Source organism: Grampus griseus, assembly GCF_964374135.1.
Source record: "Grampus griseus genome assembly, chromosome: 10".
Classification (NCBI taxonomy): domain Eukaryota; kingdom Metazoa; phylum Chordata; class Mammalia; order Artiodactyla; family Delphinidae; genus Grampus; species Grampus griseus.
Genome location: NC_139004.1, coordinates 92,046,101 through 92,118,189, shown reverse-complemented (window position 1 = coordinate 92,118,189; position 72,089 = coordinate 92,046,101). Strand labels below are relative to the sequence as shown.

Sequence of the window (72,089 nt, the reverse complement as noted above, 5' to 3'; positions counted from 1 at the left end):
TCAGTTAATATTGGCAACTTCTTGCACATGAGAACAATGTCCATGAAATTATTTTCTTGGGAAAATAGCAAAAGATCCTGACTTGGTTGCAAAAGAGATTTCTCTTTAAGACAAGGCTTCAAAAATGACCTTTGAGGGCATTTTCCATATTTCTGCTTAGTGGGTAAAATAACCTTTAGCTGACGAAAAGGGCATCCAAAGAGCAGAGCAATAATAGAAGAAGTACTTTGGCAATTACCATTACAATTACAAGTCCACCTTTGAAAATAGATTGAGGAATCAGTAATGGAAGTAGCCAGCCTCACAGCCTATGAGAAGAATAGAAATGTCAATATCAAACATCTAGGCCATTCCATTGACTCCACTGCTTGAAATATAACTAAAACAAGCAAACAAACAAACAAAAAAGTGCCTTTTTTTCCACTATAGTAAATGGCACTTTCTACATAGTTCGAGTTATTAAACCTGAAGAACTACTCGATATCTTTTCATTACTATGAACCATAGCCTCACCATCTCTAAAACAGAAGTAATATAACCTAACCAGCCTCCCTCATATGATAAACATAAGTTTAATAAATGATCAGACTGAGAAACCACTGTAGTTTTAAGTGAAAGTTTTGAACTCTGTTGGGGCTTTCTCTTAATGGAAAGTAGCTTTATTTTGCATTTCTTTAGATTATTTTAAGTGTTGGCTCTAGCCTCCCAGGTTTCTCTAGAATATGGAAGAAGACAAAGTATGCTGCCTGATACGAGAAAAAGCTCCTGGTCACTTTTTTTTAACCTATTCAGTTTAGTATAACTGAATGAGAGAAATTACCAGAGGTACTCAAGAGTATGCCTTCAACGCTTCCCAAAACACAGCCTTTGCTTTGCTCATGATGGCATCATAAACAGAGCCCATCTTAGCATAGCAGAACACTGATTGGACCCATTCAACCCTTTATTTGAGCAGGTAAAATTAGCTTTAGTTTCCTTTAACTTTCCTAATAATGCAACGATAATTTCTTTTTTTAACTTTTTCCTCAGACATTCACTTTTCTATATACCCAGGTCCCTAATTTTATAATTTTTTCCAGAATTAAGAATTTTAGTTTGGGAGACGTGGTGTACCGGTGGTAAAAAGATCTTCATGACTCTGTCCTCTGTCGACTTACAATCCCAATGGGGACCATGACAATTCTCTTGCAATCCTTCTTCTCTGTTTCCTCCGTGGAGGAGAAAAGCAGTGTCTTTTAACTGCAGTTTACCCATTAGGGATAGTCTGAGAATAAACGAAATCATTATGTGCTGAGATAATCCTGTAAACAAAGATGCTCTGAGAATCTAGATTACATTCAGTGTTTTAATACATAGTCACAGAGCCCAAACTCCCGCACTCCCCTGTGCCAGGCTAGCCCTGAGGTTTTGAAGATATAAATGTTTTACTCTCAGTTCTCTCCCTGGTTCAGCTATAGGGCCAAGTGAACACCACTTCTCAGCTCTGTGCCAGGCTTTTCTATCTCTAAAGTAGATATTATCATCTTTGACATCTTAACCAGAGCTTCTAAGCAGCTTCCTACCTCCAATTTTGAACAGGACTCTAGCTGTATGAATGATTTAAAAAATCATATCAAATAAAAATATTTATACCTGTGTAGTGCTTTTTTTAGATATAAATGTATTTATTCAGGGACTTCCCTGGTGGAGCAGTGGTTAAGAATCCACCTGCCAATGCAGGGGACACGGGTTCGAGCCCTGGTCTGGAAAGATCCCACATGCCACGGAGCAACGAAGCCCGTGCGGCACAACTACTGAGCCTGTGCTCTAGAGCCCGTGAGCCACAACTACTGAGCCCGCGTGCCACAACTACTGAAGCCTGCGCACCTGGAGCCCGTGTTCCACAACAACAGAAGCTACCGCAATGAGAAGCCCGCTCATTGCAACTAGAGAAAGCCCACGCGCAGCAGTGAAGACCCATCGCAGCCAAAAATAAAATAAATAAAATTTTAAAAATACTTTAAAAAAGTATTCATTCATAAATGGACAATGAAGCTAAGATTTTGAGGAATATGCTTTCCCCAAATCTGAAGTGTTCTTCATGAACTGGCTATTAAAGCATCAGCCCTGCTTTGCCACTTGACTTAAAATTTCTGTGTTCCAGTTTTCTCCTCTGGGGAAAGGGTCAGAGATTTTATAAGAATAATGAAGCCACCACTGGATTCAGATAATCCCCTGGACAAATGTGCATGTATTTATGCATGAACATTTTTAGCTCTGTTTCCCTGGACACTCCTTCATCAAATTGAATTGTTTTCATGGTTTTTTTCAACACCCCTTGACCACATCAAGATTTTTGATTTCGTGTTAAGGTTTTGTGACTTTCAGAATGAACCATGCTATCTGGTATAAATGGGGGTTCCAGTTTAATCTAAGAATTTCAGAAATTGCTGTAGGCTGTAATCAGAGCAAAGGAGCAAGTGACAGAGTGTTTTTCTCTGAAATGGAAATAAGTAGAGAAATGCAAAAAAAAAAAAAATCTTTCTCTAGTCTGTTCTAACCAATTCTACTTTGGATTCCAAGGCAACTGTCAATTTAATACCAGGGACCCTTTAAGCAGAAGTTTTGACTTGCCATGAATTTAGCAGGAGTCCCTCTCCCTATTCCTTTCTTCTTAATCAAATCTGCCCCAGCTGGTCATGCATTTTTCAAACCTGTCTTTAGGGATCCTTCTGCCTTAACATCTCAAATACTTTCTGTCTCCACCACCCAGCTGACCCATCTCCCTATAAGAATAAGGTCTTTGAGGGTTTCCCTGGTGGCGCAGTGGTTGAGAATCAACCACTGCTAATGCAGGGACACGCGTTCGAGCCCTGGTCTGGGAGGATCCCACACGCCGTGGAGCAACTAGGCCCGTGAGCCACAAGTGCTGAGCCTGCGCGTCTGGAGCCTGTGCTCCCCAACAAGAGAGGCCGCGATAGTAAGAGGCCTGCGCACCGCGATGAAGAGTAGCCCCCACTTGCCACAACTAGAGAAAGCCCTCGCACAGAAACGAAGACCCAACACAGCAAAAATAAATTAATTAATTAATTTTTAAAAAAGAATAAGATCTTTGAATGCAGAGAATGTGCTTTTTATTTTTATTTTCCTATTTCATATATTCCTGGATACACAGAGTGCTCAGCAAATACTTGGCTAATCAGACAGGTTAGCCATATCTTCCCAAGGGTCTCAGCTTGTGTGCGTCAGGTCAATGGTGTCTTTCTCTAATTTGCCTTGTCATGGTTGGTGGAATAAAATATGATGGGTCTCTCGGCCCCTTCTCAAGAGGTTCTGGTGATAACATTACATGGCTGTTTTGTGAAATGGGAACTGTCAGACTCCAGGTAGCAATTTGGGAAGAAAAACTGATTTATTCTATGATGTTTTAGGTATAATTGACTTGTGTGCTGTTAAATTTCACTTTCATTCACTTCTAGCTTTGAGCTAGAAGTCAAGAGACGCAATTTTAGTTTAAGCTTTGCCATTAATTAGCTGTGTGACTTTAGGCCAGTCTTTTCCTCTCTCTATTAATAACAGCTATCATTTACTGAACACTAACTGCTATATACTTTGCTAGGTACTGTGAATCCATTATCTCATTTAATCCTCATATCAACTGTGTGAGTTGGACCATGACTGCTCCTAGTTCCAGATGAGCAAAATGAGGCTCGTGGTGGAAAGTTACAGAGCTAGTGACAGAATCAGAACTCAAAGCCAGGATTGGTTGCTTGCAAAGCTTATGAGCTTAATCATTATGCTTCAGCCTTAAATGAAGTATTTTCAGCCTTAAATGAAGAGATGAGAGTGCAACCTCTAGGAAGCTTTCCAAGTTTGGGACTCTTCTCTAAGAACACATGTTATTTCAGGCATGAAATTGAAATCTGTAATTTGTAACCAAGCCACAGTCACCCAGCTACCACTACTCTAAGAGGAAACTCTCTTCCCCACTCCTACTTGGCAGAGTTTGGGGTTGGGGATGACCTCCCTCACGGAGGGGCATGTTACCTAGAACAAAGCTAATCACACATCTCATTCTTGGACCATGGGCTTGGTCATGTGACTTAATTCAAGCCAGTAATAATCATGTTCATGATTTTTATTCTGACTTTCAGGGGAAAAGAATTAGTACTCACTTGCATTGAAATAGAACCTGGGAGAATGCAGGCAATCACCCATGTTGGTGGCAGTCACCCATGTTACTACTTGTGGAACCTGGAAATTAGCCAACACAGGGCAGTGCGGAGCCCAAAGAGGGAAGGACTGGGTTGTGGTGACATTGTGTAATCCCCTGAATCCACCTTTACCTGAAGCCAAGCCTAAGGTTGGACTCTCCAGATAACTGAGCCAATTTGGGGGTTCCGTTCTGTGTTACTGGCATCAAAAGATAAGACGAGTTCATTGTTCTTTTCTTTTTTGGCACAAACCTACCAAAATCTTATAGAGCAAGCAATTTCTTCATGCTCAGGCCCAGCCACAATGCATCAGGCCTTGAATCATCTCTAATTACTGTAGGAAATATATTACCACTGTGGATGAAAAGGTACCTAATTTATCGTGTGATAAAATATCTGTTAAGTGGTACAATGAAATTTTATGACTCTCTTCTGCCAGAAGGCTTCCTGATCATTTGCTTGTCTCTAGAAGATGTTAATTGCTAATTGTCAATGTGCATTTCAGGAAAGTGAGCCGCTTCCTGGGATGCCTGTTAGCTTTAACTGGCCACTCATTTCTGTCCCCTCCATTTCTTTGTAATTACATTTGGACTTTGAAACCAAAAATCATTTAGGTTAAGGCAATATGACTTGATTGAATGAATTATCTCTGTACTTTTACATGTCATTATATTTCATTGAATCACAGAATTTTAGGTTGGAAGAGACCTTTAGAGAACAGCTTTTCCAACCCCCTTAATTTAGTAGATGAGGGAAATGGCAGGAAGACATTGGCACAGAGTCACACAGTAGTTAGAAGTTGTCAAGGGCTCGAATCAAGGTCTCCTGACCTCAAGCCAGGGTGATTTCCACCACACCACGCCTCCTCTGCTGCCCTGTCCTGCTTTATTACATGAATGTGAACTACAAAAGCCTGAGCCACATGACAGATAACTGCAAGTCTTCCAGATGAGAATGCACCTCGTTCACAGTCTCCCTCTTCTCATTCCTACTGCCTCTGTTCTTTTTGGGCGGCAGACTAAAGGGAGCACGAATGCCACCTGGGTAGGTAAGCCAGGCAGGAAACCTACCTGGAAGTTAATGTGAAGAATGGGACAACCTTAGGCATTTTCCACCAGAAATTAAGGAATTTGTTTTGGTGCCTGGAAAATAAAAGCATTTTCTAGAAAACCACTTACTAATACAAATGATTCTAGAGTTTTAATTACCGTAGATTTGGTCCATAACTCTGCTTGGCAATACTGTTAGACCTTCAATCTGTGTCATTAACTACCCTTGACAATAAGAAGATCCCACTTATTTGTTATATTCTGTAAGTTTACCTTTTACTCCATTACAAATTCACTTTGTGCACCAAGATTTCAGCTGTGTAAGGTTTACTACCAACGAGAGAATATTAAATTGATTTTAGTATCACTGTGTTCATTGTGGACTAAAGCCATTTAGCAATGAGCAAGACTAAGTTATCCTAAGTTAATTCATGAGTAAGGGGTTTGCCGCCCTCTTAGAAACTTAATTTGTATACTGCTGTCAGTGCTTTGTCAGAAATAAGAAATCAGAGGAGAATGAGAGGGAGACCAATCTGAGACTTAGAAAGTGACAGCCCTTTTCCGTTATCTGTGAAAACCGCGACTTACATTGCAGTTCATCAGTAGGGCATCAAAGACAAGGTTTAGGCTCCCTGAAATTTCACCTTTTGATAGATGGGTTTATCAACAGAAAGTGAGAGCCTCAGTTCAGAATTAGAAACATAAATTACAAATGTATAAAGTCAACTAGATTTTGACACTAAAAAATTGTATCACAAATATGTATTCAATTATTGATTATTGTTAGTAGCATTAAAGGTCACAAGAAGAAGAAGAAAAGTAACTTTGGGAGATATCAAAATAAGGCCCAGTGTAATTTTTCCTACAGTAAGATGACCTGGAGGTGATTGTACATTTTTCTTAAATGACTAAGCAAGTGAGTGATGTTATTTATTCTGATAAGTTGGATTTTTAAATGAAGATAATAATCTTAAGATACAGTTCTATTTTATGGAAGAACTGTTGGGAGATTAGAGAATGCCTTTTAGAAAATGCTGAATCCCTGTAAAAAAAAAATCTGCCAAGCAAAAAGGAAAATCCCCCACTTTCTGCAAGTAGTAAAGCATTCTTATGGAGTCGAAATGTGAAAGGTAAATGGACAAGTTTACTGCCGATTTAGTGTCCTGTCTCTGCTGCTTTCTAAAGCTGCACATAGAGAAGAAATGAAGGGCCTATTAACAGGAACTGCCCCCTTGGAGCCACAGATGAGGGTGGAAGGAGAGCAAGGATGGCCATTTAACACAGTCGGCAGGTGTTATGAAGATGACTGCATTAACAAGAAAAGGCCCTCCAGAGCCTGTTCACAAAACCACTAAAACAAAACCACCACCACCACCACAAAAAACCTCCCTGGACAGTGAAAGATTATAGTCCCCCCAGTCACATCAGATAGGCAGGTATGATGCTAAGTCTCCCTGAGCACCCTAACACCCCCTAGGGCCTTTCAGAGCCCACGATCCTATAAGACTAAGTCACACCAGTCTGATATCTGTGCAGTTGTGTGGACCCATATTTGAACACTTCTCTAAGAATCACAGAATTTAATCACTAAACTATAAGAGACCTACACATTCCAACTAGTTAAAACCCTTCGTTTTGAAGATTAAATAAGTAAAGTAATCTTCAAAACATACTTATTGAGCCTCTATTGGGTGGCAGATGTTATTGCCTCATAACCCAGAAAGACTAGTTATTTTCTGAGCAACAACTATGTGCCTGGCATGATGTTATATTTATCGGAGGAACGTAGTTCCAGCCCTTTGGGAGCTTTCCATCTGCTGCGGAGATATGCAATGAGCACATGAACAAATAGAGGGTGTGTAAACTGTTGCAAGTACGAAGAAGAAAACAAACAAGTACGATATCAGAGGATAGTAGGAGGAAGTAGAAAGCTGAGGCAAAAACATGTATGATGACTTGTTCTAGGCCACTCAAGAAGCTAATGTTTGACAGAGATTTTTGAATCGGGGAGTAATTATTAAGCTCTTACTATGTACCAGTGCTGTTCTAGGCACTGATAAAGCAATGAAAACAAAGTTCTGGACTTTATGGACCTAAATTTAGTTTGGAGAGATAGGCAACAAATAAATGAGTGAATGAAATATACAGTATGTCTGCTATTTCTAATTAACATGGTGAAATTAGGAAAAACAAAGCAGGGAAGGAGGATGAGAAGTAGCAGGGCAGGGGTGACTTGCTGGTTTAAGTAGCTCGATTAGAGAACACCTCACTGATAAAGTAACATTTGGGCAGGTGCCTTACAGAGGTGAGGGCATGAGCTGTGTGGGTATCTCAAGGAAGAGCACACTAGACCTGTTTTAAGAGTAGGCACTAGCCATAGGTGGCTGTTTACATTGAAATTAATTAAAATAAATACTATTAAAAGTTCAGTTCCTTAGTTGTGCCACCATAGTTCAGGTACTTAACAGCCACAGTTGTCTAGTGGTTATGGTATTGGATAGCATAAGTCCAGAACATTGCCATTGTCACAGAAAGTGCTATTGGGTAGACAGAGGGACTAGCTAGTGTACAAAGGCCTTCAGATGAAAGAGAGCCTGAAGTGTCTGAACAACAGCAAGAAGACTGGTGTGGCAGGAGCAGAAGATTGTGAGAATAGGACCGGAGGAGGTCACAGAAGTAGTTGGCAGCGTGGTGGGAGGTCATACTATTAGAGTGTGGAAGGCAGTTGCAAGAATGTCGGCTTTCACTCTTAGTGAGATGGGAAGCCATTGGAGGGTTTTGAGCAAAGGGATTATGTGCTCAGTCTTATGTTTTAAGAGGATCATTCTAGCTACTCTGTCAAGAATATACTGTGCAGGGCAAGAGGCAGGACAGGGAGACGAGTTAGGAGACTACTGCACTCAACCAGGAAAGAGATGATGGCTATTTAATCCAGGTGAGAACCAGGTTCTGGATATTTTTAAGGTAAACCCTATATGATAGAATTATCACCAGTAATTCAAGTGGTGAGTGACATGGATTGGGTTTGTATTACTGGAGGTGGCAAAAGTAATTGGATTTTGATTTTATACTGAAGGTAGAGCCAACAGGATTTGACAATAGACTGTAGAAGTGGTATGAGAGGAAGAGAGGAGTCCAGGATGATTCCAAGGTGTGAACAAATGAAGGATAGAGTTACTCTTAACTAATATGGGGAGGATTGGGGGTAGAGCATGTTTTGGGGAAAGATCAGGGGTCCAGTTTTGAACATGTTGACTTTAAGGTGACTTTAGGTGTCAGGGTAGAGCTGTCAAGTAAGCAGCTGCAGTCTTCCAGCAGAAGACTGGGATTCAGGAGGGAGGTCTGAACTGGAGATAGAAATTTCAGAACCATGAATGTGCAGATGCCAGTCAAAGCCCTGAGACTAGAGTGAGTGTGGATGGAGAAGAGATGTGAGAACTGAGCTGCAGGTCACCCCACCGTGAAGAAGTCAGGGAGATAAGGAGAAGGACTGGTCAGTAAGGTGGAAGAAAAATCAAGAGGGTGTGGTGCCTTGGAAGCCAAGGGAAGAAACGGTTTCCAGGAGGAGGTGATCAACTGTGCCAAATGCTGCTCATTGTACAAGTAAGATGAGAACTTAAATCAACCATTTGATTTAACAGCATGGAGGCCATTGGTGTCTTTGTCAAGACCAGTTTCAGGGAAGGTTTCAAAGAAAGAATGAGAAGAAAGGAAGTAGAGAGGAGTTTTGCCTAAAAGGACAGCTGAGAAATGAGGCCATAGCTGGGGGAGGGGAGAAGTGGGTCAAGATTATTTCGGTTTGTTGAGATGGAAGAAATTACAGTACATTTGGATGCTGACAAGGATAATTCAGTAGGGAGGGAAATTTTAATTATGCATGAAAGAAAGGAAACAACTGTTAGGGCAGTATCCTAAAGTAGGCAAGAGGGGATGGGATCTAGTGAACAGTGAGGAGAGGCATGAAAATAGGTAGGAACAAGGAACAAGGAACAAGGATAGTTATTCCAGGAAGCAAACAGGAATAAAAGGAGGGAAGGCAGAGCATAGGGACACAGATGCAGATGGGTGTGTAGATAAGGTGGTGAGAACATATGGAATTTCTCTTCTGATCGTGTCCATTTTCTCAGCGAAATTGGGAGAAGGTCATTAGCTGACAGTGAGATAGTAGGAGGAGTTGGGGAACTGGAGAGAGAAGGCATGAAATAATTCTCTTAGGAGAGGGGGAGAGGGAATGATTGGGAAATGCTGCAGGATTACTGGGTACCACTGAGACCCTTTTCAGGTTGGTGGTCATAAACTTAAAGGCAGAGCATTTCTAGTGGTTGTAGGTTTTTTTTCCTCAGCCATGTTGAGCTATGCAGGTAGAAATTCAGTGTTGTATAGAGCTGGAATTAGTTAGCATAGGGTTTGCTTGGAGAGTATGAAAACAAGAAGGGGCAGGGGAGTAAGGATTGTATGTACATCAGGAACGTAATGATATATACCAGGAATGCAAGCCGGGTAAGAAGGAAGTGGGGACACATGGGAAATGGAAGTGATGGGAAAATGGCATTAGGATTAAAGTGTTGCTTGTCCTATTAGGGTATAAAGAATAATCAAAGTAAGGTGGAATGATAGGAGGTGATGGGTGGAGAGGGGGATATTTGAAATTGAGAGTATGGAGGGTTGTTAGGAATGTCGAAGTCCAGAATATGGCTGTGGGGTGAGTGACTGAGGTCACGTGGGACACAAGTTCACTGAAAAAGAGAAAGGACATTAAGGGATTAAGATGCCAGGCAATTGGAAGGGTTATCTACAGCAATATTAAAGTCATCAGGAATTATGACAAGAGTAGTATTGGAGAAAGTGACAGTGAGTTGGGACCTAAAATCTCCAAGGATAGTTAGGAGTCACCTGAGGGTCTGTAGAAGCCTATACCAAGGAGGAGCAATGAGTGGTTTAGCCAGATATTGGGGTGTTTTGTGGAGGAGGGAAGGAGAATAGTCTATAAATAGAAAGAATTACAGGACACTTTAGAACCCTATTCTTTTCCTAAATGCCTGTATCTTCACCTAACTCCCGCAAAAAGGGGGTCCTTCTAGGCAAGGGAAAGGTCTGGGTTCTGCTCCCCACCAGATTCATTGCCCATGATTTTTGTCAGTTGAGAACAACTATATGTGTTATAACACGTGTTATAACATTCCTGGGTTTCAAGGCTGAACAGACACATGATTGTTTGAGACGCCGGAGGGAACACAGCCCATTGGTGAAATGTTTCAGTTCCAGAATCAGAGTATACTGTATTCAAATGCCCTTTTCCCCACTTACTAACTGTGACTTTGGGCAAATCACTCAACCTATTTTTGTCCTCCATGTCATGTTATCTGTTATCTGAATTAACAGCAGTAATTAACAGCAGTAACTACTTCATCAGATTATGGTGAGTGTTAAAGGATAATCTAAGTCAAGGGCCTTGAATGTACTATGTTATTTGGTAAGTTTTACAATTGTTAATATTCAGGTTGTGATGTTTATGTTCGCTTAGCAAGATTTACTTTGCAAAGTACATTCATTCCCTAGATTGGGAATTGGTTCATTCCTTTCAAGAACTGTACTTGTAATTCAGGTAGACGACACCAGGGGGAGTGAGGGCCTGGTAGATTTCCCAGATAGGCTTCCTCCTGCGGTTGGCCCAGCAGATTATGTGTCCTCTATTCAAGATTTAAGAGGAGAATTCACTTGTGATCTTGAGCAAACCAATAATCGTCTGCATCTTAGTTTTTGTATCTGTAAATTGAGATCATACCACTTCTCGTCTAATTCAGGATCAAATGAAGAATCACATGACAAGTGTGAATTATATTGTAAACCATATTGTTTCTGTAAACACAAGAGCTTTGTATTACTAGTATTACTAATACTAGGCTTTCATTCATTTTTAAACGAAAATTTCCCTCAAATATCTGTATAAACTGATATTTTTATAATTTGGGTTCATGAAATTTTGCCGTTGTCCTCATGTGAAACTTTTAGATAGGTCTCAAATAGAAAAAACATCTTTAGAATGGCAATCTTGTAGCTAACAGTTCACTAGAAGGTAAGTTCCAGGATGACAGAGATCATGTCTGTTTTGTTGCTCATTCTTAGTGATCAGCATAATACCTGACATATAGTAAGTGCTCAGTAAATATTGAATCAGTCAATCAATTGAACAATCATTGAATCAGTCAGTCAGTTGGTTACTATTTGGAGGAAATGTATCCTTCCAACTTGTCTCATTTCTAGCTGCTCCCCATCTTGAAATCTATACACTAATCATACCAGACTATATGTATTTCTAATATGTCATTTCCTTTAAAAGTAGTACAAGTCTGAGAAGTGTCAGCTATGCTTATAATAAGCTTGCAAGTAGGCTGTATGCTGACTATTTTACATGTATTATCTCTTAAATTTTTATAGTAGTATCCTATGGAGGTAATTACTATCATTATCTTCATTTTACAGGTAAGGTAAAAGACTCAAAGAGGTTAAGTTCTTGTCCAAGGTCTCGGTTAGTCAGCAGCAGAGCCTGTATTTGACCCTAGACAGTTTGCCTTCAGAGCCTATACCCCTGAAAACTTTGCAACTGAAATGAAGGCTTTAAATGCAGCACTCTTGTCTTGAGCATCTCTAGTTCATGTTTCAAGATGCCAACTTTGTAGATCATTCTGGTGAAAAACAGGATTTGATGAAACTGTGCAGTGAAAAAGTATGCTGTCTTTTCTTGCATTGTAGTTATTGCTGCCTCTCAACTTGATCTTTAGGCAAAACAAAGTAACTTCTTTTCATCTCTTCTTGAAAACTTACTTTTCAACTCTCAGAAGTACTGTGTTTTTAGAGAAAGAGGGGGAAAGGAGCAAAGCATGAAAGAGGAATTGGAAGAATAAGATAATTAGACAGAGTAATGTTCAGCTGGGCCTGTTTCTATATACATGGTTTAATATGAAGTACATCCTAGCAGGTCATAGAAGAAGCTTGTTTGATGTTTTCTTTGCCTTTCTGCAAAATTTCCCCATCCATTCTCTCCTCTGAACTCCTGATATAGGAATCTCAATTACACAACTTAGTATTTGACTTTGTGCTGTCTGGATATTTCTCAGCTGCAAGATTTCCTAAAATTCTAAGATTTTAGAAGTTAGAGTTAAAAGACACATTGGACACCATTTTTCCAAGTCTCCCATTTCCAAATGTGGAAATGGAGGCCTGGGCAATGTAGATTACTCGCCTAAGTTCACACAGCAAGTGAAGGACAGGGCCAGAATTGTAAGACAGTTTTGCTTGCTGTCAGACTAGGAGTTTGGATTGCACTGATTGCACTGCCTCTTGCCTTCTAAATTAGATTTTTAAAAATCTCATCCAAATATTCATTCTTGCATTCAGCTAACAGACATTTACGGAATGCTTCCCATGTGTCACACATGCACTAGGAATTGAGTTACAAGGAATAAACTATGGTCCCACCTCAAGCAGCTCAGGTATGGAGACCAAACATTCCCTTGAATACACACCCTCACAGGTGGTGAGCATTAACAGAGGTGTGTACACAGTACACCCACTCTGGATGGGTGTATTGGTCCTCTCTGTGTGTCCAGATAATTCCCTGAGCAGGAGTCTCCCAGGCAGGGTGGGAGGCAAAGAGCACCCATGCTGAGCAATGAGTTTTTGCAGTGGAGGAGGATGGTGTGGCATATGAGGTAAGGAGGTGTGAGGATGAGATAGCATACCTGGAGGGAGGGAGCCTCTTGGGGAGCAGTGGGCAAAGAGGCTATAGGGAAAGGGACAAATTGTGAAGGGCATAATATGGCATACTGGAAAGATAGACTTTATGCTGTAGGGAATGGGAAACTACTGCAGGTTTTTAAGCAGGAGAATAATATGTTCAGACAATATTCCCTCTACTCTTCTTAAATCTTCACCTAGAGTCAGGCTGGTGCTGGGTAGATAATAACATGAACTTAATTGACTTAAAAACAGAAACAAGAGGCAGTGGAAAATTTCCAATCACGTGTACACTTTCTCTTTCAGGAATTTCTGGGAAATAGCATGCTTTATTTTTTAAAATTTAACAGCATTTTTGGAAACAGCTACAATGCTTTATTATATTCGGTGGTTTTGCTGTAAAATTTACAGTCTTTGAAATAAAGCAGTAGCTCACTTATTCTCTCTTTCTTATTTTTTATACGTTTTGTTTGAGATATAATTCATATACCACAAAATTTACCTTTTACCTTTTAAAAGTGTATACTTTGGTGGTTTTTATTTTAGTATGTTCACAAAGTTGTGCAGCCATCACCGCTAATTTCAGAACATTTTCATCACCTCCAGAGAAATCCTGTACCTGTTAGCAGTCATTTCCCATTCTTTCCTCCTCCCCCAGCCTCTGACTACCACTGATCTACGTTCTGCACCGTTTTTTCCCAAAGGATTGGCCTATTCTGGACTTTCTGTATAAACGAATCGTACAATAGGTGGCCTTTTGTGAATGGCTTCTTTCACTTAATGTTTTCAAGGTTCAGCCACATACCAGCATGGATCAGTACTCCATTCCTTTTTATGGCAGAGTAATATTTTATTATAATATATAGCACATTTTGTTATCCATGTATCAGTTGATGGACATTTGGGTTGTTTCCACTTTTTGGCTATTATAATGTCACTATGAACATTCATTTATAAGTTTTTGTGTGGACATATGTTTTCAGATCTCTTAGGTGTATGTTTAGGAGTGGAATTGCTGGATTGTATGGTAATTCTATGTTTAACCTTTTGAGGAGCTTCCAGACTGTTTTCCACAGCAGCTGCACCATGTTACCTTCCCACCAGCAGTATTCAAGGACTTCACTTTCTCCATATCCTCCCCAACACGTGTTTTTATTTATCCTCTCTTCTGAAGGAGTGGTTCTGCACTTGGCATTAACACCAGAATCTCGCTATAATGCTGTCCTACAGGTAGGCATGTAGATAAAGAAATGTAGAAGGAGACAGCATGGATTAGTGGGAGATGCTTACAGGGATCCATACTGAGCACTTAATGATCAGAGGTAGACAGTTAGTGGGTATTTCAAACCCACCTTAACCTTCATTTCTCTTTGGGCTGTTTCCTTATATACTGATTAGATTCTGTATTTCCTTCTATGAATAGTGCCAAATAGTAACATTCTCCAATATTGTTTAAAAATATTTTTACAGTCTCCTTTTGTGATTCTAGAATAAATTGAGAGCCTTCACTTTTCTTGGGCTTGCTTTGTAGATGTTTGTAAACTGACCTTTTGTCTTATCTGTGATACTTGGATATTAAACCTTGCAGAAGATGTTGTGAAGCTAAATTTTATAAATTACAAGTCCTTGTCCTTATCTGGGGCCTTTTCCAGTGATAATAGACAGGACCATTTATCTCAAATCGCAAAGAACCCATAGCAAGAAGATAACATTCCAAGATGAGATCCACAGAGAGACATGGCAAAGTGTTCTCCTTTCGCCTCTTTCCATAATATTCCCCATTGTTTATTTAATGACTGAAGTGTTGTGGTGGAAGAGAGGGTGTTTGTTGCCCTGGGAGGGGATTAGGAAATAGGCTGCAGTTTGGTGAAAATAGTAGAGGGAGTGGGTGCTCCGCTCTTACCATGTTGTTGGATGTATACCAACCCGAGGTGTAGATGCCTACGCCTGCATCTCTTTGCCTGAAGGCTTTTTTTGATCACCTTAGGGCACTCACCTGCCTTCAGGCTGGAAGTACTGGGGAATTAGCACCCCAGGAGTAGTCCCTAACCAGCAACTCATAAGAGTTGGTGTATGTATTAGTTTCCTCTTGCTTTTGTAACAAATCATCACCAACTCAGTGACTTAACACAAATTTATTATCTTACAGTTCTGGAGGTCAGAAGTCCAACACAGGTCCTGTGGGACTAAGTCGAGGTGTCAGCAGGGCTGAGTTCCTTCTAGAAGACCTAGGGGAGAGTCTGTCTCCTCACTTTTTCCAGCTTTTAGACTTCTTTGGCTTGTGGCCCCATATTACTTTGACCTCTGCTTCCATGGTCATATTTTCTTCTCTGACTTTGACCCTCTTGCCTCCTTCTTATAAGGATTACTCTGGACCCGTCCAAATAATCTCCCCATCTCAATGCCCTTCCTTAATTTAATCACACCAGCAAGTCCCATTTGTTAGCTAACAACATATCTACAGGTTCTGGGCATTAGAACACAGACATCTTTGGGGGTCATTATTCTGCCTACCTCAGTGTAAAATAACCCAGTTCCCTCACTCCTTGAGTGAGATAGCTCTGAGCATATGTTCTGCACAGTTTCCAGAGTTTCCCAGCAGGCCTTTGCTCCAGCTATCCATGTTGATTACTTGCTCGTTAATATACCCTTTCCTGGTTTCCTTCCCTTTCCTGTTTCACTAACCCCCATTTCCTGGAAGAACCTCCCACATTCAAATACATATGGTCCCCAACTTACGATTGTTCTACTTATGATTTTTCAACTTTACAGGGGTGTGAAAGCAATATACCTTCAGTAGAAATTGTACTTTGGATTTTGAATTTTGATCTTTTCCTAGGCTAGTGATATGCGGTATGATATTCCCTCTTGATGCTGGGGAGTGGCAGCTGCATCTCCTGGTCAGCCACACAATCACAAGGGTAAACAACCAATACGCTTACAAGCATTCTGTACTCAAACATTCTGTTTTTCACTTTCAAGATAGTATTCATTACATTACAGAAGATTTTCAATACTTTATTATAAAATAGGCTTTATGTTAGATAATTTTGCCCAACTGTAGGCTAATGTTCAGAGCATGCTGAAAGTAGGCTAGGCAAAGCTATGATGTTCGGTAGGTTTGGTATATAAAGTGCACTTTCTACTTAACGATATTTTCAACCTACGATGGATCTATGGGGACGTAACCCCATTACAAGTCAAGGAAGATCTGTACTTCCATTCAAATCTCAGGGTCTACTTCTTTTTTTTTTTTTAACGTCTTTATTGGAGTATAATTGCTTTACAATGCTGTGTTAGTTTCTGCTGTATAACAAAGTGAATCAGCTATACACATATACGTATATCCCCATATCCCCTCCCTCTTGCGTCTCCCTCCCACCCTCCCTATCCCACCCCTCTAGGTGGTCACAAAGCACCCAGCTGATCTCCCTGTGCTATGAGGCTGCTTCCCACTAGCTATCTGTTTTACATCTGGTAGTGTATATATGTCATTGCTACTCTCTCACTTCGTCCCAGCTTATCCTTCTCCCTCCCTGTGTCCTCAAGTCCATTCTCTACATCTGTGTCTTTATTCCTGTCCTGCTTCAGGGTCTGCTTCTTACAGCTCAATTGCTTAATATCTGTAAACCCTTAGAAGAGTGAATTTCTTTGAGTACTCAAAAAATGATGGGAGTAGGGGCTTCCCTGGTGGCACAGTGGTAGAGAATCCACCCGCCAATGCAGGGGACACGGGTTCGAGCCCTGGTCCGGGAAGATCCCACATGCCGCGGAGCAACTAAGCCCATGAGCCACAACTACTGAGCTTGTGCTGTAGAGCCTGTGAGCCACAACTACTGAGCCTGCGTGCCGCAACTACTGAAGCCCGTGCACCTAAAGCCCGTGCTCCACAACGAGAGAAGCCACCGCAATGAGAAGCCCGTGCACTGCAACGAAGAGTAGCCCCTGCTCGCTGCAAGTAGAGAAAGCCCGCCCACAGCAATGAAGACCCAACACAGCCAAAAATAAATAAATAAAATAAATAAATTTATATTAAAAAAATTATGGGAGTAGGTCAAACGGACACAGGAGCCAGCTTGAAGGAACTCCCAATAGCCAAATTGAGACAGTAAATAATGATTATAAAGGATTACTACCTATTGAATAAAGTAAAGATCCATGAGTCCACTGATAAAGAAACAACAAACAGATAAATAAGAAGGGAAAGTTCTTCCTACAGTCAAATCCAACTAATAAATGAAGAAGGGAGGATAGAATCATAAAATCATTATTTGGCAAACATCATAATAATAGCTGATTCAAGCAAGAAAGTTCAGTGGATACTAAAACCAGGGGGTAAAAATTTGGGAATAACAGGAGTTTACGTAGTCTCAAAGTATTTCCCTACAAGGACATTACAAAGGGTAAAAGAGTATAGCTTGACGGTGGAGAAATCTGGTAGCCATCACCTTAAGCAAATTATCTAATTGGTCAATGGGACATATCATCTGCTTTCCAATGTGAGGCACTGAGAGAATCTCAGTGTATTCCTGCCACAAGGGCATAACTTGAATCTAATCATGAAAAAAAGTGACAGAACCAAATTGAGGAACACTCTATAAAACAACTGGCCTGTCCTCTTAAAAAATGTCAATGTCATGAAATACAAAGGAAGATTCAAGAACTATAACTATTCCAGAATAAAGGAGACTAAAAATACATGAAAACTAAAAGAAATACATGATCTTGAGTTTTTATTTTACTATTAAGAACATTATTAAGGCAACTGAAAAAAAATTTGAATAAGGGCTTTAGATTAGATAATAGTATTTTATCAATATCAATGGCCCTGATTTTATAAATTGTACTGTGGTCATGTACAAGAATATTCTTATTTTTTATGCTTAGAATACTTAAGAGAATTTTCTTATTTTTGAGAAATGCACAGTGACTTATTTAAGGATGAAGGAACATCATATAAGAAACAAACAGTTCAGAAGAGAGAGACAGAGAGAATGAAACAAATGTAGTAAAATGTTATCATTTGGAGGATCTGGGTAAAAGGTATCCGGGAATTTTTCAGTACTATTCTCGCAGGTTTTGTCTATATCTTAAGTATGGCAAAAATTTAAAAAGGTGAAAAGTATAAGGCATTTTAGTCATTGAGTCATTGCCCTGCTTACCTACAGGTTGCTGTGTTGACATTATGAGATAAATAAAATGTCCTCGGCTTTCTTAAGCCACACTGTTTCTGTCTTCACTGTGTCCCAGAGATATGTTGACTGTTGAGTAGAGTTTCTAATACCTGCAACAGAGCACTGGATTGAGAATCAAGAAACTGAAATTTGAGTTCTGGTTCAGTAGTTGTGTGACCTTTGCTAAGTCATTTTACTTTTCTTGGCTTCAAACCGTGTCTGGAATGTTAAAGATTTTAGCTGTTCTTTGACTCTTCTTCATCCCTTCCAGAACACTCATTTATGATTCTCTAATGTCCTTTGGATGTTTGAATAACTGAATCTTTTCTTCTGGGTATGGTTCATAATGACTTTGCCTTATAATACATTCCACTTGATGTGGCAACTATGACATCAAAGAAATTTCCAGTGGAAGGTTATTATTTGTTTGTTGTTGTTATTGTGAAGGAGGCAAAAAGCCAGGCAAAATATTCAAGAAAATTATTCAGTCTGTGATTCCACTTATTACATTTCTCACATAGGATATTTTATAAGTTTAGGTAATCAAATTTCATATTAATGACTACTGGGAACAATTTTCTTGGTGTAACAAATTAGCCCTTTTTTCTGAGTTATAGTTTGAGCTGGTTTATTTCCAAAACCTCCAGGCATGTGTGAGTTCCTAATTTACACTGAAGGAGAGAATGAACAGACTAGTGGAAACAGCTAGGAACAGGGAAGTTGAGCTGTCACTGAATCAACCCTACAGCTGCTCTGCTCCTTGGTATTTGGCTGGGGGTAGTTCTCTAGTCATTGCCCTTCCTCTTTTTTTTAAATAGAGGTAATGAGGCTTGAATCTCTCTCCTGCCTCTCAGAAGTGCTGCAGTGATGAATGGAAATGCCATTTGAAAACTGCTGTGCATCCTTTGCTAGGGAGATATTTCAGTAACAAAGCATCCTCATCAGAGTACAGTCAGCTCCTGCTATAATGCCAGCACCCAGGGTATTAAGTCTTCTCATATTAGCAGGATCTACAATGTACTGTAGGTAGCCATGCTGAGGGAAAGGAACAGACCGCCCTCTTTCTCCCACACCAGTTATTTTTATTCAGTACTTTCATTTTCTTTAAAACACTTATCATAAGCTGAAATTATTGACTAATTATTTAACTTATTTATCTCTGGTTGCCCGTCAAGAACATAAAAGTTCAAGGGGGGCAGGAACCAAATATGCTTTGTTCTTCTTGTGTCCCCAGCACCCAGCACAGTGCCTGACAGATAGTAGGGGCTCAATAAAGATTTATTTAGTGATGAATGAATGAATTATATAACCCATGATCTAATCTTCCTGTTCCTTTATGACAGTATTTCACCACATATGCCAAGATGCCAAGATAACTGCCCATGAGATTTCAAATTCCAATAACTGAATAGGCAGTTTCCCATGAAAGTGATTTTAAAGATACCAATTATAGAGAAGAAATAAATAAGTTGACACATGATACCAAACATGTGGGTCTCTCCTATATCAATGGGAACTTCTTAAGGAGCTTTAGCATATGTATCTGGTAGCACTGAAATGGGTAATTCACCAAGTATCAATAGATTCTTTTTAAGTTTGAAAAGTAATTTGTTTATCTCTTTTATTTTTCTGATGAAGAAATTCTTAACACACATTTTGTCGTGTTAAGTTGCTGTAAAAAGTGCACCCTTTTTTTTTTTTTTGTCAGTTTTGAAAAGCCAAACAGTTCATACTACTGAGGCAGAAATGGGGTGAGGGGGTAGTAGGGATACACACTGAGATTAATCATTTGCCCTAGATAATCTCCAACCTGTGTACCACCTCTATAGGTGATTGATTTTTGTTTCTATACAGCTTTAAAAGGTGAGGCAATTTGTGTGTTGAACCTTCCATCAACCACCTGTGAGGATTTGAGTCACCTGTCCCTCCAGCCTCCTTTGTTCTGGTGCCCAAAGTCTGATGACCTGGAGCTATGCGTGAAATGGGGGTGGGGAAGGGTGGAGACTCGCTAACTGCTTCAATTCCTTAATGGTAGTTGAGGTTGGGAAAGAGCCTTTGTTCTTGAAAGCTGTACTTTTTTTTACTCTCTGTATAAATTCTAGGAGGTCTTTTTTGTGTGTATTTTGGACATTTATTTGGGTCTCTTTGCCTTCCTGAAGAATGACATTGATTGTGTTATTGTTCAAAACCCTTCACCAGCTCCCCAACACTTGTAGATAAAGTCTTCAGGATTCACTCCGCACTTAAGTTTTCTTACAATCAAATTCTAGAATAGTGTTGTTTATGAGCATAGATTCTGGGATTAAATATCTGATTCTGCCTCTTGGATGACCTCGGGCAAATTGCTTAATCTTTCCAAACCTCCTATTTTCTCATGGAGCAAACAATGGAACCTATCTCCTGGGGGTTGTTTTGAAGATTAATTAAAATTATGCATATAAAATGCACACTTTTATGCATACAACATTGTAAAGGCTCAATAAAAGATTGTTATTTTTACCACCTCTCTCCCCTGATCCAGCAAATGGAACTAATTACTGCTGCAAGCACTATTGCAAGTACCCCATAATTTACATTTTCTTTCAGACTTCTTTTGCCTCATGCTTTTCCTCACTCCTTCCCCCTTTCCCGAGTTCAAATGTTCTTCGTTCTCTGATGCCCTCTCACAGTGTTGCCTCCTGTCTAACTGCTTCCACAAAAGTAATTCCTCCTTTCCTGCTCCCCACACTTCTAAGTGTCCTCTCCTTTCTTTAAATCCCGTTGACATTTTTTTCTGAGGTCGAAGTGGCAGCCGCTTGAATCAAGGATGCGCTTCTGGACTCCCTTTTGGTGACTGAGATCTGGAGCGTGTTTCTTCCTTTCCCCTGCATCTCTGAGGTAACGTCAGTCCTCCCTAGCATGCTGCTTGGCCTTAACTGGTAAATGCAACTACCCTGTGATTATGTCCAGCACACAGTAGATGCTCAATATTTATTCAGGGAAAGGATCTGTGTGGAGTGAAAGGAACTCTCTATGGCTACCATGTGTATCATTCCATCAGAAGACCGCATTTCATCCTAAATTTGAAATTTAGGTGTGTGTATAGTGAGGTTCGAAGACCCTTTGAACTTTGAGCCTGGGGAGGATTTGGTGACATGTCAGATATATTTTATGGCTCATGAATTTAGGTTGGTTTTGGGGATTCTATAGGTGAGAGCTGAATCTTTTCAGATTCATAGGTCTCTTCTCTGTGATAGCTACCATTTTCACTCATGATCCAGGTTAAAAGTGATTGCATGGGAAACAGAGTGCTTTGTTATTTGAACAGATTATGATGGATTATTTCTGTCGTCATCTTCCTTCGCAAGATGGTAGAAAAAAAAGATGAAGTCCCCTATATTTTGAAAAAAATGCTTCTTTTCAAGAATAGAATTGGCCTTGGGGCGGGGGTGCTACCTGTGGTTTTGCTCAGCGCAGTTGATATGGGCAAGGTGTTGAGGTTAAAAACAGAAAGGAATTTCCCACCTATATTGTAGGAGTTAAAAGCAGCACTTTCATAACCAGAACACTATATGACCACAGATTATTTGTCCTTGACAGACTAAATGAAATAAGCCTGATACAATTATCTTTTTGACGCAAGGTGGGAAAATTTGCGGGGGAAGCCTAAGTTTGCCTGTTTCTGAAATTCAGGAGACCGTGGTTCTTGTTTCAGTTTCTCTACTCACTGGATGGGGAGATTTGCCCAAGTTGGTATCTTTCCCCGTCTCACAATTTAAAAGATAACTTAATGACTAGGACCCTGCCTCTACTCTTCTAGGTCCAACTAGAAGTTCTCTTCACTCCCCAGGAGAAAACCCAAGTGAGAGAGGGGCTAGGAGTGATTGTAGAAATGTCAGAGTGCTTTGCTTAGAGAAAATGAGAAAAAAGGGGGGAAAAGGAGACGGATTCACAAAAGATCAATTTAAGAGGCTCTTTTCCAGCAAACTTTGTCCTTTCTCTGCTTCTACCATGGTTGCATGGTACAGAGCTTTTAGGGAGGTGGTTGTCTCTCTGCACTCTGCCCCTAAGCAGTTTTCTGTCTACATTGTCCCCATTGTTTGGCATTTCTACAGTCATTGCATTGCATGGCTTTCTTTCCATTTCTCCCCTAGTGGCATTACTCTTAACAAAACTCTTCCCCAGCCTGCCTATTGGCAGTTGTGAAACCTGAGGGAGATTGTATATGAATTTCTGCTTGTCTGCAAAGCACAAGGCTTTGTGGGAAAAACAAAAACAGAAACAAAAAGGTGGCTATGCTATTTTGACTAAGGCTTCCAGAGTTTGGGAATTGGGAAGGTGTACTCCACTGAACTATATAGCATATGTACTCATCTGCATGGGGAGTACTCGAGGCTGCCAAAGCCACTGACAGTTGCTAGCTATAATGCCCAGACATTGTAAGCTGTTGTGTGGTGTGTTCAGGAAATCGCAACAATCCTGGGTCACCAAAAGTGGCTCAGCTCAAGCAGATGTCCTACGTTGCATGATATCCAGAAACTTGGATTGAAGTTAAGGCAACGTTTCCCAGTCCTCAATACAGAAGAAAAATAGAAAATACAAGAAATGCAGTCTGTTCCCCAAATCAACCAAATGCCATCTTGCTCCCTGCAGCAGTCCAAAAATCTATTACCAGCCAAAACAAAAGCTAACTAGGAAGAGGAATCTGCTCCTAGCAAAAACGTATTTTTCACTCCGAAGTCAAAATTGTGAATGAATTCACTCATTCAACAAACTGCTATTGACTTTAGGACTGCCCAGTGTTTTTCACTGTCTACAAAACTGCTTGTCTCAATGTATGTACCTAATGGGAAGATAACTATAACTTACGTTGTCTGGGGAAAACGGATTGGAATGAAGATATCTGTAGAATGGTTATTTGAATCTTTCTCCAGAGAAAGACCAATAATTCAGAGGGTGAGTTGAGGGAATGTGAAAATAGGCTTGGAAAAATCTCCCAATGAAAAAAACACTACTAAATATTATGTCCCACTAATATACTTATTAAGAGCAGAATTAGGAAAATGAAACTTCTCTACCAAACTCTTCTTGCTGTCATGAATTTCTATTCTCAGGAATTAATCACATTAAGAATCCAAAGGAAATCCCATATGAATGGATTCTAGATTCAGAAGTATTTTGTATTAGGTTACACTACAGTGTTTTTGACCTCTTTTACTTGGGGAACAAAGAGGGGTGCAGTGTGTGAGCCTGCAGGTAGATGTGTCAAAGTATGGCTTGTTCTTTATTGCTATTCCCAGCCCAAGGCCTAGTTTCTTACGTTAAAAAATCAGGTTTTTTTCTAAACAAGAGAACCAGAAATATTTGTGTTTAGTGGGTAAGGAGTAAGTTGAACAGAGAATTTTTGTGCTTTAAGATCTCACATAATCAGTTTCCATTTTCCAAACACGCACTTCCTATTTCCTTGACACCACAATCCCCAAAGGAAACCTGAACTAACTGCAGGCCACTGATGGGTAGACATATGCAGTTAGGGCAATCTCTCATTTGTTTAATGCTTGGGTTTTTTGTATTTCTGCAGTTGAGATCCCACATTGAAGCCCCAGGGCTTGGGAGGTTTATCAAGTTGCTCTTGCAAGCTTCTCTTATCTCACCAGGAAGGAACTCCTCCAGGGATTATGTGGAATGGCTGAAAGAAATTAAATTGGGAGCAAAGCTCCTTCTGGGGCCCATAGCCCCCTTGTATTACTCAGCCTCACCTTCTCATCTCTGCACAAAAACTTTCCTCCTGCCTCAGCTTCCTATTTAGTTACTCTGTATTTTTAGTAGCCCTTTCCTCATGGCCAGAATGCCTCCAGAATCCCCAGCTCCTCTGAGAAGCCTTCTTCCATGTCATCGGAAGTTCCATGATCACAGGGACTTGCTTCTTTCACCCAGAACACCCTCCCTCTGAATGTTGGCTCCTTGAATGCTCACCTCATTTTTTTAAAAATAAATTTATAAAGTTATTTATTTATTTTTGGCTGTGTTGAGTCTTCGTTGCTGTGCAGTCTTTCTCTGGTTGCGGCGAGAGGGGGCTACTCTTAGTTGTGGTGCCCGGGCTTCACATTGCGGTGGCTTCTCTTGTTGAGGAGCACGGGCTCTAAGCATGCGGGCTTCAGTAGTTGTGGTTCGCGGGCTCTAGAGAGCAGGCTCAGTAGTTGTGGCACCCGGGCTTAGTTGCTCCGCGGCATGTGGGATCTTCCCGGACCAGGGCTCGAACCCGTGTTCCCTGCCTTGGCAGGTGCATTCTTAACCACTGCGCCACCAGGGAAGTCCCTCACCTCATCTTTTAATTCTGAGCTTAGGTAGTAAGATTTGAAGTTTGAGCTCCCCAGTTGACCAGGGTTCTTTTTCCTGTGCTTTCATGCCACGATTTCATCCTCTTGGTGACAGCTCTTATACTGGGTGATCACTTATGTGGATGTTCATCTTTCTTTGTGACTGTGCGCTGGAGAGCATGGGCATGGGATGCTTATTTTTATGCCCCTAGTGCTTGATGTAGTAGAAGAAAAGTACCCCCAAAGGAAGGAATTTTTCAATCACTGGATACCCATATGATTATACAGACTTTAACAACAGGCTTTCCAAGAGAATTTAATAAATAATATGAGAAGATGCTTATTTTTTGCATGAAGAAAAAAAAACCAGTATACAAAATCATATATATCAGGGTTCTAATTCTATATTCATAAATATGTATATTTTATAATTATTGTATATATACATATATAAATATACACACAGAGGGAAAAAAGGCTAGAAGAAAGAACACTAAAATCTCACTTGGTTATTTTGATAAACACTATTTTTTCTTACTATTTTTCTCCAGATTGTCTATAGTGAACATATATTAGTGTCATAATCGAAGAAAAAAATAACATTTAAAAATGAATGGCAGATATGAACTATCTTATGATGGCAGGGGTACACCAAAACCAGTTAGAATAAAATTTGGTGAAATAGAGCATTGTTATGTGTGATATTCTAACAAGAGGAAAAGTAATACAGGAGCATACATTTTTAGTTAATATTCATAGTGGCCTTTTTTTCATAGTTTTATCAGTAGAGTAGGAGGTATTTAAACCAATTTGCTTCTTATAAGATAGAAAGCAATATATTTTAAAATGAAGGGCTATTGAGATCACAAAGATATGGCATAAAAACTCTTCACTTAAAGGTACCCCAGGGAGTTTATCCTCCTGAAAACCTCCTCCACCTCCACCCTCCTCCCATACACACACACTGGTCCGCTGGAATGATTTACAGGAAAGTTAAGATTAGATTACACTGAGAACCAGAACAAGTCTTTGCTCTGGGTGATGTGGTGTAAAACAGATCAGAGAAATGATTAAAATGTGAGGCTGACCTTAATGGTTACAAAAGAAAAAGACTGAGGCAGAATTTTTCTCCCCACCAAAGCCTGTGGCATTAATCCCAGGTTTATACACCTTTTGTAGGAAGGTCCTTGCAAGATCCTTACAAGGTCATGAAACCTACCCTTTTTCTTGCTGCTCTCGGGGAAGAACTAAATCAATCAAGCAAATGAGATGGCCAGCCCAGTCCTCTGGGTGCCTTTTAGCTACAGAACAGTTCAGTGGTTAGTCTTGGGCCTTAGAGTCTGACAGCCAGGGTTGAAATCTTGGCTTCAAGATTTGACTTCGAATTAGGACTGATGAACTGAGGCTCAGTTTCTCCATGTAAAAAAATGATATACCTATTTCATAGAAATAACCATACTCTGAGTTCCACCCCTACCCAGACTACCCTCCTCCTTTTTTTAAACTGTTTTTTTCTTCTTCAGCTTCAGTGTCTTCCATTTGCTTGCATGTATTTGTTATCACAAATAGTCCTTTACTTTTTCCTCTCTCTGACTTAGTATTATTTCCGTATATTGATCTCAGGTTTGGGTCTTAAATTAGACCCCTGTACTCTGAGTTCTCACTTCTGGGCAGTGCCTCTCTTTGCTCCATTTTTCCTTCTATCTCAAGTGCCAAATTGGCTTTTGGGCTCTGTGTTCTACACTCCTGGTCCAGATTTAGCCTGCAGACCATTTTATAATGGAAAAACAATAAGTTTTATGCATATAGACCTCAAGTTTAAGTTCTCCGTTTTACAAGCTGTGTGATTTCAGGTAAATTGCTTGCATCTCTGAGGCTGAGTATTCATTTTTCTCCTCTCTAATGGAGGGACAATGGTACCTGCCCTGTACCCACTCCCTGGGGGAGGCGGGTCAATTAAAAGGATTAAATGTAAATGATCTATGTGAAGTTCCTAGCAGAGGGCTATGTACACAAAGAATGTTTCTCCCTCCTTTTTCTTTCATAAGTCACCACTGTAAATTTGTTTTTCTTCCCTCCAGGACCACCCTGTCTTGTTTATGTTAGTAAGACAGGCTGCGGTGCAGACTGTCTTACTAATATACCCAATTCCCATTAAAATGCTACGTAATTCAGGGCAGCCCCCCATTAGGAATTCATGACCATTTTGTCAGGGCCCAGGCTGAAATTTACCTTGTCAGTTTAATCTTATGGGAGAGAGGGAGGGAGGCAAGGTGGAAAGGAGAGGACTGCATGGTCTGACCCACTGTGCACCCAGAGCTACTTTCATGAAGTGAGTGAAACTGGTTTTGCTTCATATTAAGTAGAATGTAACTGACAAAATTGGAGTATGTCAGGAGGGCTATCACATTTATTTTAAAAAAAAGAAAGGCATCCTTTTAATGTCTTACGGCCTCTGGATAGAATTTTTTTCTGGGGAACAGAGAGAACCCTGAATAAAAATATCCCACCAACTCCACAAACTTGGTGATTGTACAAAAGCCATTTGTTTCCAGGTATGTCATATACACCATTGCAACTGCCCAGTTATATGAATTTCACATTTCCCCCTTTAAGCTTTGGAGCTAAACGTTGAGTTTGTTACTAATTTTACATACGCCTTCCATGATTTACTGCTAAGGAAAGAATGAGCTTGGCATTTCCTCCACAAAATCTTTCAGATTTTCTGAGCAGGTAACAGAGAGGAGAGTATAGGAGAACTGAAGGTAGAATTAAAATTTAGCCTGATGTGAACACAGTTTTGATGGGTAGTTTAGAACTTCCCAGCACATAAATCTTTAAAGGGGAAGAGAGAAGAACATTAAGACATAGAGAAAGTTTTCAGTGTTATCTCCCATGGGTTCTCCTGTATGTACTTACTCTGCTTTCCCCAGGTGCTCTGTGACCTCCAGCCTCTCACCTTCTATAGATACTCCCACCTCCACCTTAGAAGGGTGCTGGATGGATGGAGAGGAAACTGGAAGTGACGGGCCCCATCATGATCACCCACTTACAGAAATGTACGGTGTCACCAAATGATTACTCCTATGGGCCTTGGTCGTCTTTTCTGTAAATTGCGAAGAATAATAGCCAATTTATCAGGACTGTTTTGGAGATTAAATTAAATCCTCAGTTTCTCAGGATCTGTAGTACAGAATAGTAGCCTGAAATATACTAATGGTCAAACAGCTGTGGGAAATGCTATGTAATTTATATTAGTACCATCAAGTCTCTGAGGAGTTCTACAATACAAGAAACCCATTTAGTTCTGTTAAGGTGTGCTGGGCAATGCTGAACCAGCAGGTACAAAAATAATGAGTCCCCTTGCCATCTCCTTATTCTTACCATATACGCTAAGTTCCTGACTTGGAGTACAGAGAGAAGGAGCTGGTGCTAGTATTACTGCAAAGGGGGGAGGGGGGGAGGACTGAGGAATCATGCCCACACCAGATTAGATCAAGTCGTGCAGGGATTCTATGCCAAAGTCATTCCAGAGCTCTGGATGGATGATGACTCTCAAATTCATCTTCTAAGAAACATTTTTCCTCCAAGTAATCCCTTATGAATAATAAAAAAAACTCTATTTGCAAGCAGGGTGAGAGTGAAAGAACTGAGGTGAAGAAAGCATTTTCGGTTGTAGTTAGAATGCATCAGAAATAGTTAAAATCCCCCTATCAGTGAATAGAAAGGCAGACAGCATGGTTTTCCCAGCAAAGTGTTAGGGGTGTGTAATGTTTTTTTCCAGTAATGAAAAGAAAATGCCCTGGAAGATGAAGACAGAGAGAGGAAGCAAACACCAAGTAAAGGACTGATTGTGGTGTCCTTGGCAAATAAAGGAATGAATAAATAGAAAACCACATGAGAGAAAATAATGGACTTCAGTATTGTTTGTTTGTGAAAGAATGGAGATGACTCCTTTTTGTCAATCACACAGCCAAATTAGAAAATTTGATAATCAAACATTGCATTTGTTTTTATATTCATGGCATCAGTTCAGGTTCTCATTAATTAAACAGGCAAATTTGGGAATGCCTGTTTTAAGAAGCTGATCCAGAAATAACCTTGTAAAATCAGGTTAGAGATACATTATATGCCCTAAGGGCAGCCCGAAGCAAAAGGGAAAATATGAAATTAGAAAGTGACCTATAATAGTCACTTCATTGGTAAAGGTGACATAACCTCCATTACCAATCAGGACCTAGTTTGATGTCTAATTTTACTGGCTGTCGAACTTATCAAATTAAATTAAGTACAAATGAGGAAATACTTGGCTAGGGAAAAAAAAGTGCTATGCCATTTTGCTTTCTATCAACTGAAAACCAAACCAAGTAGCACGGACAAGGAAAAAGAAGCTCAAATATTTTATTGGAGGAGGAATAAAAGGGATATTTTTCCCCCCAAAGTGGCCTGGGAAAAGGTAGTTGGCAAAAAAACACTTGGATTTCCTGGTGACTGCTATATATCCAGAATAGAGAAATGGTGGTTGTTTTTTGTTTTCATTTATTCCACTAATATTTGAGTGTTGATTATGTGCCAGGTTCAAATCATTGCTTTATGGGATAAACAATGCCTCCTCCCTGCTCTGGGCCTAATGCTTTGGTTTCATTCCCCTTTCACTGTTTTTCTTCCATAGTCCACTACTCTCTGTAGATATTTGAAGACAAGAATCCCCAACAGGAACCCCCACCCCCACTCTGACCCCTGCCCAAGGCTGCATCCAAGGCATCTCTAATTCTTGATGTTTCCCACATGTACTTGGCAATACCCACAATGCAGAAGTTTTCCTGACCCTCTGCTCTGCCCTTGTGCTAAAATATGTCCTGAAGAATTGAGACCTTGAGGATATAGTGCATTTTTGGAGCAAGGGCACCAACAGTTGTTGAGAACTGAAAAAGATAAGCTCTGCACAGCAACCTAGAAGGCTGCTGGACCCAGAGCAATAGAGGGAGGGCAGAGTTCTCAATGGGCAGGAGTCTGACCGGGGCAAGTTAACAGTTCCTCCCTGGGCCTAGGTTTTTCTGCCAACAAATGTAGGCTGTGGACAAAGATGCTCCTGGTTCAGACACTCATTGTTTTCCTGTGCAGCTTACTTGCTTCAGCATTTGAAGTTCTTTTCTCTACCTTAGAAATGGGAAGGAAGGTGACGATTTTTTTCCTAAGTGATTCATGAAACAAGGAATTTTACCAAGAAAGAAATCCTTCATCCTTCCTTGCCTGTGCTTTCTTTCTCCCTTTTCCTTGCCTTTGCTCAGCTGGCACCTGCTTGCTCTCAGTCCCTTTTTACAATTTCATCGTTCCTGGTGTGATAGCATGTCAGTGGAAGCAGGTGCCATCTAGAGCAGCCTTTTAAAAAAGTTTCTCTGCTTTATCAACCTGCATTTTCAAGTGGGTCCTTTTTCCTCCACCTATACCTTTAAATCTTCCCCCTCCCCCACTTTGTGGAACTGGGATCCTACCTAAATCTAGCTCCTTCTGTTGTAAATTTCACACACATTACCCGTGAAACACTTAATTCTGCAAAACGGTTTCTGTATATTATTTGGATGAAAAATGCCAACTGTAGAGAAGTTGTTCTGTTTTCTATTAATCATTTACTTGTCTGAGCAGATATCCCCCCACTGATATGTGGACTAATATGGATCTAGGCGTAATGACAGCTGTTAAAAGAGGAATAACATGTAATACATTTTGGAATATTACATAGCAGCATGATTTAGACTTTGATGGGGAATATGATACTACTAAAAAAAAAAATCAAATTTTAACAAGACCCTTACAGAAAAGGAATGTGACATATCCAATGTATATATCTCTTTTACCATGTTTAGCTATACGTGGGATACAGTAATATACCTTTTTTCTTCAAATGAACTTTTCCTTCCATTAGGTCTGGTCAGTAATATTTAAAATATAGAAATCCTATTCAGTAAAATATCTTCATTAAAATATTTATTTCTTCCCTTAGAAAAAGAATTCAAAACTTTTTAGGGCCTAGTTTTAAAAAGCAACATGCTATATAGGTAATTTATTTTTGTGGTTGTTTTGGGGAATGTGAAAAATATCACCACTGCAACTAGAAAGAACTATAAATGATACATTATTGCAAGTGTTCTAAAAAAATCAGAACAAAACTAATTTATTATATAGTTCTGTCTTCATTATACACCACATGTTGGTGAGTTAAACACAACAAAATTATTGTCTTTTAAAAGTGTCTACTAAAGATAAAAAGAATAAGGTAACAATTAACATGTAGTTAGTTACATTAAAAAATCTGATATACATATTTCTATTGCCTGTTAGCTTGTTCTAAGCCTTTTAACTATTACAAAAAAAAAAGTCGTTGTTCAAAAGCAAACATTCAATTCAGTTGATACAACATTACAGTACAGTCAACTAACATCATTCAACAAAGGTAACAAGTCTAGCCTTAGCTTCTCCAGTTACAAGTCTGTAGACCAAATTGCTACAAAAAGTTCAATGCTGCTTCACAACTGTGTGTTAGCTTTTTGGAGGACATGGTACTGTCTGCTCATGGCTTCAGAAGAAGGGGTCATGCTACTGGTAAAAGCACAGGGGAACCCCAACCTGTCATTAATCATTTTATTTAGCATTTAGTCAGAACAGCATTATTGAGTTTAGCACAACAAATAAAACAAAATCATAATAATGATGAGAATAAAAACCAAACACAAACTGGAAGCCTAGAGACGCTGCCAGCTGTGTCAAACCCTTGCGATACGCTATACTAAAAAAATTTGAAATATCCACCCATCCTCTCCACTCTGCCACAAACTAGCAAAGTCAAAAATACAAAAGTCTTCAACTTGTTACTTTTGCAGGATAAAGCAAAAACGTCTTTGTGCTCCTTACTACCAGAAGCAAAATATCCACTGAGTTACCACATGTAATAGCTTCTGGAGGTGTCAACTTGGGTTGGCTTGGTGTCTGCAGTACCATCTTTGTCTTTCTCGCTGTCACCTTCCCAGAGGTTAATGAGTGGTGGGTACAGCTCATTTAGTGGGATTGAAGAGGTTTTTTGCATATACTTTTTTAATGAATGGTGGTAGTTTTTCCTCTTAAATCTTTTGGCAATGTACACAGCAATGGATGCAAGGCTAATGACGGCAAACATGGACCCCATAACTGCAGCAAGGGCTGTACTGGTTTCTTGATCAGAAATGTCCAACGCGAAGGCAGCATTTTTGGTTGTGACATTAACACATGACTTTTGAGTCTGCTGATGAATATTGGACACTGTGAGACACACTTCATAATCTGTGGAAGGCTGCAGGTGTGTTAGGTTGTATTCGTGAACATCTACCGGGACCCTGGCAGTATATGTTATGTGGGGATTGTCAATCTTCATGGTGGCAGATGACCATTTTAAGTTTGACGTCATGACATTGGAATTAACTTTCCAGGACACTAAAATGGAATGAGATTCTGTCTGCTTGACATATATTTTCAGCACCTGGGTACCATCCAGAAGGGTTCCATTAACCTTAATTGTCACCACTCGAGTGTCTGCCCCTTCAACATTCTGGGCAACACAGGTGTATCTTCCTGACTCTTCAGTTTGTATGTTAGATATTTCCAATGTACCTTCACTACTTAGTTTGTATTTATCTGAAAGCGTTTCCACAGTTATCTTATTTCCAAGGGGAGTGACCCAGTAAATTTCAGGTTCTGGCTCGGCCATGGCCCGACAGTCTAGGAGAACTGTTGTGCCAGTATCCATGTTTAAATGATTTGGGAATGTGTCATGAGATATCATTGGGAGGCACTGTTCACCTGAATCCTGAATTAAAACTTCCTTCACCTGCTGCCCTCTATATTCAGGCGGCATGGCACAGAACATGGATAAGGGCTCCATGAAGCGGATGCTTGTCTTGTTGGAATTAATCCAGTGGATAACACAGTCACACCTCAGGGGATTGCTGTGGATACTGATCTCACGCAGATTAGGAAGGGATTCTACTGTCTTCTGGTAAACGGCATTCAAGGCATTGTTGTTCAACATCAAGCTTTCTAGGGCAGGGACACTTCGAAAAGCCAAGCGGTGGATGTAAGATAATTTGGGGTTATTGGTGGCTTCTAACTTTGTGAGTTCAGGCAAGTTATCCAGGGCATAGCGGTCCACAGAGACAAGTTCCCCCATATTGTTGATTCCCAGTTCTTTTAACCGGAGCATATTTTTGAAGTCCCCTTCCTGGATTTTGTGGATGGGGTTTTTGTTGAGGTCTAAGAATTTCAAATTTGGAACTTTTTGCAGGGCAAGTTGAGGGACTTTGACCAGTTTGTTATCATAAAACGACAGGCTCTCTAGGCTATCCAAGCCCACCAAGGCATTTCCAGGAATATCAGTGAGATACATTCCTGCCAAAACTAAGCTTCTCAAATTTGAGAGGGGTTTGAAGTTCATATCCAGAATTCCAATCACGGGGTTCTCCCCAATCATGAGAATTTCCAGGTTGGGTGTTGAATCAAACCAGCGGCTATCTATCACTTTCAGTCTGTTGGAGTTTAGGTGGAGCCTTAAAAGATTTTTTAAGCCTGAAAAAGCATTAGCAGAAATAGTGCTAATCTGGTTATGGTTGATGTAGAGTTCTTGAAGGTTGCTGAGATCTTGCAGACAAAAATCATTCATTTCCGTAATCTGATTTTCCTCCAAATGCAGAGTAGTGAGCTGGGTCAGGTTTGCCAGCCCTACCTCCTTAATATTTGTAAAGTTGTTTTGGGAGAAATCTAGCTCAGTCAGGTTGAAGAGCTGCTGAAGCTCATCCACGGTCTTTGCGATGTTATTGCTCTGTAGGAGAAGCACTTGAGTGTCACTAGAAAGGTTGCTGGGAATCCTCGTTAAGCGGAGATCATTGCAATCAACGGTGGTGGCTTCTCTGTATGTTGACTGCGGGGTAAACCAGGGCCTAATTTCACATACACAAAGTTGTGGACACTCGCTATTTTGTAGGGAAGACCCAGTTAATGAAGTCATCAGCAAGCTCAGCACCATTCGGCAAACTGCTAAAGCAAAGCTCATCCGAGCCATGCTGGCTTGCTGAGCAAGCTCGACTCCTGATAATTGTTAACAAAAGGTGAACACTGTGTAGCGGTATGAAGGACAGCAAGCAGAAAATGTAAACATTCAAGCAAGGTCTCTGTTGAGATGTGCAGAATTCCAGAGTCTGAGGGGATGGTTTCCTGGACTTTTTGAAAGGCAGGAAACAGTTTGGAGTCTTTTACCTGTGTCTCTCAATTCCAGGCATGCGCACAGCTCTGTGGCATAAGTTATTTCAGCCAAATCACAGTCTGGAGATGTGCCTGAAAATTAGATTAGGACAAATATTATGTTTATTCCATATACTTTCTAATACATTATAGCTTTTCTTTTGTCTACTAAAAAGGCATAATCACTTATAAATCTAATAACAATGTTCAAAGAAACTAAAGCTTTTAAACTGTAGAATACTTTTCATATATTATTACACTTAGTAGTTTTAGTGTTCCTTCACATTTACAATTAAATTGGGTCCACTTGTATTACTGGGTAAAAACATTAAACACACATTGCACATACACACCCATTCACACACACATACACACACACGCACACACACATAATAGAAACACTTAGAAAAGCCCACAGATGTCATTTCTTTAAAAACAAAGGTGACTTAGAAACTACGTATATTCATGGCTCCAAAAAAATCAAAAGGTAATTCCTCATGAAAGCAAAACATGAAAGCCAGTTTATTAAAGATTCAAAGTTCATTTTTAGTTATTTATATTTTAATTAATACTTCATTTGTTTTTAGGAATTCTTTCTTTTCCAAATGGTACATTCTGTAGAAATATTCAGCCAAACCTGATCTAGCTTAATTATTCTTATGCAAAAAATTAATCTAACAGAACTACAAAAGAAAAATACCAGTTTTTCTTGTATTCTCATAGCCACATCTGATCTTGACTGAATAAAATTGTAAAAGGACTCTATTCCACCACACTACTGGTCTTCATTAAAAATACAAATACACTTATACATGTATATATATATATATAATCTCACATGCATGATTTCATCAATCTCATGGGAATGTCATGGCCACTTAATAGTCATGGATATACACCATGAATATGTTATTTAACCTTTTAAAGCCTCAGCTCCTTCAACCATCAAATAGGGTTGGTCATAAAAGTATCTCTCTTACCGGACTACTGAGAGAATTAAAGGAATCTATGTAAAGCTCTTTGTGTAGTGCCCGGCAGATATTAAATTCTCATGAAGGTTAATTGTATTTATTATCATCTTCTTATATCGCTCATCTAGTTAATTTTAGCTATGTAGTGGTTATTGGAGGATAAGTAAAAGAAGGAAAGCTGGAGATATTTGATTTTATTTAGCTATCATCTGTTGACTTTGATAAGGTCTTCTGAGGTCAAATATGTACTGCTCACCTGCTTGTAAACATCATATAGTAGCTAATGCTGCTAGTTTTCTGGATTCCAATCAGGTGTAAAAAGCCATTATGGATCCAGTGTCTGTCCTGCTTTCCCAAGACTACTCTAGCCACTTGCTAAGATATGGAAAGTAGAGATATATATTTCCTTACACTTGTCTTGTTATAATGCACTTCAGCTTTCAGTACTGAAGGAACTTAAGTGACTAGTGTTTTCTTTATCTTCATAAGATTACTGTAAGGATTCAATAAAATAGAGCATATAACATATTTGAAGCCCTAGTGTTCAACACACAGCAGGCTCTCAATTCATATTTGCTACTATTACTACCTTCATACTTTGTAAAACACAGTTATCCTTGTGATGGACCAAGAAGTATAATACTACAAACAGCCAGTCCTAAAGTTCTGTATTTGTTATAGTTTAGTAGAAAGAATGAAAAATTCTACATTTTTTGGTTTGTTTTACAAAATACACAAACCAAGTTGCCAGCTAACAAGATGGAGTTTAGAAAACCATCCAGTCCAGATCTGGCAAATCAGAAGTGGGAGAAGGAAGTGCATGTGTTGCATAATGCTGGATCCTTGCTATTCTCTGTGGGGAGAAACACACTGACATTCTCCTCTCCCCTGATCTGGATAGTTTACCATATATCATGGACATGCAAAACTTTTCAGTATTTAACACTATCTGATTTTGACTTTTATCAAGAAAGTCCATAAAATAAAAACATACCTCAGAGAATAGCATTTTCCAAATATTATTAACTCCACAAGTTTATTCCACTCTTTTGTTTCCATATAGAGTAATCCTAAAACAGGGACAGTAGTCACAATAAATGTTCAGTTAAGAACATTTCTGCCACAGGTTATTCCTTAATTGTAATTCAAAATAGAAAACGAGGAGAATAAAATCTACCTTTCGTAACTGAGATGGAATTTCAACTAATTTTTCTGTTTTGACTGAATTGAAGAAAACAGCAGGAAGTAAAATATGTATTAGTAAGTTATGTGAGACTCCCAAAGCAATTTGTTACCATGAAAAAATACCTTTTATGGGGCTATACTTTGAATATTGTCATGAGTGATGCCTCCATTTTAGTTTAAGTTATATGACTTGAGGTTATTACATTGAAATATTCAAAATTCTCTTTGACACACATACACACCTCTTTAAACACACAAACAAACCTCACAAGCTCAGAATGTCAGCTGTCATATCAAACACAGAGGGAAGACATTTTCCTTTCTCAAACCTGCATTTGGCTCCTTTGGGAGTAGAGAATGAAACTTCCTTAACACAAAAGGAGGTGTTTAAGATGTTTCTATTTGTATAACATTGTAAATTCTCTTTAGCATTTTTTCCCAGACTTACTTTTGAACATGAAATTATATATAGAACAAAGCTTCAGAGCCCCTATACCATTTTATACGTTTAAAACTTAGGTTATATCTCAGGACCTATTCACTAACAGTGTTTAAAAGTAAATCCATTATCGCAACAAGAGAAGAAAACTACAGACCAATACCTGATGAATATTGGTGCAAAATTCCTGAACAAAATACTAGCAAACTGAATTCAATGACACTTTGAAATGATTATACACCACGACTAAGTTGGATTCATACCTCGAATGTAAAGATGATTCAATATATGAAAATCAACCATTGTAAGACACCATATTAACAGAACGAATGACAAAACCCACATGATCATCTCAGTTGATGCAGAAAAAGCATTTGACAAAATTCAGGACCCTTTCATGATAAAAACACTCAACAAACTAAGAATAAAAGAAAAGTGCCTCAACATAATAAAAGCCCTATATGAAAAGCCCACAGTCAAAATCAGACTCAGTGGTGAAAGAGTGTTAAGTTTTTCCTCTAAAATCAGGAACAATGCAAGGATTGCTACTCTAGCCTCTCCTATTGAACTTAATGTTAGAACTCCTAGCCAGAGCAGTTAGATAAGGGAAAGAAATAAAAGACATCCAAATTGGAAAGGAAGATGTAAAACTGTCCCTGTTTGCAGATGATATGACCTTGTATGTAGAAAGCCCTAAAGATGCCATGCAAAAAAACCTCCAAACTGTTAAAACTAATGAACAATTTAAGGAAAGTTTCAGAACACAAAATCAATTGTGTTTCAGTACATTAACAATGAACCATCTAAAAATGAAATTAAGGAAAGAATCCCACCTACAATAGCATCAAGAAGGATAAAACACCTAGGAATAAATTCAACCAAGGAGGTGAAAGACCTGTACACTGAAAGCTACAAAACATTGCTAAAAGAAATAAAAGAAGATACAAATAAATAGAAAGACATTCCATGTTCATGGATTAGAAGACTTAATATTGTTAAAATGTCTATCTACCCCAAATAATCTACAGATTCAATTCAATCCCTATCAAAATCTCAATGGCAATATTTGCAGAAATAGAAACAGATCTTAAGATGCATATAGAATCTCAAGGAACCCTAAATAACCAAAACAGTCTTGAAAACAAAGAACACAGATGGAGGCCTCACACTTCCTGATTTCAAAACATACTACAAGTGGGACTTCCCTGGTGGTCCAGTGGTTGAGACTTCACCTTCCAATGCAGTGGGTACGGGTTTGATGCCTGGTGGGGGAGCTAAGATCCCTCATGGGATGTGCCTCATGGCCAAAAAACCAAAACATGGGACAGAAACAATATTATAACAAATTCAATAAAGACTTTAAAAATGGTCCACGTCAAAAAAATCTTTTAAAAAACCCAAGAAAACATACTACAAGTAATAATAACCAGAGATAGACATATAGACCAATGGAACAGAGAGCCCAGAAATAAACTCTTCCGTATATGATTAGATGATCTTTGACAAGTGTGCCAAGACTACACAATGAGGAAAGGATAGTCTGTTCAACAAGTGGTGTTAGACATCCACTGCAAAAAATGAAGTTGGGCCCCAAGAGGATAGCTACTGTCAAAAGAACAGAAAATAACAAACTTTTGGTGAGGATGTGAAGAAATTAAAACTCTTGTGCACTACGGGTTGGAATGTAAAATGGTGCAGCCATTATGGAAAACTGTATGGAGGGTTCCTCAAAAAATTAGAAACAGAATTACCATATGATCCAACAATCCCACTTCTGGGTATGTATTCAAAAGAATTCAAAGCAGGATCTCAAAGGAATATGTGCATACCAATGTAAACTGCAGTATCATTCACAATGGCAAGAGGTGGAAGCAACCCAGATGTCCACTGATGGGTGAATGGAAAAAGAAAACATGGCATATATATAAAGTGGGATATTATGCAGCTTTAAAAAAGAAGGAAACCCTGTCATATCTACAATATGGATGAACCCTGAGGACATTACACTAGATGAAATAAGCCGGTCACAAAAAGACAAAATACTGTATGATTCCACTCATATGAATTATTTTAAATAGTCAAAATCATAGAAAGAGAAAGTAGAGAGGCGGTTGCTAAGGATTGTAGGGAGAGAAAAGAGAGGATTAGATTTTAATGGGTAGAGTATCAGTTTTGCAAGATGAAAAAGTTTGAGAGATCTGTTGTACAACAATGTGAATATATTTCAACACTACTTAACTATACACTTAAAAATGGAAGATGGTAGATTTAATGTTAGGGCTTTTCATTATAATGAAGTAAATTAATTATAATACAGGCCAACTTTTATCACCCACATACAAATTAAGATCTTAAATTCTGCAACAAATAAAAAATGGCTGGCACAGATCTTTTTAAAAGTAAAATTGCTTTGTTCTAGGGCTGACTGAACTAAGTTGGTCAAATGTGAGAAGAAAATGTCTTCCACAAACAATTCTGGCAGTTTAAAGGAACAATCCCTTAAATAACAAACCGTGGCTTTAAAGGCCCAGAATTGGCAAGGGATGCCTTTCAAAGAGGCCCACAAACAACTATATAATTGAATTTGATGCTTCTTTTTCTAACAATATATGTTTGGAACACTCTGCTCTGAATATAAAATTCCATAGGAAATGGACTGCATGGTCATCACCATCCGTGAAGTTGGCACTGACCCCCATTTCTCCCATAGAATCATGTCAGATGGGATGTTAGTTTAACAAAATCACAATAGTTGATAGGAATTTGGGCTAGGATCCTCATTCATTAAGTTCTTAGGGAGTTGAGCAAAAGAAATAAGCAATCACAGTAACATGACGGTTATGTGAATTCTAGGTATACTAAATCCAAATAGCGCTCAACTTACAGAAAGAACTCTGTCCTGGGGGAATCAAGCGATCTGGACTCAGAGTCCAACTTCTTCACTTACTCACTAGAAGTGTTACCTTGTATGAGCTACATACATTAATTGTGTCTCAGTTTCTATGGCTTAAATTAAGGCTAATTATACATACTTCATATATGAAAACTATGAACACTAAATAAAATACTCTATGTGAAAGTATTCAGCCCAGAATCTGGGGAAGAGTCCAGCACAGACTGAGTCCTCAAATCCTTGTCTGAATCTCTGGAACCTCATCAAGTTTGCCGTTAAATTTCATTCTCACCCTGCAGGGCTTTTGGGAGGTAAGGAATAGGCAAATCTCTTTAAGACTCTTGGGCATAACAGGTACTTTTTTAAAATTTATATCTTTTTTTATTTAAAAAAATAATTTTTTCTAATTATTTCTAAACTATTATTGTTTACCATTTCCATTATATTTTCAATCAGTATTATTGGAATTAATAGTGTTAGAAATTCAGAGACCAAATATTACACTTGGGCTAAATTAAAACCTGATGCAGGCAAGCATATTATGAAACACAAACTCCCCACATGGAAACTAGCATCATCTCAGAGACATTATTAGTCACAGCAATGAGGAACTAAAAGTTTGATCTCCTAAAATATGAAGAAAATGCCTTCATAGGACATGTGCTTTTATGCAAAGTTTCTTTGGTGGCCAAATTCATGTACATATGTACATATGTACACCATGTACATAATGTTCAGAAAAATCAGTCTTTTAGCTCTGTCAGTCCCCAAAAATCCAGGGCTAATGCCACATTCAGATTTGCATGTCTTCTTTTGGGAATGGCTTGAATAATGGAGAAATGGGATTTTTGTTCCAGTAAGCTTTCCTCTGGTTATAAACAATGATTGTCTCAATACAAATTCTCCCTGTAGCCACCCTCCTGATGTGGGTGGGGGCTTCCATGGGGGGCTAAGGTACAGCCAGACTTCCCTTGATGGATTGACCCCCCAAAGGGAATCCCCCCGGGTCTGAAGGCCACCTTGACTTCTACTGCAGGTACAAGTGGCTGATTGTTAGACTCACAAGGTTGTTAAGCTTTTTGAAACAGGAATTTAGCATAGAGTTAAGAGTGTGGCTTCTGGAGAGACATACCTGGTTTCAAATTCAGCTCTGTGAACTTGGGCAAGTTATTGAAGCTTTCTATTTCCCTTGTTTTAGAAAATGGATATAATGAAACCTTCTTTGCCAAGGGTGGTTAAGAGAAGTAGAATGAGATGTTAAACACAGAGCTTTTGGTCGAGGGCCTGGCACATAGCAAGTACTCAACAGATGTTAGCTATTATTGTTTACAGTTTTGATGTCTCATATTGAATCTGAGTCTCTTTATGGCCACTGAGGATGACAGGGTAGTGGAAATCAGTAGAGGGTGCCCTTTGTGGTATTAGCAACTGCAAGTCCTGAAAAGGGCCTGGCCAGAGACCTAACAATGTAGATGACTAGTGTAGGTGGAGACCTTCTAACAGTGTAGATGACTAGTGTAGGTAGAGCCAGAGAGAGAGAGAGAGATTACAGAGATTTCTTTATGGAGGGTATATTTTATTTCCCTTGAGCAGGAAAGAAGGTCTTGCAAATGCATTCTGAATGCTGAATCTGCATGGACTTTTTTTTTTTTTTTTTTTGTGCGGTACGCGGGCCTCTCACTGTTGTGGCCTCTCCCGTTGCGGAGCACAGGCTCCGGACGCGCAGGCTCAGCGGCCATGGCTCACGGGCCCAGCCGCTCTGCGGCATGTGGGATCTTCCCGGACCAGGGCACGAACCCGTGTCCCCTGCGTCGGCAGGCGGACTCTCAACCACTGCGCCACCAGGGAAGCCTGCATGGACTATTTTTAAAGACACTAGTTTCTTGGACTTTTGTTTGGCCCCTGACTCTTTCTTTTAGATTTTTTTCTCCATTTTCCAAAATTAAGTTCCTTGTTCACACATTATCCAAAGTGAAGCACCCTGTAGTGTGTGTTAGTGATCACAGATGGAGGGTGCGTATGGGAGGAGAAGCTATAGTCATCTCCATAATGCATGAAGAAAACAGTGAAGTGCATCCCCTCGCAAGGACATAACGGAGCTTGCTGAGGCTCTTTTGCATAAGGAACTGTTCCTGAGAGCCCACATTATTCATCAGCAAACAGTGCAGCAGTGTGTGAGTGGGCCGAGCAACAGGATGAGGACGCCAGGGAAAGGATTCTTACTTTTGGCTTCACCACAAACTTTCTAGGTGACCGTGAGCAAGTCCAGTGACTTTGTGTCCTATTTTATTTGTCTTACAGTAAGTGGGTTGAGAGGAGGGACAGTCACAGCTTCCTAGACCAACATGAACCTCGGGAAGTCATCTTAGCCCATTCTCCCATATCATGAAAACTATACTTCGAACCATTCAGAGAGGTAATCCTTCCTCCTGCCTTCCCTTCTTCTTCTTACCTCCTTCTCTTCTTTTCCCCCTTTCTTTCCTTTGTTTCCCTTTTTTGGTTCTTAAATTGTTGTAGAGGCATGGTGTTTGATCTCGAACTGCAGTGCCTTCAGGAGCCAGGTAGGTCAAGTCAGCTGAGTAGAACACAGAAGGATGTAGTGGTCGTGTAAAAAGCTGGAGAGTGCATGCACTCCAAGAGGCATCCATGGATGTTTATAACTGTACAAGCTAAAAAAAAAAATTCTACTTTTTGAGGCTTTTTATGGCATGTGGCCAGTCTGACACATCTGAATTATTTAAATATCACCATAAATAACCATTATCACCAATAATGCTGAGCTAATGGGAGGATCTGATAATTAGATATCAATTTTCAAATATTATTGGCAAATACTCCATATGTGAAAACCTATAATTAGAAACAGTATATTACGGTGTAACTCTTTGCTCTGAAGAAAACCTGTTTAGTGCTTTTTAAAAAACCATTACATTTACAAAAATTCATCTTACACTCCTTTTCTTTTGGAAGACCTACTTTTAAAGGCAGGCAGAACCTTAGAGATACCCTAGGTGATCCAGGATGACCCAGTTAATTGGCAGAGGAACAAAATAAAACACAAATGTCTTGATCCCCAATTCAGCATTTCCTGCTCTGACCATTTTAAAATTCTGTGTTGGTTTTTCTGGTTCCCAGAGAAAAATTTGGTTGTCCTTTCCCTAATTTCATTTTCTTCTTGTATTTGTTATTCTTAATTAACAAAGACTCAAAAATTCTCTGGCACACTTAGGCGGTACAAATGCACTAGTGTGTAAAGCAGAGGATGGACACAAGTGATCCTTTGATTCCCCCTCATTTTCCTTCCTCTTTTGGGCTGGGGCAAATCCATCACACCGCAGGTGCAGCATCAGCCAACACCTCTGGGAAAAGCTCAAAGGCGCAGCTGGCCTCCAAGCTGAGGGTATAAGCTGGAGCCACAATTCATCAGGCTCCTGAGAGGAGCTGGGCATGGCAGCACATTAGCCATTGCAGGAGGGTTGGCCAGGAATGGTAAACAGAGCAGGCTAGGACTGCATGAACTGAAGAAGTACAAAAGAAAATTTTAAAAAGGCAAAAGAAACACGAGAGCCAAAAGCCCAGAGCCACCTGGCGTGAATCCAAATCCAAGTAGCTGGCTTGGCATGATCAGGAAGGTGCTTGTGGAAGAGCCCTGGGGAAGAACATCAACTTCAGATTCTGATTTGGCTTCAACTGATCAAAGGCTAGCAGGCTAGCCTCCCTTTGAAATGAGGAACACAAACTGTGAAAATTGGGTAAGGCCTTAGAGATCACCTGGCACATCTAAAAAAACCTCTCATTTCACAGAGGACACCTCAGAGAGGTGAGATCACATATTTGGAGGCCAAGCTGGACTGCATTCCTACTCTCCAAAAACAGGGTCCTTTACAGAACCCTACACTGCTTCACTTGGTCTGGGATTAGTTGAAATTCATATTCTGGCAGGGTCTAAATGGGCAGGGTCCAAAACTCTCTGAAGGATGTTGGCCTCTAGCACTCCATTAATCGGTTACCATTTATTAGACGCATAGGAAAACATTCAATTTAGGAAGAGTGTTGTGGCTTGTTTAGTAACCTCTGTCTTGACCTTTGCTTAGGTAGATCAGAGATAGGGTGGACAGCTCAATCAATCATGCTGATGGCCAACTTATTACAAAAAGTTAAGTCAGGTCATCTAAACAATGTTCATTAATTTTTTAAAACATGGCAGTGAATTGATTATAATGGTTGATTTGTTCTATAACTTTAATTTGTAAAATGCGTAAATTGAACTTCCTTTAATTTGATGGATTGTGTGTTGCAAACTCTATAAGGGCATAGATATTCAAATGTGAGAAGTGTAAAGTGGATTTCAAACATGAGTAGGAGTTGGAAAGTGAGCATTAAAGACAGGAGACGCCTCATGAATAATAATAATATGAATTAGCTAACTTTATTAATAGACTTACTTTAATAGAAGACTTACTATGTACTAACCACTATAGTGAGTGACTTACATGTATATGGTATAAAGTGTGATCGTCCCTATTTTTCAAAGAGAGGTGAAGTCGCTTGTCCAAGATCTCAAATGAGACTGAGTCAAGGATATAAGGCTCATGCCCTAATACTGTCTAGTTCTGAATCTTATCTGGTTTGGAGGTAGTTCAAAAATCAGAGTGGTGCAGAGATTGGAGTATTAGATGAAGAGTTAGGTGACCCGAGTCCTTAGCTCTGGTTTTTCCTCCGACTCAGATCATGCTGGCCATCTTTCCTGCCTGTAAGTGGTGGGTTGGGCAAGTCTAGGTGATGTCTTAGGACTCTTTTTCTGAGTTTCAACTCTTAGTAGCACCTGTGTAAGCAGCACTTCTTACACCTGCGAAAAACACTTGATCCTGGCTTTTTAAGAGAAACTGTGTTTAGCAATTTTTTAAAAAAAGAAATGGTCTAAAGAGGCAGACAGAGCTAGGGCCATATCCTGGAACTACGTACGTCACCTTGGACAGATTAGTCTAACTCTCTGGGCCTTGGTTTCCTCACCTGTTGGAAGGGGATCAACATTTATCTGCCTCACATGGGTGTTGTGAAGATTAAATGAGACAGCATGTCTTGAGCAGTGCCTGGTACATAGTAGAATCTCAATAATCATACATTTCCTTTGGAGTTCTCAACTTAGAAAATTAGAGTCAGGTGCTGAAAACCGACTTAATATCTACTCTTCCAACAAGGAAATTAATACATTTCCTGAAAATTATCTGGAACAGCTTTTCTTTTCTTTCTTCTTTTCTTCTTTAGCTTCTCTCTCTCTCTCCCTCTTCCTCTCCCTCTCCCTCCCTCTCTCTCTCTCTCTCACTCACTCTCGCTCTCAAGCCCAACCCTTATTTAGTGCTTTATTTTTCCCTCATAACATCCTTGGGAGGTAGGAACTATGATTGTCCCTTTTCACACTGAAGAAACCAAGGCATAGAGATATTAAGTAACCTGCTCAAGACATACAGCTAGAAAGTGATGGAGAAGGACTTAAACTAAGACAGCCTGGCTCCAAAGCCCATGCCCTAAACACCACCTCCCACATGTCACATGATCATCCCAAAGAACCCTTGCTTTTGAATCAGAGGAGTGGGACTGTCCATGAAGTATCAAAAGTATAGATTGGCTGGCTGGGAGCATTTATAGCTCTTAAAGGCAATACAGATTCCTCCCAAATGACTGGAGCTCAAGAGATCAGAGTGAAGATCTAGGGATGGATCATCTCTATGCCAAAAATCTTGTGTACCACTGAGACATCTTCTATCCCTCAGTTAAGGACAGAATAGATTTCTAGAATATTAGAAAGATTTTAGAACACAGGCACAAGAGTAGTTCTGCAGTTTGGTTGCAATGAATCTTTACAGAAGAATCTGGTAGGTACCACGATTTTTTAAAAAATTAATTTACTTTTTAAATTTTATTTATTTATTAATTTATTTTTGGCTGTGTTGGGTCTTTGTTGCTGTGTGCGGGCTTTTCTCTGGTTGCGGCAGGTGGGGGCTACTCTTCACTGCGGTGCACGGGCTTCTCATTGCGGTGGCTTCTCTTGTTGCGGAGCATAGGCTCTAGGTGCATGGGCTTCAGTAGTTGTGGCATGTGGGCTCAGTAGTTATGGCTTGCAGGCTCTAGAGCGCAGGCTCAGGAATTGTGGAGCACGGGCTTAGTTGTTCTGTGGCATGTCGGATCTTCCTGGACCAGGGCTCGAACCCATGTCCCCTGCATTGGCAGGCGGATTCTTAACGACTACACCACCAGGGAAGCCCAGTACCACGATTTTTATTTTGTTTTATTTTAACATGAAATACAGGTATATAAGCAGGTGTCCTTCTCCCTCAGACCAAACAATGGGCAGGACTCAGAAAAGGCTCAACCTGCAAACTCCCCAATTATCACATTACCACCTTCAAAGTTCAATTCTCCCTTTTCCCCAGCTCATTTCCAAAATGCATTTTCAAAGGCAATGTCATTTTTGGAATTAAGACTATGTCACGCATTTATTTTAATGAGACAATGCTAATTAAATCTTTACATGCTGGTTACTTAGAGTTTCAATTTTGCAGTTTAATGGTGAAACCCTTTAAGGAATTCTCCTTTGCAAGCACTATGCTAAAAGGGTGCATACACCTCTCTACCTTTAGAGAGGTTGAATGACAACCCAAGCATTTCCATTTCCAAATGAGTTAAATCCTTCGCCAAACAAAGAAACAAAAAATAAAGCAAGGGATGGGCATTTACCAACACATTTATGTATCGTTCTTAAATACTCTGGCTGCAAAGATGTAAACAAAAAGCAAAGGGAGTTAAATTGTTAGCCCAAGAAAGATAGGAAGCATCTCTTCCAAATAATGAGGTATTTTCTAGCCTTGTAGACACTTCCCATTTTTACATCTAATGTTTGTTGTGGAGTCGTTTTGGCTGAGTAGTAGTCATAATAATAGCAGTCAGTACTTGCTAACAGCAGTTAGCTCTTACAGTGCCACAGGCACTGCACTAAGCACTTTACATAAATTATTGCATTTAATGCTCACAACCCTATGAGGTAGGAAACATTAATTTTTCTATTTTTATGGATGATGAAATGGAGACTCAGAAAAATGAAATAAGCTGGCCAAGATCTTGGAGCCAGTAGAGTGGTGGAGAGTCTGTGAATCCAGGCACCTGAGGCCAGAGGCCAAATGATGCTCCTCTTCTATCCCAGTCTGTCTGGGCAGGGGGAGTCCTTGCCAAGATTTTAATCTGCCAGGACTAAATTGAGTTTCATGCGGTAGAGACCCTGTTTCCGTCTTGTTCACAATGACACTGCCCTGGCATCTACATAGTGGGCACTCAATAAATAAATAAAATAATTGAATCAATTAAAATGTGCTTTCCAGGTGCCCAAATATGACAATGATATTAAGCTTGCAAATGTTCAGTCCTACTGGGTCTCTTCTACATTTGGGCTGATATAAACCCTGTGCTTTTAAATGTCACACTTTTATTTAAAATAAAGAAGAAGAAGAAAAAGCTTCCAGTTTAGCACATATCTGCTCCCCATCCATCCTCATGCTTGTGATTTATGAAAATCCTGCTCTCTGATTTTTTTTCCAGACTCTGATGAAATCAGGATTCAGACTAAATGCAAAAGAGATCTAATAAACTGATGCCTACTTTAATTAGATTCATAAAATCAAACAAATACTCATTGGGTGTTTACTGTGTCACAGAGCCAGAAAGACCAGACCCTGCCCTTAAAGAATTTATAATCCTGTGGAGAGAGAAAACAAATACACAAGTGACTCTGTAAAATAAGATACATGTCAAAAGGAAGGAGTGAGTAGATATGTGGATCCTTGGGAAGGAGAGATCAGAGTTGCCAGCATGTGACAGCTCCATCAGCGCTCTCCAGTCCAACCCTCTGATGACAGAAGTGTTCTGTACTGGCGCGTCCCAACAGGGGATTGAGTAAGCTACTGAGTACTGGAAATGTAGCCGGTATGAATGAGAAATGGAATTTAAAATTTTTATTTCAACTACATGTAAACAGCCAGATGTGGCCAGCAGCTACCATATTGGGCAGCAGAGCCCTAGATCTACAAACTTAGCTGTTTATTACCCAGGGATCTTTTTAAGAATGCAGATTCTCATTCCTTATGGAGATTTTGATGAGGTTGGTCTGGGATAGGGTTTGGGTGTATAAAGCTCCACATGGGGCTCTAAAGCAGACCAAGTTTAATACTCCAGCCTCAGGCTATCCTAGCTGGGCTCTGCCCTATCACCACGCACAGGCTCAGAGGGTCTGGCAGCCACGTTGGCCTGGGCCTGATAAAGGCAAAGATGTCGCTTGACTTGGCTTTGCTCTAAGCCACTCTGTTTCCTTCCTACATCTACTCAACCAGATGTTTTTAGAGGTGACCCAAACTCTAAGCTAATATATAACTGAGGTCCAAGGTTGTGTTTTATTCCTCTTGGTAGGCACTGTGCCACAGTGCCTGGCCTATGAGTGGTATATAAATGTTGGCTGAAACAACCAAGATATGTCACAAAACACATTTTCAAGAGTCTTCCACTCATGGGGCCTGCCACCCCAGAGAACAAAGTCCACCTGAAACAGGTGTATGGATGATGGTGTGCAAAAGGCAAACATAGGAAAGCCAATGCACTCTTTAAAAGATTCATAATTTGACTCCAGAAGGAAAGTCATAAAGAAAGAATTCTTTTGTCCAGATCTCAGGATAAGGCAAACAAGTCTGGACTCTTGCCTTCAAGCCAAGTATCAGAGTGCACCATTGTTCTCCTTACCTTCTTTGAAAATAGTTGTCAGAAACCATCCTGCATAAAAACTAACCTAAACAAAAAATGTCTGTCCCTGCCATGATTCTTTGTCTATTTCCTAAAGACAAGGCTGAGTGTAGGAAACTTTTTAGAAATTATGAATTTTTGATGGTGTTTGCTACACAGTGCCTGGTAGAGTGCTGAGTGTTTAGGGGGCACTCAGAATCCGTTGTGGAATGAATAGGCCTTTAGGTGCTAATGCCCCTGTTTTGTTTTAAGCATTTTAGTTGGCTCCCATCAAAAACATTTGTCATTTTGGGATCATAACCTTGGGCAAGATAATAGTAGAAGACATGAGATAAAAGTAATGCTAAAAACCAGCAAGGCAAATTCATATTATGGTAGGAAAGATGGAAATCGTTTTTGAGAACTCAGGAAATGATCTCTATATTTCCTGCTAGAAGAAAGGGGATGGGAAAACATGCCAACTGATAAGGCAGCTCTTGAGAAGATGAGAGTAAACTCAGGATTTGGAGCCAACAGACTCCAGCTCTGCATGCATGAGAGTCACTTTTTTAGACTCCAGGTCCTCCTTTGAGAGCAGTGTGAGCATCCTTTCTTCATGGGGTCGTTTAAAAGGCTCAAATAAATTGTACTCCCTCAAAAAGATATGTTGAAGTCCTAACCCCTGGGACCTCAGAAAGTGACCTTTTTTGGAAATAGGGTTGTTGCAGATGTAATTAGTTAAGATGGGGTCATATTGGTGCAGGGTGGGCCCCTAATCCAATATAACTGGTGTCCTTATAAGAGGGAAGATGAGGTGAATACAGGGACACACAGGGAGAATGCCCTGTGTCAATGAAGGCAGAGACTGGAGTTATACAGCTACACCAGTACACAAGGAACACCAGTTTGCCAGCAAACCCCCAGATGCTAGGAAGGGGCAAGGAAGGGACCCTCTGCAGGTTTCAGAGGAAGCATGACCCTGCTGATATCCTGATACCTTGATTTCAGACTTCTAGCCACCCAAACTGTGAAACAATAAATTTCTGTTGTTTACGTCACCCAGTTTTTGGTACTTTATTATGGCAGTCCTGAAAATAATACAGTGCTATATGTGTATTAACTACTTTCCTAATTATTTTTACATGAATGCTTATTTTATTTAATATTTAAGGTGCTCACTCTGCTCACCACCTTTCTCCCCACTGCATACCTACAACACATACACTGATTATGAAAAGAGGTTGTTTTCTACCATTGCCTATACATCCTGTGGATAGGGAGATACCCATTCTTAATTTTAAATGTCGTGGTAAACTTGACAGTCTTTAGAGCTTCTTCTCTAGGACTTAGCAAGCAAGACTAATACTTACGCATGAGCTATTTCAGCTCCATGCCAAAATCATTTTTCCTCCACTGTTTTGAAAGTCATGTGCCAGTTACAGTTTGCAGACTTCTTGAACCTACAGTCTTTCAAATCCCTTTTAAACCTCAGATTCTAAGACAGGCAAAGGAAGCTGGACCAGGAAAAAAATTTTTCTTTCTGTTTACATTACTTGCAGGATCAAGAAATTTTTTTTCTTTCTTTCTTCGTAAGAAATGAGCTATTTTTGCATAACTGGAATCATAAGGTAGCAATTTAACATTATTGAATTGAGAAACCGACAGAAGGCTAAACAGAACAAAACATGAACCAACAACTGGGCTATTTTTATTGCTCCTTTTTAGTACCAGCAAGCGCAGTGATATAAAAACTACCATGAAATTAATTAATTTTAGTCTTTTTACAAATTATTTTAACTCTCCTCCCATAATATGTCTATATAAAATAATTGCTCTGTAATTACCGACATGATTAAATGTTAAATAAATGCGAGATCTTTAGTTGGGCAGCCTTAACATGCCTAGAAGGCTGAGTTTCACTACTTCTTTTTAAGAACTTCACAGTATATTGCTTAGTATTTTCACTGCACACATGGATTTCACCATGCCATGTTAATAAATGTTCCATAAGGAGCCAGTTGCTACAATGCCTCTTGATTATACATTCAAAACTACAGATAGACCAGTGGAAAAAATAGACTCATCATGGTTGGTACGGAAAGTGCCAATATGTAGGCTGCTAATACAAACGCTGTAGATTTTTGGATGCCAACTAAGTCAAGCAACTCCATTAGATTGTATGAGATTTTCTTTTGCTCCCAGACTGAACGAGAGTTTAGTTTGTAATAGTGAAAATAACTTCTCATCTAAAAAATGGCAAACATTTTTACATCCATTTCAGAATATTTATTGCGTTTTTCTTTGCTCAAAGAGAGTTCTGTACTATCTTTTGTTATATTTTTTTATATCCAGTAGTAATCTTTATTACCTAACTGACATTTTCACAAAATTTTTATTGAAAAAATGAAAGCATCCAATGTCCTTCAGAGGGGAGCCTATACTTTTAGATCTCATCTAGCGATATTTCTCTAAAGAATCTGACTGCTTAGAATTTGCCAAATAGGAGACTAAGTGCTGTTTAAACCTCAGACTGAGAAAATGTCAAGAACATATCCCTTCCACATTGAAATGCTCCTTTAAAATTTGGAGACCGACATATAGAAGTATACATATCTTTAGTGTAAAAAGTTCCTGCTACTCAAGGTTAAAGACTGCAGTGTTTCAGGGAGTGACAGTATTTGCCCTTCAGTTTGATAGACCTTAAGCACATTGTATTTCTACAGAATGCCATCTTTTTTAAAGAAGCAAAATAAAGCCATCTGTCCCTGAACTCTTAAAATAAACTTGGTTTCAGTTCTTTTTCTAAACTATTTTTATATGACTTTGTTCTAATAAGGACTCAAAGAACCTGATTTTCTTCATCATTGGGAGAGGATAAATATAGCAAAAAGTGTGCCTGCCTGTTCAAACCTTCCCTTTGAAGGCTTGGGGGCTGCAGTGGCTCTGTAAGGAAGAGTGCTAAGATAGCCAAAGGCCAGGGGTGCGGAGCAGGATATAGAGCAAGAGGAACAGCACCGTGGGAAGTGCTTTGCCTATATTCTCACAGCACGAGATGGTGGCAGATGTGATTATTTTCATTTTATAAATGACCTTAGGGCTCAGTGATCAAGTGACTTACCAGAATTCCCACTGCTAATTGGTAAAAGAGCTGATATTCAACCCAAGTATGTTACAGTCTGAGTGAGAACACTTTCTGTGAACCCACTTGCCTCAGTGATCTTTTTTTTAAAAAATAAATTTATTTACTTATTTATTTATGGCTGTCTTCGTTGCCGTGCGCGGGCTTTCTCTAGTTGCTGCGAGCGGGGGCTACTCTGTTGCGGTGCGCGGGCTTCTCACTGCGGTGGCTTCTCTTGTTGCAGAGCACGGGCTCTAGGCATGCGGGCTTCAGTAGTTGTGGCACGTGGGCTCAGTAGTTGTGGTGCACGGGCTTAGTTGCTCCGCGGCATGTGGGATCTTCCCAGACCAGGGCTCAAACCCGTGTCCCCTAAATTGGCAGGCAGATTCTTAACCACTGCGCCACCAGGGAAGCCCCGCCTCAGTGATGTTATGGGACCTCCAGTAAGTAGCACGAATACACTGCAGCTGTTCTCCCAGGTACACAGAATAAAACTAACTTGTAAAGTAAAACCTTGGTTAATCAGAAGATTAGGCTCAGGGAATTTGCAAATTTAAAGGTTTCCTAGAAAGCTTTTAGCTTCAATCTCTAATACCCACTTTCTTGCCTTTGATAATGGTAGTTAAATTTTTGTTTTTTTAAAAGACATTTTTTCTTCAAGGCCTTGATAATGAACTCATATTGGAAATTTTTTAAAAATCTAAAGCCTTGGTTATTAACTTATTTTCTTCCAATTTCCCATTTTCTCCTAAAAGTAGACTCTAGAGGAAAAGAATTCCAGTTAATTAGGATTTTAGTAATCTGGTTTTTAAATTGGTTTAGTAAATTAAAATCAGGTGAAAGCTACCTCCCTGAATTTGAAATAGTTTCTTATTATAGATTCTCTTTGATGCCAATGTGTTCACCTATGTTAGTATGCATTCAAAACTAATGGTCCAATACTGAAAGTACTTCAGCTCATGGATGACCTGGATGCCATAAATCCACCAGAGCACATTAGTGGGATGGTTCTTAATTACACAGTTTAGGCTTTGTGTAATCAATGATGCAAAGGAACAGCTGAGAACATTAACATGCCAGCAGGCATTGTAAATCATAACACATTCTATACTCTCTTCAATTCATGTGTCTTATTAAATTAAAAGTTAAAAGAATAGTTTCAGTTAAATATCTTGTATTGCCATCATAACCATTAAAATATAAAATGATCCAATGCTATTATAAGATCATCTTTATTACTTTTCCTAGTTTTCTAATGGAAATTGTAGTTACTTTTTGAACTTTAAATATAGGAATGATATTTTTAATGAAGCAAAATTAAAGTTATCTCTTAGAAAGTTTGACTAAATAAAAAGGTTATTTCATAATAAAGTACATTTTAGAATAAAATGCAGTGCAATCTTTATCTATCTAGGACTAACATGCACCTTAAAAGCTTTCTATAGAGTTTTAGGTTTAAGAAGTACACTATTTAAACTGTGGAATGTTCAACTGGTTATAATAGTGATGAAATATATTAATGTTGTTTTATTATTACTTCAAGTTATATTTAAATGAGGATAATGAAGACATAATTTGAACACAAGACCAGAAAATGAGAATTATTTTCTTGGAGAATTAAGCAACTTGTAGTAAGCTTCAGCAACTTGGGATAAAATATGGACAGGTAACTGATTTTTGCTTCAGGACTTTTAAGTCTCCAAAATCTAACAATCACCCATGTTAGCACTCATGAGAAAATTCTGAGTTCAGAAGTATTACCATCAACATGTGGCTGGCAATTAGGTTATTGTACCCTTCAAAGGAACAATAGAAATGAATTAGAATAGCTGACCGGGCAGTTCTTCTGTGTAAGGCACCGTTGGGGAGTAGGGGGAAGCAGGCGTCATAAGTGGAGGTGAAGTTGTATGCAAAGCAGTGGTGTCTTGAGACAATTGTGAGCATTTCTTTTCACATCCAAGTTTACAGACATCATGTTGTTAGCTTACGATTGGTCATGGTGAGTGTACTTTACACTACAGAAATTGGCAAACACTACGAATCAGGCTTATCTTTTTGGAGAGCTGACTGTTAAAACATTTACCAGCACACTGCTGGTGTCAAGGCACCAAAGTAGCAGAGGCGGAATAGGTACATGGAATCAGAACTATTTCATTGTAAATGAGATTCAAGGTCTCTAAGGTAGGAATGGAAATCAAGACAGAAAAGAAGGATGGTGCCTAGCTATGGAGGGCTTTTTATGCTTCACTAGGAAGTATTCTCTCAATTTATTATCCTTGTCAGAGACCTAGCAGAAAACAGAAGGTACATTCAAAACGAGTGAATAAAGAAAATTTTAAAAAAGGGACCATTTACAAGGCATGGACAAGGTTAAGGTAAACTCACAAAGGATGGCCAAACACTCCTGAGCTAGCTACTGCACGAAGCAGAAGTCAACAAAAACCAGATGGCAGAGGACCCACTGGGACAGTCCATACAATCTGATTCTCAGGTTACAAAGCAAAGTGGAGTAGGGTGGTTCTGGAGGGGTATGGAAAATATCCAGCACAATCTCATTATCAGTGGGGACCACTAAATGTCTTTGCAGGGAACTATGGGATCATTTCTACAATTCATAAAGATTGATCCACCGGCTGTGTGTAAGACAGGAGAGGGAACATAATGGATATGGGGGAACCCACTAAGAAGCACTTTCAATAAGCTAAATAAGAGGTAATGAGAAGTGAAATTCGTAAGACTTAAGAAGATCTCAAGAGGCATGGAGAGAAAAGTAGAATAATAGGGCTTCCCTGGTGGCGCAGTGGTTGAGAATCTGCCTGCCAATGCAGGGGACACGGGTTCGAGCCCTGGTCTGGGAGGATCCCACATGCCGCGGAGCAACTGGGCCCGTAAGCCACAACTACTGAGCCTGCAAGTCTGGAGCCTGTGCTCCCAACAAGAGAGGCCGCGATAGTGAGAGGCCCGCGCACCGCGATGAAGAGTGGTCCCCGCTCGCCGCAACTAGAGAAAGCCCTCGCACAGAAACGAAGACCCGACACAGCCAAAAATAAATATAAAAATAAATAAATAAAAGATTACTATTAAAAAAAAAAAGAAAAGTAGAATAGTAATAAAAGTGTTCAGGGAACCAGAGATGTACTGCTATAAAGCACAGTACAAAGATGAAGGATAATGGCATCTTACTGAAAAATAAATGACTGTCTCCATCATCTCCTTTGATAACTATTTGGTGATAGTGTCTGAATTAAGTTATATGTCAATACAAAGATGAAGCGAAAACAAATTATTACAAGGGCAGCATGCTAACTCAGTGCTGAAACGACCTCTGTATTATGAACCATAATTGAGATCAGGCAGAAAAGTAGATCTCTCCATGGAGGACAAATCAATAACAGCTAGGTTTTATGGTCATTAGCACCCTAATGAAATTACTCACCATCTAAATCTCTTGGAGGATCTTGAACACTCAACATCAGTCACGTCTTTCATGTTAACACCCGGCCAGATGTGGCTAAGTGCAATTTACATGATGGAGACCAGGAACAAGAATGATATTCCACACATGAAACATTTGCATACCAAGCAAGAGGGTTTTAAGATAACCCTAAACTAGTATTTAAAAATTTACATCTGTGGGCAACACAGTTGATGTGTTGTCAGTTAGCTAGTGTCTTAATCAGGGGTTCATCTATAATAAAAGGAAATGTATTACGGGGGGAAAAAGGCAATGGAGAGCAGGAAATAAAAGGATGTGTATTAGCTTACTAGACACTGTGTCACTCTCACATACATTTTATCTTTAACCAAGAGGTGGAAAAGTTAAGTAACATGCCCAAGACCACACAGAAAGGAAGGAGAGACTTTCTCCTCCTGTGCTCTTTAGCTCTTAGTCTTGGTATGTCAGTCCAAATATGTCAAGGCATTGGCATGCCACTCAGCCAGCTCAGGCACCTGAACCCTTGCTCCTGCAATTCTTCTCTCCAGGAATTCAAGCCTTCTGTTCTCTTCCCCTTTCCATGACTAGATTCAACACATCCCATCCCTTCTGTACATAATGCAAACTCCCGCCTTTGCGGAACTTCATAATAATCTGTCTTGTCTGAACTCTCGTGTACTTTCGAGGAAGGGGGAAAGGAAGGTCTGAGATTAATGGCCTCCCTTTTGCTCTATTCTAAGCCTCACGGGTCTTCTGTTTCTCAAACCCATCGAGTTTCTTCCAACCTCCAAATCTTAGCTTACAAAGCTCCCCCCTGCACCCCACTGCCTGGCTAATTCTCACTTATGCTTGGGATTTTGGTTGAAATGTCACTTCTTTAGGCAGGTCTTCTCTTAGAAGCCTCCATGTAATGTTCTATTCTGGCCTCATGAACTTCTCTTTCACTGGACTTAACACAGCCATACTTTTACATTTCCTTGTGCGATAATCGGATTAATGCTTTTATCCCCCCTCAGAAGGCAAGCCCCACATAGGAGGGGACTGCATTTCATCTGTTTTGCTCACCACTGTATCCCCAGCTCACACAAAAAGATCTGTACAGAGGTGATGCTGTCAGTATTTGCCAAGTGACTGAAGTAAATGACTGTCATGTTCTAAGCATTATAGCAAGAGCTTTCCCACATATCTTCAGAGCAACCCTGTGGGGTCATATCACTCCTCCATTCTACAGATGAGACAGCTTGGGGGATCAGACAAGTTAAGTCTTTTAACCAAGATCACACAGCTAGTATGTGATAGCGTTGAAATTCAAACCCAGACCCATCTCATCCGAGCCCCTCTTTTTTTCTGTTGTTGTGGAATTTCCACAGATGATCACTTAATTATTTTGTCTCATCTCTATTCATTCTGTTTCCCCAATGAGTCTCAAAGCTTATCTGGGATGGAAATAACACCTTGTACACTTTTTTCATTCCTCCACATCACCCTGCTAATAGCACTGGATATTCTACATGCATTTAATGAACACTTTTTGATTAATAACACTTCCTTGGCATTAATAACATAAAAGCATCCTCAAATGATTTCAGCTTTCTATAATAACCTGTCTAAAATAGTAATGTATTAACATCTCTGAGTATAAGCACAGGTTTAAGAGCTACTAATTTCTACCAAACTATTTAGGAAATAATTTTTTTTTTTAATTATGAGAAGAAACAGTGTGGCAAAATGAAGAAGACATATGATATGGAAATCCCTTTCCTCTTTCATCCTCTGAATATTTGTAAGTGTGTTTTCCATGTGCTAAGTACTCTTCTAGGTGCCAGGGACTCAAGGCTGAGTAAGCCATAGCCTTTCCCTTAAGGAGCTGTTTGGTGGAGGGGTGGTATCACTATGATGTGAATAAATAATCTTAAACTAAGATAACACACTATGCTTGAAGTGAGGACAAGGAAATGTGGGAGAGTCAAAGACAGTGTGACTAACTCAGCCTGGAGGAAAACCAGAGTTAAAAGCGCCTGGTCCTATACACTAACTGGCTGTGAGATACTGGACAAATTCTTTGTCTCAGGTTTTTTCCTTATCTTTAAACCAGGGATAATAGTTGCTATGCCGTCCTCTCAGCACACTAGAAAATGCTGTTTATTGGCAAGGGTAACCAGAGGTGACTAACTGGGTGGTACTGGCTTTCCCCAAGGGCTAAGAGTATCAGTATCTCCAATTACCTGTAAATGCACCCAGCTACCAGTTGGGAAGCTCTGATTAGAAGGATTAAACAGACAATGAATATAAGGTTCTCTGTATATAATTATTATTTCCAGCCCTCAAAGAACTCAAAGAAAATGAGGCACTTAATTGTATTCTAACACTCCCATTCATGAGTAAAGGAGAATCTGCTGGCTGAAACAGGGTAGAGGCTATAGGAGCTAAATCATAGCAACTTTTTCCTATGTCAATCTACCAGGGGTCTTCTTAAGAGTCACCTGATTTGGCTTGCCTGGTACTTCCTCTTGCTTTGTGACTGACCTGTTCCCAGGAGGACTCTTGGTTACACTGCATTGGGTTCTAATCTGCTCCCAACCAGGAGCTTTGTAGTTTGGTCAAGAAGCAAGAAGATAAATGTTATGAAGATGGTGATACACAGAATCAACAATAACAGTGGTAGCAGCAGGATTTATTGAGCATTTACAAGATGCTAGCCATTGTTCTAAGAGTTTTATATGCCTCAACAACTTTATTATCTAACAGTGGGTTTCAGAGAGTTGAAGCTTTTGGGTCTGTTAGTTCTAACAATGTCTTGAATTCAGCTCCTCTTTGGGGAATGATAGCTCTGAACTGAACCTTTTCTCTCTGGTTAGAAAATCTGATTCTATGAATCACAACTTAGGGGTATTATAATATTTTCAGAGAGAGAAAAGAGAGAGTGGATACAAAGCAGAATCTAGAAACCAAAAAGCTTTAATGTATTCATCTGTTTGCCACTTCTTTCAAAGTACATCCGCTGACTCAAGATTTCTTGCATGTCTGGACAAATATAAAGCTCTCTTGGGGTTCATCATAAAAGGTGACAATGGTGTGAAATATCAAGTCTGACTCTTCTTGTCTGTTAAAATACCTCCACTTGCCTCCAAAAGAGCATCCAGACACAATAGCAGTCAGAATGCCAGATTTCCACATAATAATACCACTACTACCCATTGCTACTATTTACTAAGCACTTACCTTGGTCCAGGAAATGTGCAAAGGGCTTTAAACACATGATCTCATTGAATGAATCCAATGATTCTATAAGGCAGGTTCTATTATTATCCCCATTTTACAGATAAGGATACTGAGGCTCACTGAAATCACTCCAGGCCACAGCTAGGATGCAGTTTTGGAACCAATTCTTCCCAACTCTAAGACCTGCCTATTTATCCACTCTCTTTGCCCTGCCTTGGATTGTACGTCCTGTAATACTATGGCAGGGACTCACATTGTTCTGATGCATCACTTGGATGCCAGAAGGATCTCTTAAAGCAAAACAATATTTAGAAGCAAATCTCAAGTAGTTTCTAATATTACTAGCAGCTTTAAACTCTTGTAAAAATCACTCAATACTTTTCATAATATTCAGCAATCTCCTTATCTCTGCAAATATCAAAGTAACTTTTTTCACAATTAATAATTTGACTTCTTTTCTCTGTGTAACAGAAAGATGTTTTTCAATTTTTAGAAACCTTCTAAATTTAGATGATGATATAATTCAATATGCCATGTGATGGTACTGGTTAGGAGAATGCAATCTTTAAGTATGCATTTTCATCTATTTAAAATACTTATCTTAAAAACAATTTAAAAACATGCTGTTAATAACTCCAGTGTAATTTTAAAGGATAATTCCATGATGATTGGTTAAATAAAAATATCAGATTTTAAAATTTAAAGTAATAAAATATACATCATGTTTTATTTTACAAACCTTACTTTGGTAATGGAATTGTAGAATTTTTAGAGCCAGATGGGCTATGAAAGCTAGTCTAGTCCAATCCTTTTGTTTCGTAGCTGCAATTAAAGAGAAAGAAGCATAGCCGAGTGCTTTAACAGTGCAGTTGCAGAGTCGGACCCAAGTTCACATCCCTGCTCTGTCACTTACCAGCTCTGAGACTTCATCTGTCATCCAGACTTCATTTGTCATCATTCTTGAAAGTGCCCTGCTTAGAAAGCAGGACTGCTATAAACTGAGAATTCGAATAAAGGACTCTCTTCTCTAAAACAGATGTATATTCTATTCATTCATTCATTCATTTGATAAATATTTATTGAGTACACACTAGTTTGTGGCCTTGGGCAAGTTACTTTATTGCTTTGTGCGATAGTTTCCTGAGCTGTAAAGCGGGTGTCTACATTATACAGTAGTTGCAAGGATTAAATGAATGAATGTGGGTAAGGTGTGTGAGATAGTTCCTGGCACACTGGAAAGGCACAATAATGTTGGATAGCATTACCTTTCTCCTACTGCTTCTACATTCTATATTAGGTAATATGGTGGGCCCTGGGGATGCTATTTGGGAGTTCTATGTAATATTTTCTTCCTAAAAACTAAAGCATCTCATGTGCATGGAGTGAATCTCTCATTCCATTGCTCTATCCTGAGGGTGAAGCCATTTGGAAACTTCTTCACTAGGGTTCTATTTTGACAGTGTTATCCTTCATGCATGAAAAGAAAACTATCCCACCAGTATTTGCCCACATACTTTGTGTTTTTCCTTCAGATGGTTTTGAAGAGACTCAAATTTTTCACCTGGCCTCCCAGGAGAGAAATGATGAGTTTGTGGGTATGTGCGGGAGGTCAGCTGGGATTCCAGAGACAGACTATCCCCATAGGATACAGCAAAGCTAATTGGTCCTTTGAGGGGTTAAACCTGACATGTAGTTCTCCCTGCAAAGAACTACAATCAGCTGGAAGAACAAGTGGAGAAATCCAGTTAATTGCCACTCCAGAGTCTTCAGTGGTTCTATCATGCTTGGATAAGTTAATATACATTCCATTAGTGTCTCGGAAACTCTCAGGTCATGGCTGAAGTCCTACATAACTCTCGCTCATGATCTTGGAAATCACAGAATTATGAAGATGAAAAGAAATTTGAGCAGTCAGGTAGCTTCTCAGTCTTCCTTCTAACAAGAAAACATTACTCCATTGCAGAGAAGTGAGAAGTAGTTAAATCTTTAAAATCTTGAGAGAAGGCTCTCCCCAAAGCTCATTTTTAATGTGCCAGTCTTAATTAAAGCAAAAACATAAATGTCTCAGTATGGAATCTAGTATGTCATCCCTGTTGTATGTGGGTGTGCATGTGTGTGTATGTACACACTGGTCATCGTTCTCTGGGAGGAAAGTTAAAATATCCCTGCCAAAGAACAGAGCAAAATCAAAGGCAGAAAGCCACGCCACTACTGCATCTCTTTTCTAGGCAGAACATCCTCAGTTCTGCACACACTTTCTGGGTTATATCATTTTCTTACCCTAGCATCACTCTCCTATGAACCTTTCTTCCCAGCTTGTCACAGTATTTTTTTAAGCTTCTAAGGTCAGCTTAAAATAAAATATTAGAGGGAAGGTCTGATTAGTCCTTAGGTATCTGGGAAACCCAGCTTAAGTTTCTCTGCATTATACATTATAATTGATGCATCCAAAATCCTTGCTCTTTTTGGTAACCCAAGAGGTACAATGCTGAATCACTGTCATATTATTACCTGTTCTGACTTCACGGTCCAGGAAGCAGCCTTGGTGTGAATGGAAAAGGCACTGGGTCTGAGAGAGGCAGTGAGGCTGGTCTTATCCCAGCTCCATTGTTTCCCTAAATGTGTCCTTAGACAAACTGAACTTGCATTAGGAAGAAGAGCCTTGCAACCCCTCTTCTTTTATAGATAAACATTAGAGAAATATTAAGTGACTCGTCCAAGGTCACACTGAATCTCTCCATGGCTCTGATTCCTTAGTTATTGAAAAAAGGGAGAAGGAATGATAATACTTGGTGTCTCAGATTGCGGCAGGTCAAACGAGATACATATTTAAGGACTCTGCAGAATTTGAGGTTCTAAAACATGAGGCATTATTCACTTTGTCAACTCAGCTACATCTTCTCTTTAAGCAGCTTGTACAGCCCTATGTTTCTTGCCAATGACATTCATTCTGTTTCCAGCCTCCTCTCCTAACGACTCAGGACACTCTGAATTCTGAGTCCTACGAGGAATTAAGAACTCCATCCCCAGTGTAGAGTTCCCAACAAACTTAAGGCGTCTACCCTCTTTCAAACAACCATCCAACTCACTTATGTTCAATGAGGTTAGATCTAAAATTGTCTCCTGCTGAACACTGCTGTTCCAGGTGATAGCCGGTTCTGGGAATTGATCAGAATGTTTCTTAAAGCTTTTGCTGGCAGCCAAACTTTGAACGAAGGCTCCTACTTGTGTACAGATTCTGTAGCTCACACTTTTACCATCACAGCATGCTTTACTGTACTTGCCAGTCTCCTTTCTGTAACCTGTACGAGACTTAAACTCACTGAGGGCAGAGCTACTTCTACCAGAGCAGGATTCCTCAACCTTGGCCTGACTGACATGTAGAGCAGATACTTCTCTGTTGTGGAGGGACTGTCTGTGCATTTTAGGATGTTTAACATCATCTCTGGCTTCTAGCCAGTAGCACACCCCACCCTCAGTTGTGACAATAATTGACAAAAATGTCTCCAAATGTCCCCTGAGGGTGGGGGGTGCTCAAAATCATCCCTAGTTGAAAGCCTCCATGCTAGATCTAACCAAGTGCTTTTTCATACCAGGCACTCAATAAATACTTAAAATGCTTATGATGGATTAAGCATACAAGATGCAGAAAAGTCAAGCTAATTTCTTTCGGTTTTAGTCCCTCTTATGATGCCTGGTACATGGCTGGTGGTCAGTATATATTTACTGAGTGTGCAAGGGTTCTGTAATCCTAAGCAGCTTCCTATATCCCAAGTAAAATTCTTTCCCTCAAGAGAGTCCAAGTGAGGTGGTGGGGAATTGTCCTATTAGGGGGAGAAAATTTTTAAAAGAACAAAGCAATATCTCAGTTGTGGGATTAGGAACCAGAAAAATCACCTTGCCGTGTCCCCCAGACCTTTAGCGCTCCATTTCATCATGACGTATAGGGCAGAAATCAAATTCTTTGCAGTGGTAATACTAGAAATATCTACCAGTGTTCCTGGATCCTTTAAAACACAACTTGGATAGGGGCGTGAAGCACCAGGAGGGATGCAGGACATCCAGAAGGTCACACATTCAGTCATTGGTGTCAGAGCTGGGAAATGAGCCTGTGCCTTCCTGAGTCTCTGTACAGTACTTGATTACAGTGATTATTATAGATGCAAATTAAGACTTATTACTATTGTGAAATAACAGTGCAGGTTAGTGATATTCTTTATTGCCATGCTAACATTTTTTTCTAGAGGGGAAAATTATAGGCGTGAAACCAATTAAGCAATCTTTCTTTCTTTGTAAAGCTTTTTTAGTTTTCCTAAATGAAGATTCTCTCTTTGTGCTTACTGCTTAATAGCGCAGATTGATTTTTTTGTCCCCTAGGTCTTACTGAGATAGATGCTGTCCTTTTTTCCCTGTATGGACCAAAAATGACGATGCTGATACATTATCTCACAAAGGGCAGTCATGAATAGGAGAAGCAAATATTTTGAAATGAATATGTAACAGACATCCTCCTGTAGAGGTTAAGCATTGTTGGAAATGCCTCCCTTGGACATCTTTGCTAGTCAAAGTCTTGCGATTGCCTTTTCCTGGACCTCACTGTAGGATGGCTCTTCTCCCACGATTGAAATGGTGGCTCCAGAAATGGACAACAGATTAATCTATGTATGCCTCAAACTTTAGATAGTTGTCCTTTACTCCCAGGTCAACATAATATTTGCAACAAAAAGCTTTCACGAAGAAGTATGTCAGGTCATGTGTATATTGTTAATGTAACTATGGTAACCAAAAAATGCCACCAGTGTGTCTGTTTCATATACAAATGAGGGGGCAGTTGTGGAGTCCACATGTCTGCCAGGGGTATAATAGATGTGAGCTAGGATGGCCAGAAAATTACAAGACATTTATATTAATCAGAGCTTTCAAATAACATTTCAACCCCTGAGCTATGAAGAGTGTAAATGGAAGGCAATAAGCCATCGTAAACACAGTTTTCAAAACTAAATGTTGTAAGTCAAGGCAGCAGCATCTTTGGAGGGTACCGTCAAATCAGAGCTGACAGACCTCCAGTCTGTATCAATGCAAGTTTAAGCCTAGTTTCTGTGCATCTCAGGATGACTTTTGGTATATTAAGTGTAATGGTTCCATCCAAGTTAAATGTTTATGTCAGTTGTGGTATTGAAGACACACACAGCTTCCACAAACCTTTTAGCAATCTCACTAATTATGGTAGTTAGTCCTTCCAGCCCTATTCTCCCAACCTTGTCACGATACAAATGAGGAAACTGAGGGTTGGTGGGGTTAAGAAGCTGATCTAAGATCAACTGGCTATGACTAGTTAGCTTAGTTACCAACCAAATAACTGATAAAACTGCTAATAATATCCTACCTTTGTTAGACCTTTTGGAAATATTCAAAAAGTAAAAATAAGAATAATAATATATAAGCCTACATATTGTTTCTTAAAAAAAAACTCTAACATAAAACGGCATATGTTTTAATTATTGAATAATATGCTTAACACTTCTATAGGGTGGCCATAAAGTCTGAAAATATATACTATATTATTTTATCATGTATTGTAATTTTAATGTCAGTAAACAATTTATTATTCATTTGTCAATGTTTTGAGACTTGGATGGTACATCCAGTGATGTATCCATAAAATAAGTAAAACAAGAAAATTTAAAAGGCAAACTTCATTTAAGAAGACTTGTAGAATGAATGGTTCCCTTGGTCACTAAAGTATTGGATTTTACATATAGGGTTTAACTTTTGTCTCTATTCTGCACTTTGAGCCAAAACAAGAGAGAATACATGTTTTTCTGACTTCATCTATATAATTATAATTTCATCTTGAATAAAATATTAATCAAAGCTCTATTCATGAGTTAAAGATACTTACATTGTTCCCCCAAACCAAAATATAATTATGAATCTAAAATGGAATTTGCTTTATCTCCCGATTGTCTTAACCCAAAATAGGTGTTCAGCATAATAATTCTGAAAAGTTAAATACAATATTTGAGCAAGCTTACATTAGTGCTCAAGCAAATCATTCAAAGAACTATTATTTTGTAGCTTAAAAATAAATGATAAGAAAGCATTATGAAAGTCTAGTAAAAAGTGACACCCAGGTCCTGTAATTTACCATACTTTATTCATGGCTTATTTATGGTGACATTAAAAAGTCTGCCATTCTAATTATTTATAATCATGCCCAACTGGCTTGGGAAGTGGCATTATAATTCTGTAGAGACATATTTTCTTTAGTACCTACTGGGTTTGTTCCCATGAGTGTCACTGGTTTAGAATATGTGATAATTGTTCTAACAGTTCAGGTCAAGAAGCTAGCCTTAGCAGGGTCTAACCAGAGAGAAATCAATGGTTGAGTTTTTCCCTGCTTTTTGGGAATTCCAGACACTGCCCAGAACTACCTATATTATTGTTCAGAACCAGAGTCGGCAGTTGGATCCGGTCTAAGATTTTATTTAGCAGAGTGATCCTTTTCTAATAATAAGTACTTTATTACTTTTATTTACCAAGGAGTAAGCCCTAATCTTCCCTTTCATTAGACTTGCAGAACAAAGATTTCACACAGGCAGGTAACAGCCGAAGTAAGTCCTCACAAAATATGAGGCTTTGGTCATTTTAAACTTACATTTGTTTCAAAAATACCTAGATGATAACTTTACAATAAAATGGCTTATTGCCTAGTTTAGAAATGTCAACTGCATTGTACAGGTAGCCCTCAAGTCCATAATAAAGACAAAATCCCAGGCTTAAGTCACATAAGAGTTTATTATAGTGATTTGTTACTTTCTGACTTCTAGATAGCTCTAAGACAGAAAATGTAATCTTGGCTATAACATTTTCTTACTTAAATTTGACTCAATTCATTTTTCCCCTCCTGGGAAAGTACTGCTTTATATGTAAAAAAGTCACTGAACCAGCGAAAATAACTTAAGGAAACATGTGAAACAGCAGACTAACATCTGCTACCCATCCCCCACCCCCACTCCACTGAGTCCTCAAAACAATGTTGTCTTGTTTTGTTTTTTTTTTTTGGTTGTATTTTAATGTCCCTTTCAGTGAATATATAGCATACAGTGGCAAACGCTGTTCAGTGAATAGGTTCTTTTTCCCTTCAACAGTGTTTGATACTGACAAAAGAAGAGGCCACTGGGCTGGCCTGTCAGTAGGTATAATCCCTGGGACTCACGTGTGGCCCACACTGCCCGCCTTTTGTTCACCGGTTGATCAGTGCCAGGAGGTGAGCAGTGCAGTGGTCTATTAGCTACTCTTAGACAAGGCAGAAATGTCCCTGTTTTGGGGTCTATTGCATGACTGCCTCGCTATTCATTGTTCTGTCCTGTGACCCGAAAACCCCTCAGGTGACTAGGAACGTGATGGTTTCATCACCTGCAGTTCTACAAGTTTGGTGCTTGTTACTAAAATGATTTTGACTGGACTATGGACATTCTAATGAGAGATTCCTGTTAGTCACCTACAACTATCTTCTCCTATATTGTATATTTCTGAGGATGGAGAGCAAATGTGAGCAGGAGGTGGGATTACTAAAAGAAAAAGAGAAGAAACTCTAAATAAAAGTTGAGGGGTCAATTCAGAAATTACTTGAAACCACCAGAAGTAAAATTAAGTTACTGTCTGCTTCATATAACCATTTTGCTCACTAGTTCAGAACATCCAGCTTGAAATTGCACAAAAACACACAGCCAGGTAAAGAGCAAGCAGGACTTGAGGCTTTCAATACAATAGCACTCAGGGAATTTGGCTCCTGAATAAAGGTGTCAGCACGCCTTGGAATTCCCAAAGAGAAAAACTCACTGCGCCTTTATTCCATTTTCTTAAGGTCTATTGTTAACTAAAGACTCCTTGTCTTTTCAAATTCCTTCATGTGAATGGATGAGGCCAGACATCTGCCAGGATTCGCTCACATTTGCATGCGAATCAGAGACTTCGGGACACACATGGCCCTGGAGCCAACAACACCACTTTTACTCTAGACTTACACTGATCCAAGTACCTTCCTGAACTTTCCAGTTCTCCAGTCCTAGCTCTTAAAAATGAAGTAATGAGCGTATTCGGGTAATATTAGTTCTTTAGACCATCGTGGCAAGGCAAACTGCGAATCAAAACAACATACTGTCTTTCAAAAAAATCCTACAAGCAACAGCTCAAGTCAGTAATACCTGTCCCCTCACTGAATTCCACTTTTTCTTTATTTTCTGGGTCTGGGAGTGAAAATGCTAATGCTAATGGTGGCATGAGATTTAGAAAAGCGTCTCTTATCCTGGACCCGTGGCCTTTTCCTCTGTGGTTCGAATGCCTCAAAACCATTCTCACCCCGGTCATTCATTCATTCATTCAGTTCCAGGCACTGTGGCTACAGCGGTGAACCCAGCAGTCAAGGTCCCCTGTCTCCCAGAGCAGGTACCACCGCCGAACCTCCAAGTGCGAGTAGGCAGGCCGGCTCCCTCACAACCGTCCTGGGACGGGTTTTCCCACCAGTCCCGAGTGCGCCGCGCCCCTCCATCTACTCGATCTTTCCACTCTACCTGGGCTTGCCAAGCAGGGACTCCCCTCCGCGGAGGTAGTCGGTGCAGGGCCCTGGGAAGTGCCGAGTCGGCGGCTGCCCACACCCCTCTCCACGCAGCACAAAGGACACTCGCTGGCAAACTTTACTCGCCATCGACCCCGGCCGCGCGGGGAACCCAGCACCGGCTCCGTGCCTCGAGCGGACCGAGGCTTCCCTGACATTTCAGCATCCTTGGCAAGCCTCCTGAGGCTGCCACCCCTTCTGGACTCAGAACGTGTAGGATGAGGTCTTTTCCCCACTTCGACCGCGCGACAGTTGAGCAGATTCTTCCCAATACCCTGACTTCAGTACACTCGATGCTTTGTGAATTACGCCCCTTGTCCCTTTCTTTACCTACAAAGCCACCGCCAAAACATCCTTCCTCTTTTCTCTTTCCACAGCCTGCCACCTTCTTTCCCCTTGTCTTAGTCCTCTTTCCAACTCTCCGGGCCCCCTCTCCGCGCTCTTCTCCGGCTCCGGCTGCCTTCCTCAGTTCACATTCCAGCAGCCCTCCTTCCTCCGGATACCCGGGCATCACCCTCCCCCGCGTCGGTCCCTGAAATCTAGCAGGCTCGCCTCCTGTCAATGCCTTTTGCTCGCTTCTGTTCGGCCTTCCTTCCGAAGTATCGTTCTCCCCGACCCCAGTGATTTTTTTCAGTAAGGAGGTCACTAGATTCCGATTTCCCCGACTTCGTCATTTTCCCCAGTTTCATGAGCCGCGCCCCCTCGTACCCCTTAGGCCCGCGATCTTGTCCCAGGTTCCCCAGACCCTTCTCCGGCCCGCCGCACCGCCAAGTTTGCCTCGACTTCCCCTCGCTGCCGCCCACATCTCCCGCCGCTGCCCGGCTAGGCAAGCGCACTTACCCCGAGGCCCGGCTGGCGGGGGTGTCGGGGTGCGCACGGACCAGGCACCGGCGGTGGCAGCAGGAGGAAGAGGAGGAGGAGGAGGACCGGCTGAGCGGCGCCTCCCTCCCAACCCACAGGCACTGGCTCCTTGGGGGGCTCCCGGCAGAACACCAAGACAGGAGGCGAGGCAGCCACACAAGCAACAGCTGCTGCGCGGGCCTGGGCTCAATCCGGCTCTCGGGGGCCGGGGCAGGGGCAGTCAGGATTGGGAAAAAAGGCAGAAGTGGGGTGCAGAGGGCGGGGCAGCGAGCGTCCAGGTCCGGAGGACGGCGTCCGGGGCGCCTAGGGACGCCACCGCGCGGATGCCGCTGCCCGGGCTGACGCCGGCGGCCCCTCTCCCCGCCCGGAGGGCGCTGCAGGCGCGGACGCACTGGCCTCGCCTAGCTCGCCGGCTTGTTGCCGGCGCCCTCGGTGCGCCCGGCTTTGTGCTCCCCGCAGCCGGCGTGCACCTGGTGTAAGCAAAAGCGGTCAGCTGATGGGCTGCACTCCGATTGGCTGCTCCACGGTCTCCTCCCCTCCCGCCCGACCCCCTTCCCGACCTCCCCCTCCGGTCCTCCGGCCCCCCACGCCCGCCCCCGGCTCAACCCAGTGCTGGGGCACCATCTGTAGCCCGCCCAACAAAGGCGTAGCGCCGCGGGTCTCAGGTGGCCCGGCCTCCCTGCGTCGCCGCCGCGGCCGCTGCAGGCAGCAGCGGGCTGCCGCTTTTTGTCTAGGGGACGACAGGCTGCGGCTGGGTTAGGCAGGCAAAACACATTGCCGTTTCTTAGCAAAAGACACACCAGAAAAAAAAAAAAAAAGCCCACGCTAGCAGGCCAGCTAGGCACAATGGTGCCAGATCTGTGTGCAACGTAGAACTTGGGCTCCGGGGACTGAGAAGCAGATAAAATTCAACCCGACAGAACCAAGTCTCAGTATGAAATCTGACCCTTCCTCCTAAAATGAATGGCGATTCCTTGTGCTGTGTGTACATGCCTGGGTGTACGTGCACGCGGAACTGGTCTGAGCCCTTGCCGCGGAAGGAGAGTATTGTGGCACTTAAATGAACGGTGAAGCAGCTTTTTATTTAGGGAGGCTTTCAGAAAACGTTTCTGAAACTTTGTAATTACAGCTTTCTGATTTGTTAGGTGTGAAAGTTGTGTTCACATAAGCGGAGCGCTGAGAATATAGTCTGTTTGGAGAGGGGGGTGTCAGAGAGCAAGGTGGAGACGGGTTTTTGGAAACTGCTCATTAACCTGAGTTTCATCTTCCAAGTGGCCAGCTTAGAGCCAGACTCCAGAGAAGCCCTTGGTGCTTGTTACTGGGGGATCTGATTTAAGCTAGAGCATTATTAACCTCTCAGTGCCAAGCACCTTCACGCAAGAGAATGTGGTGACATTTCCTCATGATGTCCAAGCTTAGAACTTCTGGGGAATTAGGGCCGATACATTCATTATTATAGAATCATCTTGTGAATTCCTTGAAAACATAGTAGAAATTTAACAACAATAATCTTATATCTTGATTCCTATAGCATTTCTTGGTGTCTTTCATAGATGTCTGATAAATATTTGATGCTCTCATATGTCCATTTACTCTATATTATCCTGAAACTGTCATATAAATACCAGTGGGTCACAGTGTGCCTTAGAAAGCTCTAGGGAAAGAAGATATTAGGATTTAGGGAAGAAGGTAAGTGAAGAGTAGAAGGACAGCTATAGGAAACGGCCCATTGCAACTAGAGTGGGAGGGTGCTACCTATAAAAGAAGATTTAAAAACTTTCAAAATAACTTGTCTAGAACCTTTCTCAAGAGCCATACTTTTGTCTCTTCCTCCCTTTCTCATGCTGATTACATGTAGCTTGGAGTTTGTCCGAAAGAGGGTTGGCCTCTGGTAGAAACACAGAACTTGAATGATCAGGGAAAGACAAAACACAGGTTTCTTAGGGAGTCTCCTTTAGGTTTTTCTGGGAGAGGAGGGGAAACAATGCTGTACCTTGCACAGTGGGGCTTTACAGAGGTAGGTCCTGGGGAGCAGTTGAAGCAATTCTTGGTGGTTTGGAGTTCCTTCTCCCAGGGGCAAGATATCTAGCAGGCTCCAGGTTTTGGAAGAGACTTCATGAGAATGGTTTTTAAGCCCAGCTAAGAAGAAACTGAGTCAGACTCCAAGGTATGAACTTTGAAACCAGGCTGACACTGCTTTAAATCCCAGCACTGCAATTTAGGAACTGTGTCCCTCTGGGGTAAGTCACTTTACCTCTTTAAACCTTAGTTTCCTTGGCTATAAAGTAGGGTTAATAGCAGTATCTATCCCAAAGGGTTGTGCTGGTTAAGTAAGAGTAAGCCTGTAAAATACTTGGTGCAGGTCTTGGTATATAGTAAGCATTCAACACATGGAAGCACTAGGCATTATTAGCCAGGTAGTGAGGACTAAAGCAAGACATCAGGTCAGACAGGTGGGATGATTATTTCACAGAACCGACACAGGTGACAGAATATTTTAAAAGCACTAGCAGCTCCAGTGAGAGAAACAGACTCTGTCTCTCCACTGTTCATTTCTTTTTAAATCACCGTATCATTTATTTAAACTAATTTCCTTCTTCCCCAAGGCAAGGGTGAGAACGGAACCTCTGCCTCTTTCCCCTTGACCATTGCATATATTTGGCTTCTGACAGAAGGAGCATTATCATTAGGAAGAAATGTATGTGCCAGAATTGGGGAGGGGGCCTGGTTGTGGAGGAGCATGAAGATTGCTGTGTGTTAGAAAGATTGCTGTGGGACAGAGGAGGACAAATGTAGGCAGAGCGTTTATAAAGAAATCTGAAGTTTGATTCAGTCATTGGAAATTTGATGAATTGCCTAAATGGTTTATGGGTCCAAATTTTAGGAACTGCCATTTTGTAACTCTGCGAAGTGGTTTCAGGATTGTTTTATCAACTGACACTTAAAAGCCCCTTGTCGTTGGAATGAATGAAGAGGAAACACTCAGTCAACAGGCAGGGATAACTAAACCAAACTCATTTGTTTCTTTTGTAGAATCCTCAAATGTATCTGAATTATTCCTAGTGAGCTCACCCAGTTCTGGGGTCCTAAATTTATTAGTAAATATTTATTTATTTCTTACATATTGGAAAACCTTGGAGGCTTTGAAGGAGAATGGAATGGATAGAAGGGCCCCAGAGTTCCCAAGGGAGCCAGGTCTTACTGTTGATGTAGGGAGGAGTTCTTGCCCCTGGAGTTGGCCTTGTTGAGACACTACAAATCCCTTTGGGTTCCCTCATTATCCCCTTGAGGTTCTTCAGCTTCAGTTTGAAGAAACATTATAATTGATATTAGCCTAATTGTACTGGTGTATGTGGTAAATGAGGGAAGAAAGAAAGGTGAAACTTTAGAAGGTGATCATCTTAGAATAATCTTTAAAAGGACATCTGTATTTTAAGAACAAAATTATAATATGCCATTTTAAGCCACAACTTTTAAAAGTTGAAAATATATCCCTCTCTAAGGGCTTAATTTCCAAAATATATAAACATCTCATACAACTTAACAACAAAAAAACAAACAACCCAATTGAAAAATGGGCAGTAGACTTAGACATATTTCCAAAGAAAACACAGAGATGGCCAATAAGCACATGAAATGATGTTCAACATTGCTAATTATTAGAGAAGTACAAATAAACTACAATGAGGTATCACCTCACACCAGTCAGAATGGCCATCATTAAAAAGTCTACAAATAACAAATGCTGGAGCGGATGTGGAGAAAAGGGAACCCTCCTACACTGTTGGCAGGAATGTGAGCTGGAACAGCCACTATGGAAAACAGTTTGGAGGTTCCTCAGGAAACTAAAAATAGAGTTGTCATATGATCCAACAATCCCACTCCTGGACATGTATCTGGACAAAACAATAATTCAAAAAGTTACATGCATTCCTATGTTCATAGTAGCACTATTCACAATAGCCAAGACATGGAAACAACCTAAATATCTATTGACAGATGAATGGATAAAGAAGATGTGGTATATATATACAATGGAATACTACTCAGCCATAAAAAATAATGAAATAATGCCATTTGCAGCAACATGGATGGACCTGGAGATGAAGATATTATCATACTAAGTGAAGTAAGTCAGAAAGAGAAAGACAAATACCATATGATATCACGTACATGTGGAATCTAAAATATGACACAAATGAACTTTTCTACGAAACAGAAGCAGACTCACAGATATAGAGAACAGACTTATGCTTACCAAGGATTGCAGGGGGGAGGAATGGAATGGGAGTTTGGGGTTAGCAGATGCAAGCTAGTATGTTTAGAATGGATAAACAACAAGGTCCTACTGTATAACACAGGGAGCTATATTCAATATCCTGTGATAAACCATAATGGAAAAGAATATTAAAAAGTATGTATCTATATGTATAACTGAATCACTTTTCTGTGCAGCAGAAATTAACACAACATTGTAAGTCAACTATACTTCAATAAAAAAAATAATAATAAAGAAAATATGTCTCTCTCTAATTGAAATATTAATAGTGTTCTTTACAGCCTCTGAATTAAGATTATAGTTTCAAAACTAATCATCACCAAGCTTTCAGAGGACGATGACTGTAAAACTCATAATTATGTGATTGTTGTGATCATTGTTAACTCTCACATGAAATGTGTACTTCTCTAAAAATTTTTGACAGTTGAATGACTTTACTACATATTCATATTTCCTGTTCTTTCAGTTTTGTACTGCATATGAAATCATTCCAATACAAAAAAACTATTCATTAAGGTTTCTGTAATTATTATGTGTTAATTATTAGCAAAATAATTTGATTATTATTAATTAAAATTATTTT

General features: G+C 40.1%; 1 protein-coding gene across 3 annotated transcripts; it reads right to left on the bottom strand.

The window, feature by feature from the left end:
* Positions 1-24,797: 24,797 nt before the first annotated feature.
* On the bottom strand, positions 24,798-67,606 carry LRRN1 (leucine rich repeat neuronal 1). 3 transcript variants are annotated; one of them, XM_082663157.1, is made up of 3 exons: positions 67,207-67,606; positions 35,685-35,760; positions 24,798-33,812 (listed from the first exon to the last, which is right to left on the bottom strand). In XM_082663157.1, the coding sequence occupies exon 3, from the start codon at positions 33,538-33,540 to the stop codon at positions 31,390-31,392; it is 2,151 nt and encodes a 716-aa protein (XP_082519283.1). In that variant the 5' UTR covers positions 33,541-33,812; positions 35,685-35,760; positions 67,207-67,606; the 3' UTR covers positions 24,798-31,389. The 3 variants fall into 3 exon arrangements, with proteins under 3 accessions (XP_082519283.1, XP_082519284.1, XP_082519282.1); XM_082663158.1 differs by lacking the exon at positions 67,207-67,606 and adding an exon at positions 41,660-41,700; XM_082663156.1 differs by lacking the exon at positions 35,685-35,760.
* Positions 67,607-72,089: the final 4,483 nt, after the last annotated feature.

Excerpts from the sequence above, each read along its gene's own strand:
- LRRN1 (XM_082663157.1), bottom strand. The coding sequence starts at position 33,540 with ATGGCTCGGATGAGCTTTGCTTTAGCAGTTTGCCGAATGGTGCTGAGC.